General features: G+C 38.5%; 5 protein-coding genes and 1 pseudogene across 6 annotated transcripts in view; 4 read left to right on the top strand and 2 right to left on the bottom strand.

Moving 5' to 3' along the window:
• The first annotated feature begins 13,747 nt into the window (after positions 1-13,747).
• On the top strand, positions 13,748-17,649 carry LOC103331045 (putative pectinesterase/pectinesterase inhibitor 47). The gene is made up of 3 exons (XM_008233655.2): positions 13,748-14,475; positions 16,002-16,353; positions 16,769-17,649. Exons 1-3 carry the CDS (start codon positions 13,804-13,806, stop codon positions 17,461-17,463), a joined length of 1,719 nt encoding a protein of 572 aa, XP_008231877.2. The 5' UTR covers positions 13,748-13,803; the 3' UTR covers positions 17,464-17,649.
• A 22-nt stretch (positions 17,650-17,671) lies between these two features.
• LOC103331047 (putative pectinesterase/pectinesterase inhibitor 46) lies at positions 17,672-19,608 on the bottom strand. The gene is made up of 2 exons (XM_008233656.2): positions 18,530-19,608; positions 17,672-18,370 (listed from the first exon to the last, which is right to left on the bottom strand). Exons 1-2 carry the CDS (start codon positions 19,575-19,577, stop codon positions 17,694-17,696), a joined length of 1,725 nt encoding a protein of 574 aa, XP_008231878.2. The 5' UTR covers positions 19,578-19,608; the 3' UTR covers positions 17,672-17,693.
• A 10,308-nt stretch (positions 19,609-29,916) lies between these two features.
• LOC103331048 (ETHYLENE INSENSITIVE 3-like 1 protein) lies at positions 29,917-33,618 on the top strand. Its single transcript, XM_008233657.3, has 2 exons — positions 29,917-30,100; positions 31,208-33,618. Exon 2 carries the CDS (start codon positions 31,388-31,390, stop codon positions 33,191-33,193), a length of 1,806 nt encoding a protein of 601 aa, XP_008231879.2. The 5' UTR covers positions 29,917-30,100; positions 31,208-31,387; the 3' UTR covers positions 33,194-33,618.
• A 23,274-nt stretch (positions 33,619-56,892) lies between these two features.
• Positions 56,893-60,794, top strand: LOC103331049 (ETHYLENE INSENSITIVE 3-like 1 protein pseudogene; annotated as a pseudogene). Its single transcript, XR_016127327.1, has 2 exons — positions 56,893-57,079; positions 58,197-60,794. The product of XR_016127327.1 is annotated as an ETHYLENE INSENSITIVE 3-like 1 protein pseudogene (transcript).
• Positions 60,795-66,448: 5,654 nt separating this feature from the next.
• On the top strand, positions 66,449-69,830 carry LOC103331050 (calcium/calmodulin-dependent serine/threonine-protein kinase-like). Its single transcript, XM_008233660.3, has 7 exons — positions 66,449-67,462; positions 67,873-67,927; positions 68,034-68,144; positions 68,339-68,571; positions 68,818-69,025; positions 69,290-69,349; positions 69,441-69,830. The coding sequence occupies exons 1-7, from the start codon at positions 66,543-66,545 to the stop codon at positions 69,615-69,617; spliced, it is 1,764 nt and encodes a 587-aa protein (XP_008231882.3). The 5' UTR covers positions 66,449-66,542; the 3' UTR covers positions 69,618-69,830.
• A 1,077-nt stretch (positions 69,831-70,907) lies between these two features.
• LOC103331051 (uncharacterized) overlaps positions 70,908-71,746 on the bottom strand; it is a 4,868-nt gene continuing 4,029 nt past the window's right edge. Inside the window, exon 4 of the mRNA XM_008233661.2 lies at positions 70,908-71,312. Coding sequence (XP_008231883.1) covers positions 71,051-71,312 — 262 coding nt within the window. The 3' untranslated portion in view covers positions 70,908-71,050. The remainder of the gene's footprint in view (positions 71,313-71,746) is intronic.

A 71,746-nucleotide genomic window follows, 5' to 3' on the forward strand; every position in this document is an offset into this window, starting at 1 on the left:
CGCTAGGCAAGCCGCCACGTGCTCGATTTGGAGCGGTTTGGCGCATCACAGGCCTCGTGCATGCGGAGCAGGCCTCATTGGCACTCGAGCTAGCGGGAGACTTGGGGAGACGCGAGTTGTCTTGTATTTAGGCGATTCATCTTTGGGATGCTTCCTTTTTCTTTTTCTTTTTCTTTTTTTTTTCTTGCTGTTTTTTCTTTTCTTCTTTTTTTTCCTGTTCACGAGCTAGGAATTTTAACCTGCAATTTCCTTTGTTATTCTTTGCAGCTACTCAACAACCATGTCTTCTGAAAGAAGGAGCCGATCACCAAGCTCGCAAGTACCCTTGTACCTATGGGGTGGCTCTCAAGTTCCCAAAGAGAAGTTTGTGGCCAATCTGCACCGTGTCACCACCGAGGCCCGAGTTCAAAGCATGGCGTGCCCTTTTCGATTCGCCATTCCCAGGGCGTACATGTCAAGTTAGCGAGCCCTCGTCCGACAACCACAGGTGGATTCGAACAATCCAGTGCCGGGATCATCACGTTCCGCCCTTTCTATTTCTCGCTAGGCTTCACGTTTCCGATGTCGAAATTTTTCAGGGATGTGCTTTGCGCCATGGAGTGTGCCCCGAGCCAGTGTACTCCAAACGTTTATCGAGCGGTCATTTGCTTTGAAAATTTGAGTCACTTCTTCAAGCTAGATTTGACAGTGCAGGAATTCTTCTATTTCTTCGAGGTGAGACGCTTCAAGAAGTATGCCCAACTTCGTGCACGCAAACCCAAGTTGCTTGATAATTTAAGTCAAGGCGATCATGTGTGGAGCAAGGATGTGCTGGAGGTTAGTGGCGAATGGGAAGGGGAGGTTGGCGACGGTCCGCTCGTTCCTCTCACCTACTGTGACGGTAAGTTGCATCCCTTTGGTATGCTACGTTTGTTGAGGATTTTTCATGTCGTGTGTCGACTAATTTTTGTCTTACGCTTGCAGATAATGCCATCCGAAAGAAGCTCGTTCTCAATCCGGACATGGACGAAGATTCGCGGGCTTTGAGCATCCCTGCCAAGTTTCGTGAATGGCGTTGTTGAGCGAACATCGGAAGAAAGTCGGTGGCCCCCTGAAGATATTGAAAGATGGAAGTTGCGCTTGAAGCTAAGTGACTTGCCGTTGAGCGGGATGAGTCATCGATCGAGTCCCGAGGATAGGAAGGCATGCGATGGACCCGCCGCGATGGAGCTGCGCCACGATCAATGGATACGTCTCTGGGCAGCCGAGATCTTCTCTTGCCGCGAACAAGTCTTCCTCACGGGAGGCTTCGTCTGCGGGATCAAGCGCCTCGTCAGCAGGAAGGCCAATGGCATGCAGGAAGTTCGGGATATGCTGTTCAAGTCGCCAACCATATTGCCCAAAACTCGTGATACGCCTTGTAAGGAGGCTGTTGAGAAGCAAGGTTTGGGGCGTCTGCACCGTCTGGGACCAAAGCGAGAGGATTGTTCCTCTGCCCAGCCACCATGACTCGTCTGCGGGACCACGAACAATCAAGCGTGGAGCTGACTCGATGTTGCAAGCTGCAAGCAAGAGAGCTAAAGAGTCATCTGCTCGAGCAAAGAGTCCTCCATCGTGCGAACTGCTGGTTTGGGGATTGGCGATAGCTCTGTTGGGGTGAGCCTGTGTCCGATCTGCTGAAAATGGGCTTTCTATCAAGTCCATCTGCTTGTGCTAAGCTAGCTGACCATGTGTATCGAGCTGCTAATCTTTGTGCCTTCTCTAGCCTTCCCTTGGATAAGCAAGAAGAGGCTGCCATGTATCACCTTCAAAAGGGATGGTTTTTGCTGTTGGGGCTATGCAGAACTCGCATGATGTTGCCCTCTTCGCCTCGCTTGACGAGGTGGTGAAGAAGAACGCGACCTGACTGACAAGCTCTCGAACGAGCGGATTCGCCATGATGTGAGGATTTCGAGATGAAGGAGAGTATGTCCGCACTTAAGAGTTCTGTTGGCAAAAAGATGACGAACTCAAGTCTCTTGTGGCTACCCTGCTCGAACGCAAGGAAGCCTACTTTAGCCTCGAACACAAGCATGCCGCTATAGCCCAAGATCGTGATAGACTGCTGGTCAAGTTTGACAACCATGTGGAAGCCACGGAGGCGTCCAAACATGAGATTGCTACTAATGCGTACAAGGATACCTAGCTCGCGAACGGTGCTTCTCCTTGCGCCTCTCGAAGATGACGATGATGAGCAGTCCTGCCTTGATCGCCCCTGCTCATAGTAAGCAGATCAATGTTGTGGATGCAAGCTTGAAGAAGGTAGCAAATGAAGCCGCAACGGAGGAAGACAAGCCCAAGGCGGGCAGTTGAGGAGGGTAAGGAACAAGCGAGGCGGTTGAGTAGGTGGTGATGGTTAAGCAGTGAGGCTGTTGCCAGCAAATTGAGGATGTGATCGGCTAAGGTTCACCTGCTGAAGTCCCCTAGTAGATGTAGTTCATTTTTGCTATTTTTGAACTTTGTAATTTTCTTTCAATAAGTGGTCTTTGGTTGACCGCCCTATTGTTTGTTGAACTTGGCTGGTTGGCCGCTTTGCTATGGAATTTTCAGTTATTTTTCAAACTTCAATTCTCATTATATCTTGTAAGTGTACGTCCGGAGACATAGCACTTGAAAGAGATTCCATTGAATTTGTACTCGTGAAGTAGCTTGCCCACAATGGAGGTAAGGCTCGTCGCCTGTGTGCGTATGTCGGGGACATGACGCTTGAAAAGACTCCATGAAGTTTGTACTCGAAGAGTAGCTTGTCTTCAGTGGAGGTGAGACTTGTCGCCTACGAGCGTATGTCAGGGACACAATGCTCGAAATAAAAAGATTCCATTGAGTTTGTGCTTGGCGAAGCTTGTCTGCAATGGAGATGAGGCTTGTCGCTGCGGCGTATGTCGGACACAACGCTCGAAAAAGACTCCATTGAGTTTGTGCTTCATGGAGCGGCTTATGCAATGGAGATGAGGCTTGTCGCTGCGGCGTATGTCGTGACACAACACTTGAAAAGACTCCATTGAGTTTGTGCTTCATGAAGCGGCACTGTCGCAATGGAGATGAGGCTTGTCGCCTTACGAGCGTATGTCGGACACAACGCTCGAAAAAGACTCCATTGAGTTTGTGCTTCGTGAAGCGGTCTGCAATGGAGATGAGGCTTGTCGCCTGCGGCGTATGTCGGACACAACGCTCGAAAAAGACTCTATTGAGTTTGTGCTTCGTGAAGCAGCCTGTCTACAATGGAGATGAGGCTTGCTGCCGCCATGTGTATGTTCGTAAGACATAATGCTCAAAAAAGTACTTCATTGAAAAGCTTGCTCTTGTATTGATGTTGGTGTGAATACATCGCTTTATTGAATAAAGGAAATTGACAACAAAGGTAACATCAAAAGTAGTTCATCTTTAATGGAAGTACAGGAGGCTCGTCGCCTGCTAGCAGCCAAGTGGTAAGCGAAGAGTTTCATGGATAGTATCTTCGAAGGTGGTGGGCATTCCATTGTCTCGAATTTCTCTTCCTTCTAAAGTATCAAAGGTGTAACTTCGCCCCAGATCGGTGATCACGTAGGGGCCTTCCCAGTTTGGCTTCATCTTCTTTGACCCTTGCCTTGGTGCTATGATGAAAGTTTTTCTAAGCACAAGGTCTCAGTGGCCCATCGATCTTGGCCTTCTTATTGTAGTAGGACGTCAAGCTGCTGGTAGGAGGCAACTCGAACAATGGCATTTTCTCGTTCTTCTTGAGCAGATCAAGATTGACTTTCATCCGCTTGCGTTTTGGTCAAGACCCCATCTCAATGCTCATGGAAGGGATGATGTGTGGGGAATGATTGCTTCATCCCATAGGCCGGGAAAATGGTGTCTCTCCGGTCAATCTCCTTTTGGTCGTGCGATAAGCCCATAAGACTCCTGGCAGCTCGTCGACCCATTTTCCTTCTGCGCCTTCCAGTCTTTTCTTTAGGCATCTAGCACTATCTTGTTGGATGCCTCTGCTTGGCCATTGCCTTGCGGGTATCGGGGTGTTGAGATCTTTGTTTGATGCCATACTGCAAAGAATGCGGTGATCTGCCGCCACGAATGTACCATTGTCGGTGACTATCGATTGCGGGCAACCGAATCTGCAAATAATATTCTTCCAGATGAACCGTTCCACATCGGCCTCTTTGGTAGAAGATAAAGCCTCGGCCTCGATCCATTTGGTGAAGTAATCAGTGGCAACGATCATCATCTCTTTATTGGCAGGTGCCGTCGGCATAGGTCCCACCAAGTCAATGGCCCACTGCATGAATGGCCATGGACTATTCTGCGGATGGTATTCCTCAGCGGGCAGGCCAGGGACCGGCTTGTAGCGTTGGCATCGATCACATCTTCGAGCATACTCCGTGGAGTCTTGGCGCATGGTAGGCCGAAATAACCGATGCCTTGAGAGCCTTCGAGCAAGCGATCTGCCCCAGCGTGATTCCCACATTCGCCGTCGTGTATCTTGTAGAGAACCTCGATCGTTTGTGGGTACTTGATGCAAGTGAGATGAGGCCCGGAGTATGATCTGCGGATAAGCATGTCGCCTTTCATGTAGTATCTTGCAGCCTTCTGCTTGATTTTTCTGGCCTCGGACTTGTCCTCGGGCAGGTTTTCATTCACTAGATAGTCAATAATTGGGTCTTGCCAGCTAGGATCCTCATTGATCTGCATCAGTCCGCTGCTCGCTTTTCTATGCTAGGTGGTGAAGGTGCCCGACCGGATGGGCGTCTCGGGTATCCGGTGCGATCCTAAGCTTGCGGTGCATCTGCGTCGCGCGTTCTCGCTCTGGGAACTTGCTGGATGGTGAAGGTGGGAAACGCCTTCAACAACTCTTGGACTTTGTCAAGGTACAAGATCATCATTGGGTGCTTCGTCATGTATTCTCCTGAGGCTTGACTTGTGATTAGCGGGAATCTGAGTAGATGGCCAGCTTTTTGATTGATAGCTCCTTTGCCAAGCGCAAGCCAGCGAGCAATGCTTCGTACTCTGCCTCGTTGTTTGAAGCCGGGAAGCCAAGCGTGATAGCTTGCTCTAGCGAGGTTCCATCGGGTGATGATGACGACCCTGCTCCAGCTCCTTTCGTTCGACGCCCGTCTACGCGCAATCGCCACATGTCTGGGTTGGTCGAGGTTCAGAGAGGTCTTATCTGCTCTCGAACTTTCCTTCTTTTTTTGACCGACTTCTCTTCTTGGTGATGGTGTGAATTCTGCAACAAAGTCTGCTAAGGCTTGAGCTTTTATTGCAGTCTTCGACCGGTAGAGGAGGTCGTATTGGCTTAGCTCTATAGCCCACTTCATGAGTCGCTGAGAAGCATTAGGGCTGTGGAGGATTGATCTCAAAGGAAAGTCGGTCATGACGATGACTCGGTGAGCTTGGTAATAAGGTCGCAACTTTCTCGCAGAAACCATAAGGGCCAAAATGAGCTTCTCCAATTTTGGGTAGCGAGTCTCTGCATCAAGGAGAGCTTTTGACGTGTAGAATATCGGATGTTGGGCCCCAAGTTCTTCTCGGATGAGAGCTGAGTGACGGCCGAGTTGGACACTGCCAGGTACACGAACAAGTCTTCACCAGGCGGCTTTGAGAGCAGGGGAGGTGAAGTAAGGTAAGTCTTTAGATTCTGGAAAGCTACTTCGCACTCTTCGTCCCATTTGTCTTTTTGTCCTTTCTTCAAAGCTTTGAAGAATGGTCTGCACTTGTCGGTAGACTTTGAGAGGAATCTGTTAAGAGCCGCTGCTGTCAGGCTTTGTATTTCCTTCACTGTGGAAGGCGACTTCATCTCGAGAATGGCTTTGATTTGGCGCGGGTGTGCCTCGATACCTCGTTGCGTCACTAAGTACCCCAGGAACCGGCCAGACGATACACCGAACGTGCATTTACTTGGATTCACTTCATGCGATATTGGCGGAGTAAGTCAATGCCTCGGTGAGGTTTTTGAGGTGGTCTGCCCGCTGGGGGCTTTAACCAACATATCGTCCACGTACACCTCCATGGTTCTGCCGATCTGCTCCTTGAAAATTTTATTCACGAGCCTTTGGTAGGTTGCTCCGGCGTTCTTGACCCAAAAGGCATGACCTTGTAGCAGTAGGTCCCTCTTTCGATGATGAAAGAGGTCTTCACCTTGTCATCATCGTACATCATAATTTGATTATAGCCGGAGTAAGCATCCATGAAGCTGAGCAGCTGGTTGCCGGAAGTTGAATCCACGAGCTGGTCGATTCTCGGCAATGGGAAGTTGTCTTTAGGGCATGCTTTGTTGAGGTCGGTGTAATCAACGCATACTCTCCATTTTCCCTTTTCTTGTTTCGCCACCGTAACAACGTTGGCTACAGCCATTCCAAGTAGGAGACCTCTTCAATGAAACCGGCAGCTAGGAGCTTGTCGATCTCGGCTTCAATAATCGCGACCCGCTCGGGAGCAAAGTTGCGTCTCTTCTGCACCACGGGCTTGCTAGCAGTGGTTGACATGGATCCGGTGGCAAATGATGTTTGGGTCAATGCCGACATGTCGATGGTGACCACGCGAACATGTCTTTGTTGTTCGAGGAAGATGGTCGCTCCATCTTCTCGCGTCAGGCTTAGGCGTGAGCCGATCCGCGCCTTCTTGTCCGGCTGGTGAGGATCGAGGGTACTAACTCAACGTCTTCCTCGGGCTTCCAACCTTCTTCAAGGGAGCCTTCCGGGTGGATTCCCTCATCTCGATCCTTCTTGTTTGAACTCGGCGCGAGCCGTGCCTCCTTCTGCGGTGATCAGATCGGGGTACTAACTCAACGCGTCTTCCTCGGGCTTCCAACCTTCTTCAAGGGAGCCTTCCGGGCGGATTCCCTCGTCTCGATCTTTCTTGTTTGAATTTTGGCACGAGCCGATCTGCGCCTCTTTGTCCGGTTGGCGTGATCATGGGTACTAACTCAACGCGTCATCCTCGGGCTTCCAACCCTTTTCGGGAGTCTTCCGGGCGGATTTCCTCTCCTTGATCCTGGTTCCTTAATCTGCTATTGTGAGGCATCAACTTCCTTCCCTTTCGGGTTTGCTTGTCCGCTAGGAGCACTTCCTCGCCTCGTTGGCGCCTTGCATTCTTGGTGTGAAGCTGCGGTGCTTGCTCTTCTTGAGCCCTTGGGCTGTGCATCTCCTTGCCATGGCTTGGTCATGTTGATCTGCCCGATCCCGCCCCCAGGGATGGGATAGCGGATCTTGATGTAGAGCAGATGTGATGGCCTCGATCTTGCGATCCACGGTCGGCCCAAGATTCCGTTGTAGGGGGAAACCTCGTCGATGACCATGAAGGTTTGCGAGCGGACCATTGGGGTGAGTGGACATCCAGCCGATCGTTCCAACAGTGATTGATGTGGCCCCATTGAAGCCGATGAGCGATCTGGCAAGTTTGCTAATCTTGGGCTCGAACCCCATCTGTTGGATAACAGATAGTTGCAGGATGTTGGCTGCACCTGCCCTCATCTACATGAACTCGCTCGATCACAACTTGTTCAATTTGGATGCAGATGACTAGGGCGTCATTATGTAGCAGGTCAAGCCCGATCAAGTCATTTTTCTGGAAGCCGATGATAGGTGTGTCCACAATGGCTGGTACTCCCGTTGTGACTTGGGAGATATAAGTTGCCTGAGCGATTTTTCTCTTGCGCTCCTCGGTGGTCAGCCCGGACTCTTGGGAGTCGGCTAAAATGGTGTTGATTCGAATGACCTTTTGGGGAGGTTCCTTGACAGCTGCATCACGATCCTCGATCTGTTGGATTGCTTTCTTTGCAACGAACTCTGTGCAATGGCCTTCTCTGACCAGCTCCTCAAGGTGCCTTTTCCAAAGCGTTGCAGTTGTTGGTGTAATGACCGTGCTCCCCGTGGAATGCGCAGTATTTATTGGTGTCTCTTTTAGAGGGGTCTCCCTCCATGGATGGTGGTCTCCTTATCCACGGCTTGTCCTTCACCTGAGCTAGGATCTGGTGGATTGGGATAGCGAACTCAGTGAAGGTCCCTGTTTCGAGCTTCCCTCTTGGGGCCGCGATCTGCGCTTATCTCGGACTTTCTGCTCGAACTTGTTGCTCTTTTGGCTTGCCTCGCTTCATCGGGTGGTCAACTTGCTTGCTAGCTTTCTTTGCGGCGATACGATCATCGTCCCAAAGTGCGTAGCGCTCTGCCGTCGCGAACACTTCTACCAAGGTTTGACTTGGAGTTATGGCCAGCTCCCGGTATAGCTCGTGCTCGGTTGGCAAGCTCTTCTGAAAGCTGAGGATGCAACTTGGTCGTTGCATCCTATGATGTTAGCCTTCTCACCTTAAACCGTCTCGTAGTCTCGTAGAGACTCGTCGCTTCTTGCACAGTTGAACAGTGGTCCTGCATGCTTTCTGACCGCCTTGTAGGAGGTGTACTCCTTTGTGAAAATAATGGCGAACTCCTTGAAGTTGCCTATTGATGCGGATGGTAGGGTGTGGAACCAATCCTGAGCTGCTCCTCGCAGAGTCATCGCGAACACTTTGCACATCGGGCGTCGTCGCCTTTGTACAGGATCATGGCGCTCTTGAAGTGCCTCAAATGGCTCTCGGTCAAAGTCCCCTTGAATGGAGTGATGGATGGCGCGTAAACCGCCGGCGGCGGAGCTCGTTCCACCTCGTCGGTAAAGGGCGAGCATCAACTCGATCAATTTCCTTGACGGGGCCTCCTCCGTGCTTCCTTTGAGTCGGAGACCTCGGAGTTGGTCATTTACTAGCTTCGCGACATCCTCTCGCTCGCAGGTTGGAGTCTCGTGCCGACGCGTCTTGGTGCCTCGAGCGCGATCGCTAACTTCTTCTCCGGCCCCAAGGGTCGATCCCTTGGTTGCCGCCGGTGGGGCGGGAAAGAAGGTTGAGTTGTGAGGATCCCTCCACGCCTTGTCGTCGCATGTTGGACCTCGAGCGGTGGTGAGCGTTGATCGTCATCCTCCGCTTGCAAGGAAGGTCGTTCGAGTCGGACGTCTTGGTGCCTCGAGCGTAATTGGCTAACTTCCTCTCCAGCTCCCAAGGGTCGATCCCTTGGTTGCCTGCCGGTGGGGCGGGAGAGAAGGTTGAGTTTGGGAGGATCCTCAGCCTTGTCGCCGCATGTTGGACCTCGAGCGGGCTGGTGAGCGTTGATCGTCATCCTCCGCTTGCAAGAAAGGTCGTTCAGGTCGACGTCTTGGTGCCTCGAGCGTGATTGCCTAACTTCTTCTCCGGCTCCCAAGGGTCGATCCCTTGGTTGCCTGCCCGTGAGGCGGAGAGAAGGTTGAGTTTGGGAAGATCCTTTCACGCTTGTCGCGCGACCGCTCATGAACTCGAGCTCCTTGTGGACCTAAGCGACCACGAAGATTGGATTGTGGGCCTAGCCTCTCGAGCACATTGGTCCTGGGTCCTAACCTCGAACGGCTTAGAGTACGGCTCACACCGTGTCTCGTCTGCACGATCTCGCTCTCTCCCCTGCCGGTTTGCCCTTGTCTGACTAGCCTGGGACCTCTCGAACTGCTCGCTAGCATGCTCGTGTGCCCTCCTCTCCTCGTCACGGGGTCCAAGATTGGGGCCTTGATTCAAGTTGATCTGCCTGAGTAGCTGGCCAATTAGGTTGTTTTGATCATCGACCTTCTGTGTGAGTTGATCAACCCGCGAGTTAAGGTCCACCGACTGCCGGGTCAAGTAGAGTGGTGTGCATCGGGCCCAACGGCATGTGGGCTAGGGCTCCATTAGACGCGTACACAGGTGCATATGTCAAGTGTGATCGCATAGGAGGGAGAGAATGGATCTGCTCCAAGACCGGACGACGCGTCGAGTAGTCGTGGGGCCTGGTCCGTAGTTAAGTGGTGTGGCTCTTGTGCTCCAACGGGACAGCGAGGCGCAGTAACTCAGAATGGGCGCCGCGATCGCAAGGCCGTGGAGGTGCGAGGTCATGTGGCGGCTGTTCTGCAATTCCAGCAGTTGAAGGCGGCTGCAAAGCACTAGAAGACGGCTACAAGGCGTTGGCAGCCATGATTCCGTGCGGTTGCATTGAGGTTTCCACCACAAAACCATGAGATGGGCCCATCGTGGTGGCGTTACTCTTCGAACGTCTTGTATCAACCATGGTTGTTTGAAAAAATGTGTGAAAGATGGATTTGGAGCACGCTTTGAATATATCTCGTGCTCTCAATGAAAGCACCAATTTGTAGGAGCAAATTTCTTCCCACTAGAATATTCGTCTAAGATTCCTTCGTCTTCTCCACTTCTCTTTCTCCCTGCAAAACAGATCGGGGTAAAGGACCACACCCGGGGGGTGTTGGCCAAAGGCCCTCCGATGCCTAAGTTAGGTAGGGTATTTCAAAGAAAACCGGGTGGCCGGAGCCGTGTGTGGTGGCCGGAGCCTTGTGTCAGAGAGAGAAAGAAAGTGGTGGCTAGGGTTTGTGAGAAATAATTTCTGCAGAGTTTCAGTAGGAATTTAGACGTACCTTGACCTTTGTGCGTAGCCAAGTATTTATAATGGTCTCGGAGATTAGGGTTTCAGAGGAATAATTCCATAGATGGAAAGGAATTATTCCTCCCCTATTTGGAATTGATTTGATTAATTAGGGATTTGATTTATTAGGGTAAATCAAATCCCTAATCGTGGTAGGTATCAGATCAAATCCTAATTTAATTAGGTAACTCCTCATTTAATTGGGAATTGGGGTAGGAATCAAATCAATTCCCAACTTAATTAGGTAATTCTCAATTTAATTGGGTAACTCCCAATTAAATTGAGTAACTCCCAATTAGGTTAGTAATTCCCAATTAGGTCAAATAATCCCCAAATGGAAGGAATTATTTGACCTAGGGTATGATTTAATTCGGTTCCCACATTAGCCACTTAAAAATCTCTTGCATAATCGTGGGATCATGGGATGCTATGGAAACAAGGTATAGCTAAAACAATTTGAAGCATAGATTACATGTAAGTTGTTAATGATTCTCATATTACCTCCCAAGTCCAAGTGGTAAGCTTCGATTAAAGTCCTAAGCTCCCATTTAAACCAATGGTCGGCCCTCGTGCTGTATTGCAGGGCATCAAACACATTTGGGATAGAGTAAAAGCACCAACTGGTAGTATAATTACTGCAGCAGGGATTTGTGGGACGATTAAGTGTGACTTCTTCAGTAGGAAGAAAAGTATTGAGCAACAGAAGCTGATTGGTACGACTGTGGAGCACGTAACCAGCATTACAAAAAAACTACAAAGTGCCACTCTTGAGATTAAGGAATCGACTAAGGAGTTGCATTCATCTTTGTATGCTTTCATAAATGATTAATCATCTTTGAATGCTATTATTAAATAATTAAAAATGCTTTCATAAATCCTTTTTATAATCCATCACCATTTTCTCACATGTATGGAAAATGATTGTCTGACTAATTCCTTTGCAAATGGATGTAGTACGTTCATATAGTTAAAGGACTTGACTTGTCTCATCATTTTGAGCAACTTCGAAAACGAAAAGCTTTTGGAAAACAATGACTGGGATGCACCTCTGAAACCTTGTACATTGAATTTACCATGAAAAAGGACAAGAAAATCATGCTGGAGTAAGGCTACAAGTTTTGGGAATGTTTAGTCGTCTTAGAAGTTTCGTTGGTTTCGTATCGCTCTCTCGCTCGCCATCACAGAAGCTTCAAGCGTCCTCCATTCTTCGATGTAACCACCAAAAATATAAATGAACAAGACCTTTGTTCTGAGGCAGAAGAAGATGGATAAAATGATTTTAATATATCATTAATTTTCATGGCGTCTACTAGCTACCATTTGAAGTACATCCTTATAGGTAGTAATCAAATAGTGGTAATTTTTGTTACAATTTGGGCAAGGAAGGAGTATATACAAGATATTAACCACTTAAGAATCTCTTGCATAAGTCGTGGGATCATGGGATGCCTTGGAAACAAGGTATAGCTAAAACAATTTGAAGCATAGATCACATGTAAGTTGTCAATGATTAAACATATCATATTACCTCCCAATTCCAAGTGGTAAGCTCCGATTAAAGTCTTAAGCTCCCAGTCAAACTAATAGCCAACGCTCGTGCTGTATTGGAGGTATCAAACACATCTGGGGTAGAGTAAAAGCACCAACCGACATTATAATGACTGCAGCAGGCATTTGTGGGACGACTAATGTGACTTCTTCCGTAGGAAGAAAAGTATTAAGCAACAAAAGGTGATGGGTACGACTGTGGAGCACCTAACCAACATTACAAAAGAACTCCAAAGTGCCACTCTTGAGATTAAGGAATCAACTAAGGAGTTGCATTCATCTTTGAATGCTTTCATAAATGATTAATCATCTTTGAATGCCATTATTAAATAATTAAAAATGCTTTCACAAATGCTTTCATAATCCATCACCATTTTCTCACATGTATGGAAAATAATTGTCTATCAAATTCATTTGCAAATGAATGTAGCACATTCATATAGTTAGAGGACTTGACTTGCCTCATTGTTGTGAGCTACTCCGAAAATGAAAAGCAATTGGAAAACAATGATTGGGATGCACCTCTTAACAAAAACCCTGTACAAAGAACAGTGCTTGCATAAGAGGTCTTATTCGACAGTATTACGTTGTGGTGGGATGTTCTTTGCTGGGCTTGTAGATGTGCTTTATTTTGTCTGGTTTGGTGGAGTTGGTATTTGGTGCTTCTGCTTGTTCTGTTTATGATGCTCAAGACACATTTGTTCGACACTGTACAAAGAACTATGCGAGCATAGAAGGTCTTCTTTGATAGTACGTTGTGATGGGATATTATTTGTTGGGCATGTAGTTGTACTCTGTCGTATTTCTTTTGGTGTTTGTGTCGTTATGACTCTTTTGTAGTCCAATACATGTGTGGCACTCTTTTCCCTACTCCAGAATTTTGTCCAATATGATTTTCCCTAGAAAGATTTAAATGAGACTGCATTCCCACATGCAGCTTCCTTTATAATGATTTCTAATGATTCTAATGACATTCCCCTTTCCCTTAAAAAAAAGAAAAAAACGTTGGAAGGTGGCAATATCATGGTACTGAACGAAACGATGCCGTAGGAGTGTGCCTTTCCTTGCACCTTCCTACTTCCCTACCTCAACCACATTGCAATATCTACATTAAAATTAGAGATATTTAGTTATATACGCATTTTTAGCACTAAAACTATAAATAAACCATATACAATTTAATTTCTATAAACAAATAAAAAAAAACCCCAAAAAATAATAGCTGATCCTATTGAATTTAATTTTGATTATTAAATTACTTTGATGCCTTATTAAGTTTCTTCGGCTTTTTTATGAGGTTTTGGGGTTTGACTTATTTTAAGAAATCAATGATAGTTTTGTAATTTAAAAGAAGTTAAAAGTCTTTTTATTATGTTGTAAATGGGTTTTAGGTATGTTTCTAAAGTCCATTTCATATATGGTTTTATTTATTTATTTTATAATTTGGACTCTTATATCGGGTATAATAGTGAATCTCCCTTAAAATTATTCACCTATCTACATTTTCAAACCCTTTATTTGAGTCTTTGACCAAAACGAAACAAAACAAAAATAAAATAATATATATATATATATATATATATATATATATATCTCGAACCCGACGCACCACATAACCCCAATCCCATATTAATAATGTTCACGCCATCTGCACATGCATATCTCTATATCCCTTGGTATAATAATTCGTACTTCAATAATCTTATAAATAAACCCCCATACCCTCATTCATACACACACTTTCATACACCCACTCAACCCCACACACATAGAGCCCCCCAAAAACATCACAATCAAAATGCCAAAACTACCCTTCTATCTCTTCCTTCTCCTTTCTCTTCTCTACAACTTTTCACTGCTTTTGCCAACCTCTGCATCCTCCTCCTCCTCGGCCTCTTCCGCTTGCAAGTCCACCCTCTACCCGAAACTATGCCGTTCAATCCTATCCACCATCCGATCCTCCCCCTCCGATCCCTACAACTACGGCAAGTTCTCTATCAAACAATGCCTAAAGCAAGCACGCAAGACATCCAAAGCCATCGACCATTTCCTTCACAAGACCAAATACAAGTCGGTCCTCGTAAACCACAGTGAGGGGAACGCGCTGGAGGACTGCCTCGAGTTCTCGGAGCTCAACGTGGAGTTCTTGGAGGCGATCTCGACGGAGCTGAAGTCCGCCGAGTCGCTGAACGAGGCGCTGGTGGACAAAGTGCAGACGCTGCTGAGCGGCATTGTGACCAACCAGCAGACTTGCTACGACGGGCTCGTGGCGTCGAAGAGCACAATTTTGGGAAACGACACGTCGCTGGCTACGGCGTTTTCGAATGCTACGCAGTTGTATAGCGTGTCGCTTGGTTTGGTCACGCATGCATTGGCTCGTAATCTCAAGAAGCATAAGAAAGACAAGGGCTCTGATCACGGTGGAATCAAAGCACGCAAAATTCGGGAGCCACTTGAAACTTTCATTAAGGTACGTATGCTTTTTAAATTTTAGTTTACTAATAAATCTGACATTTAATTATCTAATTGTGGTTTTAGATTATTAAATAATTGGGCAAACTTTGTACCATATCTGATAGCAGAGGCTACTTGCCTAAATTTGTCTACATTGAATTTTAAAACAATGCATTGCCTATATCCATAAACAAGTAGAGTTATTTTAAGTTATGTATGAGACGAAAAAATAATTTACGTGAGTGCGTGCTTAAAAGCTAGTCAAGATAATACAAGTCCGGTAGTTAAGTAATTTAATATACTATCGCTCCTCTCAATAATAAAGGTCCTAAGAAAAACAAAAATAAAAATAAAAATAAAATGAAAAATCATCCCTCAATAGTTAACCCAATGCCTGAAGTTTCAACAGATTTTGTAGAAATATATTGGAGTTATATTTTGTATATTTATTTGGCATTCCCAGCTTTTCAATTTGTAATTTTTTATATAAAGAAAGACGATATATTGTATTCATAATTCAAGCCTAAATGTTGTTAATAACACATAAGATTAATAAAAATACGTATATAGTTAAGTTGAATTGTTTATTTAAGTCAAATGGGCTTTTCGTGTGATTGAAGCAGAGCTGGAGTAATGATAAATGAGTCAACGACTTAATATAAGAGGGCTTGGTCAATTATTATTATTGCGACTTCACATGATTTCTGCATATGGACCGCCGATGCCCTCCCTCACCAAATGCACCACGCCACCTCCTCATCTTGTTTTCTTGTCAACCCACCACGCATTTCATTCATTAAGGCTTTAATTATTCAATAATTATAGCCAATCTTAGACAAAAAGTATTCTTAACATGTTAATCAAACCAATAATTATCTTCTTCTTTTTTCACAATCGGTTCTAAATCCTAATTAGGTTTAAGTATTTTTTATTTTAATACAAACTCTACATTAGTTTAATTTACGCCGAGGCCAACTGATAAATAGTTCAAATCTTTCTTTTCGGGATATATATATATAATATATATTTTAGGCAGTCGTCTCCCATTGAAGGATTCTTCAAATAATTTTATTCGAGAGACACCCTTTAGGACCAACAATAAATTTGTTTTCAATTATTTGAACCATCTGTATTTTAAGTCTGCATTCATAGATCATCTTTGCAAAAAATTAAACAAATCGGAAATCGTTTTGATATCGAATTGTGTCGTACAAAATCAATAAACACAGTGCTTCAAGAAAGTACTCAAATTTCAATAATTTAATTGAGTGGTGAAATGATATCGAATTTAAGTGATTTGTTTGTAAATATGATCTTTGGTGTAATCTCATTTGATATTATTTTTACTTGTCCTGTAGTATTTTTAACTTATTAAATTTTCTTTATTTTTTTAATGGGTATGTGAGAGCACAATTGACATTTGGTTGGCAGTGAATAACTGGGGTTGTCCAGCACGTGAACACGTTTAATAAACCTAAATCTTCGTCAATACGTCAAACAATGGTTGAATTAATGCAACACTTTGAGATAAATACATTGCAGGCTCTACGGAAAATTCCTGCCAAAAAATCCACTGCTTCACAAAGAGGGGAACGAATTCTTGAGCAAATGGAGAGCAGTGGCATTCTAGTAAATGACACCGTGATTGTGGGCTCTTATGGTACGGACAACTTCACATCCATTGGAGAAGCCATTGCTTTTGCTCCCAATAATTCAAAGGCTGAAGATGGATATTTTGTGATTTATGTCAGAGAAGGATACTATGAGGAGTATCTTGTGGTCCCCAAACACAAGACCAACATAATGCTGCTTGGCGATGGCATTAACAAGACTGTCATTACTGGAAACCATAACTTTGTTGATGGCTGGACTACCTTCAATTCTTCCACCTTTGGTGAGTATATCACATTTCTTGTGCTAGTACTCTTCCCTTTCCAAAGTTAAGTTTAAAAACTTGTACCAGACTGTTGATGTTTCGTGGCAGTGTTGAGTGACTAAAAAGTTAGATACTGATTTTTATTTTTTAAGTTTTTAGATATATGTCATCTTTTAATTGGACTATTTTGCCACTTAACATTGCAACATACGCTTCACAATTTTTTCTCATTCGAGTGGTTTCCGCTTCTGTTTGAGATGTGAGTAGATTTATAGTCAAACTGCATATATATTAAGGAAAATGCTACAGGATCCATGTAGCATTGCTCCGAAGTAAACGTATAAAAAATTTGAAAATTCTGAACACCTTGAAATTGAAGTATATGTTTGACTTGATCATGCTTATTCTAAAACTCAATTCTGTCCTGTTACAGCTGTTTCTGCAGAACGATTTATAGCCATAGATATTACATTCAGGAACACAGCTGGTCCTCAGAAGCACCAAGCAGTAGCTGTGAGAAACAATGCTGACCTCTCCACATTTTACAGATGCAGTTTTGAAGGCTATCAGGACACACTATATGTACATTCCCTAAGGCAATTCTATAAAGAATGTGATATATATGGAACTGTGGATTTCATTTTTGGGGATGCTACTGCTGTCTTCCAGAGCTGCAACTTATACGCTCGAAAGCCGATGGCTAACCAGAAAAATGCCTTCACGGCGCAAGGACGATCTGATCCGAATCAGAACACCGGAATCTCCATCCACAACTGCACAATTGAAGCTGCACCAGAGTTGGCATTGGACCTCAACTCCACTTTAAATTATCTGGGAAGACCTTGGAAGTTGTATTCTAGGACTGTTATCATGCAGTCTTATATTGGCCCTCTCATCAGTTCAGTTGGATGGTTGGAATGGAATGGGACAGTTGGCTTGGACACCCTGTACTATGGTGAGTTTCAGAACCACGGGCCCGGCGCGAATACGAGCAAGAGAGTACAATGGCCTGGTTATAATCTGATGAATGCTTCACAAGCTGTGAATTTTACTGTCCTTAATTTCACTCTTGGTGATACTTGGTTGCCTGACACAGATATACCCTTTTATGGAGGGTTACTCAAATAGAGAACTGAAACTTCCAAGTGATATAAATCTTTGTATTGATTGTATTTATTGCTTGAACTTTAGTTTCCATCAAAGCCAAAAAGTTGTATTACAAATTTGCTGTGCAAGAACAATCGGAAAGTATAATAAGGGAGACAAAACAATCATGATCAAAAAAGAGAAGCAGAAAATAAATTGAAAAAAGAAAAACAGAGAAACAAGTTTTCCCATGAAACCATCAAATATATTGGTCAAAGGTTGGATTTATAGGTAACACCCGCATCAGAGATCCACTTGTTTCCTTGCAGAAGTGAGTGCACTGTAAATATTCCGGCCGCTTTACTGTTGATGGTTCTCAATCCCTTCCATTTAACTCTATTCCTTGTGGAAGAACCGGGCCCGAAATTTTGAAACTCGGAGTAAAATATGGTGTCGGGTGCTGTATTGCCTACCCATGGCAGCCATCCACTTGGGTTAATCAAGCTTCCCATGAATGTCTGCATGTACACAGTTGTTGAGTAATTCTTCCAAGGCCTACCGAGATAAGTTTGGACAGACGACAAGTCGCCGTAAGGCGAAATGGAGCAATTCTGAATTGAAATTCCTGTGTTCTGATTGGGATCAATCTTCCCTTGAGCAGTGATGGTGTTCTGTTGGCCAGCCATGGGTCTCTTAGGCATTATGTTACAGTTTTGGAGCACCACTGCTGAATTCCCAAATATGAAATCAACTGTTCCATAAATGTTGCATTCCCGGTAGAACTGGCGATTGGAATGAGCGTAGAGAGTGTCCTGGAATGCATCAATGTGACACCGGTAGAAGACGGATTGGTCAGCAGTCGACATCAAGGCCACTGCCTGGTGCTTGGCTGCTCCGGCAGTGTTGCGAAATCCGATGTCCCGAGCAATGAAGCCCTTCCCAAAAACGGCTGCACGAAAACAAAACAAAAAAATTTCATGTAAGAATTTATTGGTAACATTGCTTAGCACATCGCTCACATGAGTTAAAAAATTAAAGCGAGGTCATCAGTAAATATAGTACAAACAGTTTATGTTAACGTAGAAATTGTTAGCACATAAAAATTTACCAAATGTGGCGCTCGAAAATGTAGGAGTTCCATCGATAACGTTGCGGCCGGCAGATACGATGGTTGCGGTGGATCCATCGCCGACTACCAAGACATTCCACTTGGTTTTCTCAACTCTCGCATTCTCAAAATAAACCCCCTTCTTGACGTAGATGACTGTTCTCTTCTTGCTTTTATCAGGGACATCCTTGAGTGCAGCATGAATGGTTTTGTATTTTCCACTGCCGTCGCTCGCCACCACAATGTCTGCCTTCTTCCTCAAATCCGAACTCTCAAGTAGCTTCCGGTCCCTCGGGTGCAGCCACTCTGGCACACCCTCGCTATAGCTGGCTGTAGCTGTAGTTGCAGGGTGTGTCAATAATCGCCTTAGCTTCACAGAGCTAACAACTTTCGAAATCCAAGAGACTATAGCAAGGCTATTGCTAGTTAACTCAGTAGAATTCTTCAAGTAACTGACAATTTTATCCTTGAGTTCTGCTTTTGCATCATCAAAACCATCGATGCAAGTTTGCTGATAAGTGCCTGAAGAACTCAGCCAAGTTTTAAGATCATCAAACACATCAAACAAAGACTTGTCATCCGATAACGAGTCGTTGAGATGATCCAAAGCCAGGCTCAAAAGTTCTTGACAATTTTCCAAAGCTGCCTTAGACAATGTGTCGTTGGAAGTCCCATTCAAAATCCCATCACCCGAAAAACGACTTGCGGCTTTCGACAACTCGTTGATCGCCACTCGAATCGCCAACTTGAACAGATCCTCAGGCTTCGCATTGGTGGAGTTAACCAGAGCGCCAAGACTGCTATAACATGAGTCTTGGTACAAGGTCACATCACAAACAGCCTTCACAGAAGTAGAGAGGCTTGAGCCTTGTTTGCCACCAGAGTTATTCTTATGAATGGTGGTTCCAACCACAGCAGCAACCACCACACACACAAGAACTATGGAGGACAGGCTTATGATGACGACTCTCCTCCGCGTCTTCCGACGAGCGTCGAGCCGGGATTGCTCCAACTCATTGACTTTGCCATAGGCTTTGAAGGAAGACATGATGCCAAATTTTTCTTTCGTTTTGTTTTTCTATGTGTGTGTGGATTGCATGAGGGATGGTGGGTTGGGCGTGCTTATATATATACTGAGGGTTTGAATAACATAACGCGGCACTACGTGCTTTGCACTACACTATTTTTGTTAACATTTTCAACTGATGTGAGTGCTTCACATGTTATTGGAGGCTTTAAATCGTGGGGTTCATATATATGGCTGGTAAAGTGTGTTCGGTGCGGTCATTTTCTCTCCCTACAGCACCAAACCATTATTATATAAACAAATAGAATAAATTTAAAATAAAATAAATAGAATAAATTTAAAATAAAACAAAATAAAATAAAAATTAGGGACATTTTGGAAAAAGCAAAAGGAGAGAGAAAAATTTTAAAAGAAGCAAAAATGGACAAAAATACCCTTATTTATTTTTAGATTTCCTAAGGAATCCAATACATTTGCATGTCTTTGATTTGAAAGTTGAGTGGTTTTTTTGTCTTTTTTGAAAAAGTTTTGGCTTTTTCCAAAAGTGAAAATTTTTTTATGTCTAAAATCTAAAAAACCTTAAAAAGTAATCGGCTAGCTGGTCATGAATTTCGGCATTTAAGTACTTGTGCCCATTCCAACACATATTAGATGGGTTCAGAAAAAAACTATTTACAATTTTCTTGCAAAACTCTGGAAACTTTAAATAGGTTTTTAGCAATAAGTTCATTTTAATTAGCATGATATATTATATAATTACTCATATATAGCTTATTTGGAGGTAAAAATTTAAAATTAGCCACTTGTTATTTTCTAATTAGTTTTAATTTCTAAAATAAATTAGAAAATGACAAGTGGCTAGTTTTGGGTTTTTCCCTCCAAATAAGGTATATATGGATAATTATATAATATGTCATGCTAAAATGAGCCTATTAATGAAATGACCGAACTTAAACTACCACCTAAAATAAAAAAAATTCTTGGTTATTTCTTCAACGGAGATTAAATAAAGACTAGCCACCATATTGCTCAATATTCCAATGTTTCTAATGTTTATCCTTTTTGTATTTTATATCCTGAAATTATATATCATCTTTTTACTCCTTGTACTTACAGTAACACTATTTAGACACACAAGATTGACTACATTACCTGACCACCTTATGTGGTCGTTGATGTGGTCATGTCATGTCAATTAATGAATATTGACATGTGAATTCTATTTTTATTTATTTTACTTTTTAATAATCATTAAAAAAAACAAAAATAAAATGGAAAAGAAAAAACAAAACCCTAGAATCCTCGTCTGTAGTCTCACGCTTTATCTACTCTTCGTCTCCAGCACTCCCTTCCTCCCTCAAATCCACCCATCCCCATCCTCCATTATTGTTGCTGAGATTTGGAGTTTTCTCAATAAAACTCTTCTACCACTTTTTATTATTATTTAAACCTAGAAGCACATACTGCTAAAATATGAATATGGTTTGAATGTATTAGGTTGTACTTTATTCTTCTCCATAAGGAGGTATATATAGGAGTTTACATATGAGGGTTTTACAAGGAATTAGATATAGTAAAGAATTAGGAAAGTATCTCCTAATTGTACAATGATTTATCACTTATATAAAAAAAATAGGAAAGTAAATCCCTTAATTAATCAAGGAAGTAAATCTCCTTGATTAATTAGGAGACTTACGTCAACACATACGCGAAAAACATTTGTAAAAAGAAAAATGAAAATCAACAAATTGATTATCGAAGTTGTTGTTTTGATTGCTCCATCAGTCTATCCAAACACTCTTTCCAATCCGAAACCTTCTCGTCTTCATTGACTACTTAGTCACACACAATTTCTTGAAGATTCGTCACTTTTATCAAGAAGGGAAAAAAGACATATAAAAACAAATTAATAACAAGGGATTACAAATTTACAATATTACATCTTCTCCACTGCAATGTCTCCATTTTTGTTGTGTTCTTGCCAATAAATATGAACTAGTTGTATATTGTGGAAAACAAATTGGTGTTGCATATGTGGAATTTTAATCAAGTTTTATTCCTTTTTTTTTATTTTTAGTTTTTTATATTTTTTATATTTTTGTGTTTTGGAATTTTTAGTGTATAGTTTATTCTTTTCATAGTGCAATAACAATGGAGGATGCAGATGGGTTGATGGAGGAAGGTAGTGCTAGAGATGAAGAGCAGAGAAAGCGTGAGATTACAAGACGCTAGGGTTTTATTTATTTATTATCTATTTCACTTTTAGTTTTTGTTTTTAATGATAATTAAAAAGAGAAATTAATAAATAAAAATAGAATCCACATGGAAAAAGTCATTAATTGATATGGCATTGTTTGGGCCAAAAATTGACACACCCAGCCCAGCGAAAATTAGGCAGAATAAAGTGCAAAAAATCAAAGAAAGATGGAAGCCCAAAAACTGAAGAGTCCAAGGCTCATCGAGCAAACAAAGTGATTTGGGCCTCATAGGCCCAATCTAATAGGAAGAGGGAGCCAGAAGAAGGAACAATCCCACGTGACATCTCGGGATAAAGAAAGTCAGCAATGGCGCATGTCATAGAAGAAGTGATTGAAGGGTTCATGACATCAAGTTGATTCGAAGAATGAAGATCAAATCCCTCTTATATATGTATATTCAGAGATTTTTTCTTCTGTCCTTTCAGAGAAGGTAATTCTCCCAAGAAGATAAGCAAGTTACAATCTCAGAGAGGGATAAGCAGGAAAGCAAGGAGCTGTCCAGAAAAGGAATCAAACTAACCATCACGGGTAAAATATCACAAGGGGCAGCTGAAATTGAGAAAGAGATTAGGTTCCTTTTCAAGAAAATCAGGGAAGTGATTGCCTATCTGAGAGCCTATCTGCCAAAACTGAAGAAGAAGAGGAAAATAGGGGAAATATCTTTGCCGCCCAATAAATAAACACAATCACCCTACTCCAGAGAAGAAACAGTTTACTATAAATACAAGAAGGAGTGAACAGGGTAAGGAACAACCAAAAAATCAATCAAAAACAAAAACTCAAAATGATCACTTGATCTCAAAAAACCTTCAAAACACTGAAGCAACCAAAGCTCATTGAGCCAAAACACAAACACAACAACTCAAAATCAACCAGAAGCTCACTTGAATTCCAAGTGAAAACCAGCTTTAGATTAGAATTCCCAAGGTTCAGACTTAGAAAATAAGTCATTCAAAACAAGATTTCTCTCGTTACAAATTTGGTTTAGCAAAAAACCAAGACAGGTAGAGCTTGAGCTTTTCCCAAACATGAAAACCTCAACAAATTTTACAGTGCAGTCTCTAGCCCACTGAAGTCCTCGAGAACGACCATACGCCCTTACAGATGAAGAAGCGCAGATTCGCCCACTCGAAGCTTCACAAAAGCTTAAGGTACATTGAAGCTCTGCCAGAATCAACCTTTGGTATCGATTTATAGTTGAAGCTTAGCAATCAAGGTTGTCAACGGTCCATCCAAGCGTCTCGATCCGGCCGGACATTTCGATTCAGCCCAGCAGAACCTTCCATCTCGACAGAAATGGAGTTCCAACTGTATCTTCATCTCTCTAGCATGAGTATTTATTGTTATAGTTTTGTAAAAGGCAGTTCTGCCTAAAAACAGTTTAAATTCCCATCAACCATTCTGGCCAGAACAACCTCTTTATACTGAGATAAATTGTTAAAGTCCTCACCAGTCTGAGGCAAGAAAAGAACTTACTTGGGAGATATTCCTCACCCAAATTCACAATCGTTTGTTTGCAGAAATCAGTAACTTGGGGCGCAAGTTATCCATTCCAAACTAAGTCTGCTAGAATTTTTATTACTAGCAGTGGCATGCTCGCACACCAAAGAAAGCTGACTTGTTGACCAGTCCATGGTTCTCAAGGCAGTGGGGAACTTTGCCTTTCCATCACAGGAGTAAACGCAAAACGGGCAAACAGGCATGACCACATCAACTGCCACATAAAGTGGTTAGCTAATGTGGTCAATACTTTCATACTTATTCTAAGCGGGGGTCGCTCTCATTCAAGCGAGGAGAGCCAAAACTATTGACGGTTAAGGTTAGGGTTTTCTCTAGTTTTCTTGATCCATTTTATGCTCTGTCTCTCTTAGTCCTCTATGATTGTCCCTCTAGGTTCTTCTTGGTGTATTGGGTCTCATGGGTTTCACTCGTTTGTTCTTTGTGGGGAGGGCTACGTCGGCTCTTCGTGTTCCTCGTCTAGTTTACTCACTCATGGGCTCTTGGTTTGGTTTCTCTCAATCCCAGGGTTTATGATTTGGATTCGAGACCCTCCTTCCCCAAGTCTTCCTCCGATGTGGCTTGTGTGCTTTTGTTCTCAACATACAAAGTTGGGCTTCGGTTTTTGTGTTTTTTTTTTTCTATGGGGATGTCTAATCTAGATGAGGAAGTGGCACTTGATGATATTGACCGCTCGTTTGGGAGTGTCTGGTGCTTACAAATCAAGACGAAGCTAGAGTGGTGACTGCTAGTTCAGTGGCCTCAATTTAGATCTTGATTTGTGGTGGGAAACAGAAGTGTGTAGAAATTGACGATGGAGGCGAGCATATGATCGATAGTGGCATCGATTTTAATGGTCAGCGATGATTGGGTACAGCTTTCCAAGTCCATCCTTATTGCCCTCACATTGAGTCATAAGCCCATGTTACTTGGCTCGGCGATTTAACTTCTAGCATTCGTGTATATAAAGTGTGTGACAAAAGCATCTCTCGCCGATGTGGGACTGATACAATTAGTTGTCAAGAGAAACCATATTTCTTTTCTGATAAAGATTAATGGGAAGAAATCAAATTGTTTCAACCATGGTGATTTCAGATTGTCAAAACTAAACCTCAAAACCGACATGATTCTGTTCTCTCCTTCTAGTAATTTCAATATTGTACTGTCTTTAATTGACAATCATTCATCTTTACTATTTGGAGAATAACTTGCTTCTCAAAACCTGTTACTATTAGAGTATGGATTGTGTATTAAATAATTTCTAGTACAATAACAATAAACTTTAAATAGTTCAATCTAAGTTGACCATATTTCAAGTTTTTTACTTTCGTGACTCAATCCAAAATGTAAAATAGTGAATTTTCTAGACATACATCTCGATTCTTATATGATTATAGTTTCTTTGTTTTTTTTTTATCATTGGGTGGGGGGGGCTTTGAACGTGAGACATCATCCAACATTTGGAAGAGAAGTATAACTTGTCCATTTCAAAACTCAAACAAACTTGATAAATGATGAACTTGTACTGATGATCGTGTTTATTCAAGCACTTTGTATTCATTAACCATTGTAAAAATGTAAATGAAGCACTTTGGGTTTTTTGTTTTTTGTTTTTTTTTGGGGTAAATATAGGTTAAACTACACAACATTTTCAAGTCCATTCCATGCTACCCCAATTGAGTTTTGCAACCCATCATTTGAATGTGCCTTCTAACTTCACCACACCGAGATGGATAATGGATGAAATGATGGCATCATGGAGAGAAACATATGCTAGTAATTTCTTCCTCTCAAAGTATAAAAACCCTAATGTGCTTGGAGGCTACGTGATGTTTATATAGCACATAAGAAAACCCTTGGTTCCCTCTTCCTCTTTGTGTGGTCGGCCTTGTAGTTTCATTGGAACCTTAGGCCTCGTGGTCAAGTTGTCATGTATAACTTGTGTTACAAGCCCAATATGTCTAAGCCCAATAGACCAGGAACCTCAAATAAAATTTTAAGTCCAATACAATTCCCCCATCCAATTATTTAATTAATCTCCATTAACTTAATTAATTTATGCTCATCATCTTTAACCTCCACATTATGTATGTAATCCATTAGGTTCTAACTGGCGAAGCGATGGGTGATTTGAATTCTTTCTTTATCGATTGTAAATTAAAACTCCCTTCTACCTTTTGTGATAACAGTGTTGTGGTTAATCCTTAAGGCTTCCACATGGCTGAGTGATGTGTAGCAAAATATCATGACTACCCAAGCCAATATAGAAAATGTGGAGAACCTTTTCAGTTGGAAGACATGTCAAGCCCCTGATATGAATCCCAAGCTTATATAATTCATACAAGTATGATTAGAATCAACATTCTTATTCATACCCATTGCTTTGGCCAAAGACTTCTAAATCATATCTTTAGTGCATTATGCCTCTATATTGAAGGTAGAGATCCCTTGTCGTATACTCACATGCCTTCATGGATTAATCGATGATCACAACCATGCCTTAAGCCATGTCCATAAGAACACAACTATATTGCATGATTTGAGATCAACACTTTCATAATGTTAGGACCAATTTTTGGTATATTGGCAATTTTCTGTTACAACCTACATGTATCCACCGACCAACTTCATCTTCATCTTCATCGTAGACAAAGAGGAGTGCCAAAACCCAAATATGATAGGTGTGCGGACTCGTACTCACTAATGAAGGCATGCTCCAACTTTTCTTCTCCTAATCTTGGCTTAGCATTTTAAACCTAACGGGCTTAACGGTAAAGGGCAAAGTGAGACACAAAACATCGGTCAAGGATCAAGGTGAGTCACTTTGAGTTTCAGGGGCAATGTGAGATTTGACCATACTTTCAAAGTGCATTAGAGAAATTAAACCTTTTTTTTTTATTATTAAGAAAAATTAGGGGAAATAACATAGGAAAGATGGGTGGAATTTGAAGAAATTCTATCAAACGAGCACAAGAATAGAAATCTCTCTTGCAAATTTGGGTTAGGCTAGTTGGGCAATGTAATGTGCCAACCAGGGACGGACCTAGAAAGGTACTAACCTGGGCTATAGCCCAGGTGACTTTTCTTGTCTTTCAACTCAAAATTACATGTAGCCCACCTCTACTAGCTAGAAGTTTGACTTGTAAATCTTTGCAAAGGATAACACAGTGTGAACATAGTGTGAAATTAATGTTAGCTGATATTGGAAACTATTTTTTTCCTTTTTGAAAACATTGGAAACTTTATCTTGGACTAATTATGTTCTACATCAATTCTGAGTTGATGAACACGTGCTATTTTTAGATTTTTTTGGAAAACCATTCATATCACTAGCTTTCCTTTTCTTCATACTATAGCTAAAAGAATTACTTCCATTTCATTTTGTCATAGAGTTCATGTGAGAAAACCAGTCAAAGGCTTTTATTATCATGAAATAGAGAAAACTATGATAACAATTCTGATGTTCTTGCTTGTATGAATAATGAATTATTGATAAGTGAGATTTAATGAATTAATTAGTTGCTGATATGTTGTCTTGTATATATTATTCAATAGGTTATACTTTTATAATATCGGATCAACATAAAAAACCTAAGAGATCAAAGATTCTTTGGAATTCTTTTGTTATCAATGAAATTCATTCGTATCATCGAGTTTTCTATCTTCTTAGTATGTTTGTATGTCATGTAAATTTATTTCATCCTATTTTGAAATCATGGGTCCCTCTCCCTGGTGCCGATACCATTGCACCAAAGTTTGAGTCCTCCTCCTCTTAAATTATAGTAGTTTATAATGTCACATTGTCAAAACAAAAACAAAATAAAAAAGCCTTTTTTTGGTAGAATGATGCCAAATCAAATTGTAAAATAGATAGATTTCTTTAAATAATAAAACTTAATCATAATAAAGCAACTTTACCATATAGTCTTGTTGGTTAGTCATTTTCTAATTTTGGTTAATTCCACACATGAGAAAACTAAATTCGTTATTTATGTACACAATGCATTAAATATTTCAGTGTTACCGAACACAATAACTTGGTTGATTGCAAAGCTTAGTCTTCAAGGTAGGAGCACCAGAGGTCAAGAGGTGTTCATTCCTTGGCCGTGATCGTTTGAAGAAGTCCAAATCCAATGCATTCATTGAATATCAATTACACATCGTGGCTTTCTTTTATTATTAATTGAAATACGAAAAATGTTGTTTTGAATAATGGTCTCATTAAATGTAGTTTACTTAACTCATTTGTGAGATGAGATAAGTGATCTAAAGAAGTTAGATCCATGAAACCTTTTCATATAACTCACACCCTAAAGAGTTTATGGTCATAAGATTGTAAATTGGGCATTAACATATCCATAAAGACTAGTATACATTGTATATGTTCAATTCGGAGGATGACTGGTCTCAAGTCATCTGTGTGGGTGACATTAAGATAAATGCATGGGTATTCACTAAAGAGTGAATTTATTGAACGTGATAATCAAAAAAGGATTGTATGGAAAGTTTTAGTTATATGTCAAACAAGATCTCTAAGTTGCTATAATATAAATTAGTCCTTAGACTTAAGGCTCCACTGTTATCTTATGTGAAATTTCCTAGAATGGCCAACTGATCTGTTTCTTAAGACTCAAACACCACAGCAGGATTGAAATACTGTAACAATCCTATAAGCAAAAATTCAGAAAACATAGCAGAATAAATTCAAATAAAAACGCAAACAATTGCATAAGGGACACACGATATGTTGACGCAGTAAAAAACCTCAAGATGAGAAAAACAACTGCGGGCACTATACTAGAGAACAAATCACTATGAGAAAGAATACAAAAAGGTCTTACAAGTCTCAACTCACAATACTAACGCTCACAAGGCAGACTTGCCTACCCGCCTTTGCTACTCAACCTAACCAGCAATCTTTTCTTCCTTCGTCAACAAGAGATGGCACAACTCTGGTCTCGGCTGCTCACACCTCAAGGCACTATTGCTGATCACCAACATGCATAATGCTCGTGAACTCACACATATATGAAAAGATGATGATTTAATCACTCATAGAGGCTCACAAGGAACAGCCACATGAGTTTTCAATATAAACTCTCAAAAAACCTCTCTACAAATATTTTTTTTGTTCTTTTTCTATTCAACGTTGCAGAGAGAAACAAAACGGTTAAGTTCATTTCTTGTATTACACGCTTAAAACTAGGTCAGAGACCAAAAAAGGCTTTTAGCAAAAATGGGCTTTTTAACAAATAAATTATTTCTTTAAAACAAATAAAGCCACTTAATTAAAAACTCAGCTGTAAAGACAAAAGAACCCTTTTTGCTTAAATTGGTCGGTGGATACATGTAGGTGGTTGTTGGAGGTGGGGGTGGCTGTGAGTGGAAGAAGTTCAGGAGAGGTGGCTGTGTCTTGCTTGGGAGTGATGGTGGTGACTATTGGGTTTTTGACGTAGAAGGAAGGGCGGTCTTTGGGTGGGAATTGGATGATTGATATATATTTTTTTTCGTTAAACAATAAAACATTTAAAAACTTATTTTTATTATTTATTATTTATCTTAAATCATTATTATTTTACATAAAATATTTTATTATGTTTTTGCACACATAGCACTTATGTGGTACATATTTTAGTAAAATAGTGGGTCTCGCTCGTTCCATGTTAGCCTTTTTAACGGAGTTATTAAAGGATTTAACAGTAAGGGGCAAAGTGAGACACAAAACATCGGATAAGGGATCAAAGTGGGTCAACTTGAGATTCACATGGCAATGTAAGATTTGACCATACTTTAAAATGGAACTAGAGCAATTAAACCTTAAAAAAAATGAACACAAAAACAAATATCATACGTTGACAACTTTGATGAAATAATGGTTTTATAAAAATAAAAAAAATCAATAATAGCTAACATAAATAATAGAATCTCAGTTGTTAATCATATATAGACCATTGGATGTAATTTTGTTTACAAAATAAAAGCAAATAAGTGTGCATACCAATTATATTAGAATGCATATTAGATTGAAATATACCGTTGCGCATATGTGATTATATTTTTCTCTTTTATAGGCAACAAACAAATTTCATATCAAAATTAACTATTACGAAACAATTTCCGAAATGCGCAAATGTACATAAAAGAAAATTTTAATATACATAGTTAATTTCTTTCCTTTTTACAAAAAATATATATATATATATGTGTGTGTGTATGGTGCGAGTTTTAGATTCATAAATATTAAAAATAAGTAAATAAAAAGAAGACTACTAAAAACGTTTATGCGCTGTGTTCTTCAATATCGCTTGTATAAGAAAAATGTATTGAAAACACCGATAAAATAAGTAAAACTTAAATTTTATTCAATTCAATGAGATGAATTGACCATGGAATAATCTTGTGACCACACATGATGGGATGTAACGTGGTTGTTTGGTGAAGCACCAATGACTTCAGTGTGAGGAAGTGCACAGAAGAGAATCCCGACCACAATTAAAAGGCTTTTCATATGCGAAGGGAAAACCAAAAGGTTGCCTCCCACGTCTTAACCGCGGTTAAAACGTAACCTGACTCTAGTTAAATAAAAAGTCACCTTTGCTTCTTCCTATCTTCTGTCCCTTCCCTGCAGTCGCCACTCTTATCTTTTTCTCTCATTTTCTCATTTTCTTCCTCCATTAAGAAAGGGAAAGAAAATCCACTAAATTCTCTCTCTTCTGACTCTCTGAGCAATCAGAGGGTGCTTGAGGAGCTTCAATGCTCTCCTATTAACACATGATATCCATGAATCAGGTACCTCTCATCTTTCTGCTTTTTTATTTGAAGTACTTGTTTCATTTCTCTGTCTTCTGGTCTACAGAATTGATTATAAATATATATTTTTGTTCTCAATCTTGTGATTTTTCATGGGTTTTGATGGTTGATCTTTCTGCTGATGCTATATCTGATATGCTCCACTATCTGGTTCTTTTCTTAGTAATAGTTTTTCTCTGGGTTTTGTTTGGTGTGTCTTGTTGTTTTGTAGTTCGTTTAGGTTCAGGTCCTGGTTTGCGTTTTTACCATTTTTTTTCTTTCTATCTGATCGTTTTAATTTTCGTGTTATTTCTTTTAATTTTTTGTTTGTGAATTTTGGATTGGATATGTGTGGATCTGGATGGGATTGACAGCTTTGAACAACCTTCTGATCCAAAAGAGGGCTACCCTGAATTTCTGAATTTATATTAAATAATGGAAGAAAATAATAATTGAATTATGTTGCTTAGATGGGTGAAATATATGCTGTAAACCTGCGTTTTAAGCTATAACAGTTTGTGTAAACCAAAAGAAAAAAAAAATCAATAATATGGTTTTTTTGAAGAAAATGAATCCGGTGATGGTGGATCTGGGGGAAGTTTTCTATGTTCTTTCTGCTTTAGTGGTTGTTTGCAGTTGCAGGGTACGTACATGTAACTTAAATTTAGTTTTTATTGTAATGATCTCATGTTTTTCGCATCACTGATGAATATTTTTTCGTTTTTGTTTTCTGTTCTTTTTTCTCGGTTATTCGAGAACCTTATCTTTTGTTTTGGTTCGTAACTTATTTTGTTGCTTTTAGTGATGAGGCCCATGTTCTAGGGTTTTCTTTGGGTTCTTTTAGTGTAAGAACACGAAGATCTGTTGCGTCACTTCGTTTGTCTGCATTAGTTGTTGGTTTCATGCTAATTTAATGTATGGTGTGTCTAGGTGCTTCTGTCCAAGTACTTGTTCTCTTTGTAATTACTCCTTATTTATGAAATATCTAGTTTCCCTTGTTTTTCCTTTCATTCAATTAGAGTTAATATTGCGAGTTCAATTTACCTGATCTATGATACGCGACACTTTGGGATTGAACTGACTTATTTGTAATTTATTCATTTGCAGAAGTTTGGGTTTAGTATCCTTTATTGAGAAACCTTGGCTCATAAGAAGTTTAAAGCTAATATCTGTGCGCAAGATCGGAAATCTTTTCCAGAACGGTGGTGAAGTTGACTTGGACTGCATTTAATTGCTCAATTTTATATTAGTATATATAATCAGGGCTGTTCTCTTTGTCGGTGCTAAATGGGGATCTTTGAAGAAATGGGTTTCTGTGGTAATCTTGATTTCCTTTCGGCGGCTCCTGGGGAAGGGGAGGCAGCTCCAGAGCATGACCCAGAGGCAACAGTAGAGGAGGATAATAGTGATGAAGAAATGGATGTTGATGAGCTTGAGAGGAGGATGTGGAGAGATCGGATGCTATTAAAGCGACTTAAAGAACAAAGTAAGGGAAAGGAAGGAGTTGACAATGCAAGGCAGCGTCAATCACAGGAACAAGCTCGGAGGAAGAAGATGTCGCGGGCACAAGATGGAATCCTGAAATATATGCTGAAAATGATGGAAGTTTGCAAAGCTCAGGGTTTTGTTTATGGGATTATCCCTGAAAAAGGAAAACCAGTGAGTGGTGCATCTGACAATCTTCGAGAGTGGTGGAAGGAAAAAGTAAGGTTTGATCGTAATGGCCCGGCTGCAATTTCCAAGTATCAGGCAGATCATTCAATTCCTGGGAAAAATGAAGACTGCAGTGCTGTGGCATCCACTCCTCACACCTTGCAGGAGCTCCAAGACACAACTCTTGGTTCCCTTTTATCGGCTTTGATGCAGCACTGTGATCCACCCCAAAGACGTTTTCCATTGGAGAAGGGTGTTGCCCCACCTTGGTGGCCTACTGGTAATGAGGAATGGTGGCCTCAATTAAATTTACCAAAGGATCAGGGTCCTCCCCCATACAAGAAGCCTCATGATTTGAAGAAGGCTTGGAAGGTGAGTGTTCTCACGGCTGTGATAAAGCACATGTCACCTGATATTTCCAAGATCCGCAAGCTTGTTCGTCAGTCTAAATGTTTGCAGGACAAAATGACTGCTAAGGAGAGTGCTACTTGGCTAGCCATTATAAACCAGGAGGAAGCTTTGGCCCGGAGGTTGTATCCTGATAGATGCCCCCCTCCATCAGCTGTTGGGAGTGGGTCTTTTACAATCAGCGGTACCAGTGATTATGATGTTGAAGGGGTGGATGATGAACAAAATGTTGAAGTAGAGGATTGCAAGCCTCTTGTTAATCACTTCAATATTGGAACAGCTGGGCAAAGAGATAGGATGGTACCTCAGATTAAGGGAGAGCTGATTGAGACCAACTCAGACTTTGGTCAGAAGAGGAAGCAGCTGGCCGAAGAGCCACAGATGATGCTAAATCAGAAGATTTACACCTGTGAATACCCCCAATGCCCATATCATGATTGCCGCCTAGGCTTTCTCGACATAACTGCAAGAAACAATCACCAGTTGAATTGTGCATGCCGGGGTAATTCTTCACAAGTGTTTGGAATGTCAGGATTTCATCTTAACAACGACAAACCTGTGGGCTTCTCTCTACCCATTACTCAACCTAAGCCAGCTATTCAACAACCAGTGAACCAGACAAGTAGTTTTAATGCTTCGGGACTTGGACTAGCTGAGGATGGGCAGAAAATGATATCTCAACTGATGTCATTCTATGATACTAATGTTCAGCAGAACAAGAACTCAAATCCTGGAAACCTCAATGTTGTCGAAGACCACAACCAGCAGCAGGTGAAATTTCAATTTCCAATGGAGGATAACTTCTATGGTCAAGGGCTGGTTATAGGACGCAACATGTCTGAACCGACCTCCTTGCCTATGCTTCATCCAGTTTTCCCACCCACAGAAATTCAGTTTGATCCGTGCAAGTTATTTGATTCTCCATATGGTAACCATCCCAATGATCCTGTCAACTTAGGTTTTGGCACTCACCTTAACTCAGTCGACTATAATGATGACTCAATGTTGAAGCAAGATGCATTTTGGATCTGATGAATTTGGGTTTTCATATATTGACTGCTCCAATATCTGAATAAGGCTGTATATTATGTTGTTTGGCGGGGGGTTGGGGGTGAATGAGGATATCCCCATACAGTTCTGGACCGAACAGGTGAAGCTTCTTTTTTTAAGTTTAGCTGCTTATTGCATCTGTCGGACCTTTTAGAAGAAGTTGGGGGTTCTCTTGCTGCAACTTCATCATCCAAGTATAGGTTGTCTAGTTGTTCTCAGTGCAGTATTTAGTAGGGCCAATAAAGGACTGGAAAGAAGCCAATCTAATACAAGTACTTTTGTTGAAATGTTAGAAACATTTTCTGGTTGCTAGAGTCATTGTTGGCATGTAGTTATGTAATGTATACAGAGACATCTATATATGTGGTGGTTTCATGTATCTTAGAAACATTTTGCTTGTTTCTCAACTGGTTTTCAGTTTGTGCTATCAACAATTCATTCTTGCTTTCGCAGTTTATCGGGGGAAAGCTCGAATAGAAATATCAGCACTCGTCTACTTACATAAGCAATGCCCTGTTAGGTCTGATAAAACTTCCAACTACTGATTTTTTGCCAATTATGTGATATAAATTAGATAGGAACTCCCTCCCGTCCGGATGCGCAGCTGAGCTGAAACTGAACCTTGATCTTTCAAATTAACTTTGCCCCTCAATGTCAAGTGTGCTTTTTTGTTTGGTGAATAAATGCCACGTATTTTTAGTTTTCTGTGGAGGTTTGTTTATTTTGTCACATCAATCAGAATGGTCTTACATGTGAGGAATGGGAAGAAAGTCAGAGACAGAAAACGGGTCAAAGTTGGGCAATTATTTTTGTTTTGGTCGATGTTAGGCAAGTTCATTGAAAGTAGTCATTCTTCACCTAGTAATGGCAATAGAGATAATTGGAGAGCAGTTGCCATTGTTGACTCTAGTCTTCCTACTTTCGATTCTTTTTGAAAGTCTATGTCAAGTCGTGTAAGCCAAGGAGAAATGTTCGTACCTTTAATCGATTGAAAGGATTGGATTTATAATGAGGAAAACTAATGAGTCCAGAGCTTGTGCACGCATAAGTGATTGTCAAGCAGTTATTGGACGTGAATCCTTTAGTGATGTAAACTATTCTATCCCGGCATCACTACCTTTCTTCTTATTTCTCTCCTTATGTTACTAATTCATGGAAAAAGAGATACAGAAATCATAATTCATGGAAAAAGAGAGATACAGAAATCATAATTCATGGAAAAAGCGAGATACAGAAAGGGCACATGACACCGAAATAAGATAGTGTGTTTCCACAATGAGACCCACATCCATCTACCCTACCAAAACTCTAACAATGAAAATCAACATCAGCCTGGATAAGATAGGTTTTGATGGGAGGGCCCAACACCCTTGTGAGATAGGTTTTGGTCTCATAAAACTTCTCTAAAAATATTTTTAGAACTTTCAACCGTATCAAGCTTTCCAATTTGATATAGATTTTGTGTATGCTTTTACATTCTTAAATCTTTGGGTTTTAAATTATCTTTTTTAAAAACGTTTTATACACGTAAAATCATTTGAATTTTAATTTTCAAATACATATTTTAGAAAAGTCCTATGTACCAAATTGTATTTTGAAAAATACATCGGCAAATAGGGTCTAGTCCGTGGAAAATGATATTGACTTGCAGACCAGTGATCTTACATTCGAACTCCCATAGCACCTCAGTAGTGTATATGAGAAAGAAAAAAATCGAGGTCCCCTTGTAAATTGTGGTCTTGCTTGCATTTCATTTAAAAAAAAAACAAAACAAAAATTGTAAACTTATTAATAGCGTATTTGAAACTCTCTCTCCTCTTGTTTGGATTATCGTTTGTACTATTAGAACATTAAACCACATCTAGTTATCAAGTTTTCAAACTTTAATGGCTATCCACTATATACTCAATGCGGGGCCACCGTGGTCAGTGCAATGATGAAGGACGACGGACGATGTCGTGCAAAGGTTTATTTGGTTGTGAGATACGGTAATGGTGTTGATCAATCTAGGGATTTTGGTTAATCAGATAATTAAAAAAAAAATAGTCACTCTTTAATTCATGCGGGAGATATAATGGATTTAAAGTTGATGATGTGGCGTATGCCACTTCATCCGAGATTCAAATTTGGTAACTTTAGCATTATTGATTGCAAAAGGTCTGTTTTAGTTAGACTTCTTGCAAACAACTTAGATCATTGCGGAATTGTTAGAAGTCATGATTGAACACGCTTACAATTGTATGAGTTTTATGGACTTTATAAAAGTTCATTGAAGTCTAGATTGAATGCACCTAAACTTTTATATTTTTCTTTAAAATTAATTTTAATTAAATATCTCCACTAAAAGGAAGTGACTCCTTATGATTGCAAGAGATGAGAAATTATACAACAGCACTAGCTGGCATTGATGATTGGTACCGTCCAACAAAATTCAGTCATGTCCACAATTTATACACATCAAGATAACTTCAAAGTTGTGTCGTTAGCACCACCAGCGTTGCATATCGAACAGAACCCACAAAAAAAGGTCACAGGTATCCAATCTATGACGAGGATACCTGACCAAAAGCCGAAAGGCCTCACGGCGGTGGCTTTACACCATGATCGCTTCAACACTTCACGCATAGATTGACAAATTTGTGTGCAGGGGCAGAGCCACCTGCAGGTCAACAGTGGCCATCGTCCCCAATATTTTATAAGTTAATGGGCACCCAATAAATTAATTTTGGATAATAATGTGAAGTCATTGGCCTCTCTTTATTTGTCTTTTGTTTTGGGCTTTAATAGATATTTTGGTTTCTTTAAGATAAAAATAAGAAAAGATGGCTATAGTTGGATAGATTTAGTTGAAAATAGGTTGAAAATATTTGATAAAAAAATAATTGAAATGACTATGAGTTTAATATATTTCTAAATAAGTATTACAAATTAATTTTTAAATTGTTTAATAATATACGTTTTTTTTTCTTCTTCTAAACGCAATCAATATAATTTTGTTTTTCTTCAATATTTTTGGTATATGTTAGGGGTGTGCATCAATTCGAAACCAATGTAATTTAGTTAATCCGCATTCGATCCAATATAAATTGGACAGTGATTTTTCTAATCCAATTCGATTGGATCAAAAGTAAATTCAATCGAATTGATATTGAATAGGATTGGATGTGGGGTTTTGATAATGAAAAAAGACAATGATGAAATATGAAACATTTATCATTAGGTTTAATCTAATCAAGCCAACGGGATCTAGCCCAGTGAAAAATGCCTTGATTTACAGACCAGAGGTCTCAGGTTCAAACCCCCATGGTCCTTTAGTTGTGTGTGTGAGAAATCTCCCTCTTCTTTAGTTTAAACTAGCAGTTGTACTCAAAATATATATTAAAAAAAAGGTTTAATCTAACCAAACACATTAATATAATTAAATTTAAAATATAAATGAAATGCTAGAGAAAATTGTTTTCATTATCTATATATTACAAGGGGCCTGTTATATATTAAGCATGGCTCCATCAAATAACTTAAAATGTTCATAACCTTTTCAATTACACATACCACAAGCAAAATAAGCATGAAACAATCTATATTGGATTGGATTCTCACAAAAGAAACTCCGTCATCCGATTCAATCATATTGATTTTTGAAATTAGGGATACAATCCAATCAATCAAATCATTGAAACTAATAAAAATTGAATTGAATTGGACTGGATCAATTGATTTTCCGAATTGAATTAGATCTTGCACACCCCTAATATATGTTAATTTTTTGGCCCCCTAAAATTTGAATTCTAGCTCCTCTTCTCGTTGTTTGCATAATATTGTTTGATCATTACCCAAAATACATAGGCTTAAGGCCATGATGGGCTATTGGGAGGCATAAGGGGTTGGCTGAGTACCTCACCATCAATAAGCCATCAACTTTATGGGGAAAGATGAAATCCCAATATTTTTAGGGAGCTAATTTTTCCACTCCTCGTTTGTGTACTTACACTTCATTTGTGAGGAATTGTATGTTATAGTAAAAAGTATTAAAAACCAAAAGAGGCTTATAGTTAATTGTAGTGATGTGAGCTAGTAGTTTTAGTGTCCGCTTTAATTTTGCAGGTCAACAGTGGCCATCGTCCCCAATATTTTATAAGTTAATGGGTACCCAATAAATTAATTTTGGATAATAATGTGAAGTCATTGGCCTCTCTTTATTTGTCTTTTGTTTTGGGCTTTAATAGATATTTTGGTTTCTTTAAGATAAAAATAAGAAAAGATGGCTATAGTTGGATAGATTTAGTTGAAAATAGGTTGAAAATATTTGATAAAAAAATAATTGAAATGACTATGAGTTTAATATATTTCTAAATAAGTATTACAAATTAATTTTTAAATTGTTTAATAATATACGTTTTTTTTTCTTCTTCTAAACGCAATCAATATAATTTTGTTTTTCTTCAATATTTTTGGTATATGTTAGGGGTGTGCATCAATTCGAAACCAATGTAATTTAGTCAATCCGCATTCGATCCAATATAGATTGGACAGTGATTTTTCTAATCCAATTCGATTGGATCAAAAGTAAATTCAATCGAATTGATATTGAATAGGATTGGATGTGGGGTTTTGATAATGAAAAAAGACAACGATGAAATATGAAACATTTATCATTAGGTTCAATCTAATCAAGCCAACGAGATTTAGCCCAATGGAAAAGGCCTTGACTTACAGACCAGAGGTCTCAGGTTCAAACCCCTATGGTCTCTTAGTTGTGTGTGTGAGAAATCCTCCTCTTCTTTAGTTTAAACTATCACTTGTACTCAAAATATATATATATATATATAAAGGTTTAATCTGGTTTAATCTAACCAAACACATTAATATAATTAAATTTAAAATATAAATGAAATGCTAGAGAAAATTGTTTTCATTATCTATATATTACAAGGGGCTAGTTATATATTAAGCATGGCTCCATCAAATAACTTAAAATGTTCATAACCTTTTCAATTACACATACCCACACAAGCAAAATAAGCATGAAACAAACTATATTGGATTGGATTCTCACAAAAGAAACTCCATCATCCGATTCAATCATATTGATTTTTGAAATTAGGGATACAATCCAATCAGTCAAATCATTGAAACCAATAAAAATTGAATTGAATTGGACTGGATCAATTGATTTTCCGAATTGAATTAGATCTTGCACACCCCTAATATATGTTAATTTTTCGGCCCCCTAAAATTTGAATTCTAGCTCCTCTCCTCGTTGTGTGCATAATATTGTTTGATCATTACCCAAAATACATAGGCTTAAGGCCATGATGGGCTATTGGGAGGCATAAGTGGTTGGCTGAGTACCTCACCACCAATAAGCCATCAACTTTATGGGGAAAGATGAAATCCCAATATTTTAGGGAGCTAATTTTTCCACTCCTCGTTTGTGGACTTACACTCCCTTTGTGGGAAATTGTATGTTATAGTAAAAAGTATTAAAAACCAAAAGAGGCTTATGGTTAATTGTAGTGATGTGAGCTAGTAGTTTTAGTGTCCGCTTTAATTTTGCTTTTTGCTTTTAGCATGTTAATTTGTTGCCCTCTTGGGATTGGTACTTTAGATGTCTTGTTGATGTCTTTGATTATTGTACCGTTGAAATTCATCTAATGAAATTTGTCTTCAATAAAAAATAAAAATAAAAAAAAACAAAAACAAAAACAAAAGAGAGTGGAAAAATCAGCTCCCTATTTTTAACATTATAATTACAACCATTGTTGTTTTTTTAATTTGTCAGCAATCGCTTTGACAAAATATTGCGGAAAAAAAACTATTTGGGCTATTTGCGAAGAATGTAGGAAGCGAAAAACCTTAATTGGTCTTAAGCACCACTCTATAATTAGTCTTGTCCACCCAAGTAGACTAACAAATTTATATTTCCACAAAACAGGTGGATAATTAATAGAAAATTTACCCTCTCTCAATTTGTTCATTAGTTGTTTATTGTTGTTGATCCCAGAAAATTAAAAAAAAGTTTCTTGTTAATTATAATTAGATCGTTTTGCGCATGGCTGTACAAGAGGAGCTAACTAAATATATATACATATGTATTCTATATATGAAATTTCAGGATTAAACTTTAGTATCCAATAATACTGATTAAAGAATTCGATTAGAGGTTCGGTTTGGTGGCCATGGAGTTCTCACAACCATGATCAAGGATTTCACAAGGGATGTGCGCCATTGCTTTGTTTGCATGTTTGTCACAAGGTTTTAATTAATTATTCTCAACTTCTTTACAAGGTTTTAATTTTTCTCTAATTCACCACAAGATTATGATGTTCAATCCATGATGGTTACAAATTACTAGGTAAATTTTGCGTTTCTGTTTACCAATTTTGTTTTCCAGTTAATTACCCTAAGCATTTGAGTCTAGAGAAAAAAAAAAATTTAAATTTAAGTGGATTTTTTTTTTTTTTTTTAAACTGAAGTGCTGCATTCAATAGAGAATAGACGGCAAAGAAACCACTACAAGGCTACAAATCAAGAGGGCCCAGCCACAAAAGGAAACAACATGGTGCTCGGTTAAAAACCAACCAAATTTAACATGTGCCAAAAGCAAAACACTGCTAGTGCCAAAGATAAACTAGCTAAAGGAGTTACATGAGTAGGGACATAGGCAGAGCCTAACATGTGTCCATTCCTTCTAGTAGGAAATATGGAGCCAAATACTTGGAGGGCAGAGAAGACCATCTTTGTTCAGAACATGGGTCCGAAAAGATGGGGTCTAATGACCCACACTTCCATGTGCATCATTTCCTTTGTTTTCGTTGCCAAAAGATTGGCTGCTTCATTCGCTGAACTAGGAATCCAAGAGCAATGACAATTAAAATACTTGGAAAGTTGCTGCTTGAACTTGTTCAAGATGGAATACATCGTCCAAGGCCCTCTCGCAATATTACCATTTAAGCATTGAGTCACAGAGCTTGAATCCGATTTTAGAATTACCCGCAACCGATTACTTCTCTAAATGGGTTAAAAAAATTCCTTTAAAGGAGGCACGAGTGGACGATGTTACAAACTTCATAAGGAACTACATCATCGACCGTTTTGGGGTTCCATCGAAGATAATATCCGATAATGCATTGTATTTCAAGTGCAAGTCCATGACCAAGTTATGCGAGAAGTATAGGTTTCAACACTCGGTTTCTGCGAGTTACAATTCGTATTCACACGGTCAAGCTGAAGCTTTCAATAAGATATTGTGCAATATCCTAAACAAGATGGTCTCAAGGAATAAAAGAGACTGGCATGAACGCCTCCCTGAAGCATTATGGGCTTATATGACGACCATACTCAACTCAACAGGATGTACACCGTACAATTTGGTGTTTGGCTCCAAGGCTGTTCTGCTGTTAGAAGTCCAATTGACATCGTTAAGGGTAGCCTTACAGCTGACCAGACACGCAAATGTGAGACTGGCAGAACTGAAGCTCTTGATGAGAAAAGACTTAAGGCTCGAAATATATCAAGCTCAGGTTAGGGGCATTCAACAGAAAAGTTAAGTTCAGATATCTCTCAACTGGAGATTTGGTTTTAACTATCCGAAGACCCTTTGTCATTACCAAGAAAATGCATGGTAAGTTTGAACCCAAATGGGAAGGGCCCTACGTCATTACTAAGGTTTTCTCCAAGGGTGCATACGAGTTGTCACACTTCGAAGGCAAGTGCATTTATCCTTGTGTGAATGGAAAATTCGTCAAGAAGTTTTATGCTTGATGATTAAAAAAAAATGCTCGTTGGGCTGAAAACCCGAAAGGGCAATCCAAGCAAAGAACTACGGTTGACTTGATCCCTCAAAAGGGGCACGTAGGTAGTCTAGTTCCTAAAAAACTAGATTCAGTCACAAGTCCCAAAATCTCCTTTCATCACCTCAATTCAAAGAGGGTGAACTACGTTCTGCTTGATCCCTTCACAAGGTACGTAGGCAAGCTAGCCCAAAAGCTAGGTGCAACCAAAAATTATCACAAATTCATTCTTGTCCACCGATGGTGTTAGCACGTGGTTAAACTGTTGTATACTATGCAAGAACTCCAACTTCACATGAGTATAAACTAGGGCTAGGCTCGGTCCGAGTTGGTTCGGTTTTGGGCTCAACCCGAAGCCGAACTGAAGGCTTCAGCTCAGCTATTTTTGAAACCGTACACCGAACCATAACCAGTGAAACCGACCATTCCGGTTAACCAGAGTTTGTGGTTTGGTTTGGTTCAGTTTCAAGTTTAGGCCGAAGAGAGAGAGCAAGAAGAAAGCTGGGGAAAAAATCGATAGAGGGAGAGATTGAGATAGGGGAGAAAGGAAGAAGAAAAAGGAAAAAAAAAATAGGAAAAGAAGAAGACAGATAGCATAAGGAAGAAGGAGAAGAAGGAAGAGGAGAGAGAGCGATGGAAAACAATAGAAAGAAGAGAGAGCATGGAAAAAAAAATAGAAAAAAGAGAGAGATATGGGAGAAGAGGAAAAAATTGCAGAGACTGAGGAAGAAGGAGGAAGAAAAGAAAGAGAGATGGAGAGAAGAAGGAAAAAGAAATAAAAAAGAGAGAGGGAGAGATAAAGAGATGGACAGTGACGGAAAGAGTAAGAAGAAGATGGGAAAACAAAAAAAAATGAAGAGGTTGGGAAATGCGAGATATTGGGAGAAGAAAAAGAATAAAAATAATACAATAGAAAGAAAAACAACATTGGTTTCGGCGTAGATGCAGCAGTGCATGCATCAAGTCATGTCCACTTGCATGCTCTCACATTTTTTTATAATATTTATTATTCTAAGTAACTAATTAGATATCATATTTATGGAAAGATTACACATGAAGGTTGTTTGCTCCAGTGGAAAGCAAGAACAATTCTTACATGGAGGTGTGGGGTTCGAACCCTTTTGTTGCAAAATATTTTTGTAATATTTGGCTTGTCAACAGTAACGGTCCGGTTTGGGTAAACCAGTTCATTTAAAATCTCAAACCATAAACCGGACTGGACTGACCGGTTTGGTGTAGTTTGAACCCGATATTAAATAATTAATAAATAAATAACCGGACCAAACCAACCCGATCGGTTTGGTTCGGCTAGTTTTTTGGGTTGGCGGTTTAATTTCCTAGCCCTAGTATAAACTAGGAAATAGGAAAGCAAAATCCTACCAAAATCTTTATTTTGAAAATTGTTCTTGGTGGAAAAAACACATTACAAGAGCAAACAATACTGAAACAAAGTCCTATCTACAAATTCTTGGTGGATGAACCATACTACAAGAACGCTTATTGAAGGGAAAAAGCATGCTAAACAAAATAATAATAATAATAATAATAGGCTCATCTCATAGAGCTCGCTACAAGAAGAAAATAGGGCATTGATCAAATAGTGGATCTCTTGCTCTTAAAGCATTCATTGACCGTTGAGCGCTCCCAATTTGGGAAAGTAGATCTTCTTTAGCATCAATTCTTGATTGTGGAAGTTGTGTTGCTGGTTCATTATGATGCTCTAAAGAAATCTCCAAGTTTATCTTTTGACTATTAAGGGAAGTTTTCTTAGCTTCATGCTCTTCCCGCACCGAGCGAACTCTCTCATCTGCTTCCCTGATGGTAGCTTCATTGACATCCAAGTCTTCAATCTCTTTAGCAACCTTTGTAAGTTGTGTCTCAAGAGCCAGCGTGGTGTTTAAACATTCCTCGTGTTGATGGATCAAATCCTGAATCACATCAACATTCACATCTCCTAAGGCTTCAATATAGGCACACGAATGTAAACTGTGGACCCCAAAAGTCGAAGGGCCTTGATGATCTAAGAATGGTACATATGAAGTTGAGCAAGCGTTTCTGAGGAGGAAAGTCGGCTGAATATACCTTCAATTTCTCTGCCGATAATCTCCCGCCTACTCTGGTTCACTCCATTCCCAAGAATCTGACAAACAAAATTCTCGACTGATACCAAATTCTGAAGAGGTCGCACAACTGGTATGGGCCCTACACCTTCAAGAAATTGATCATCGGCTAGGCTATTCTGAACTTGTTGAAATTCAGATTATTTAGCCAAGGGGACTGACCCACTGTCACCCATCAAATCTTATTTCCCCTTGCGCCAGATTGGAACTCTCTTCATCAGGTACATGGCTAGAGCTTCCAACCTCAACCCTATTGTGATTTTCATGATGTGCCCGTTTGAGGTGTGAGTCTCGATTAACCCTTTGGGAGTGGTGCATTATGTGATTAACCCCTAAGAAATGTTGATATCTAGCATTGCAAATCCTCTTCTTGTGTCCTCTGCTCGAAGAAGCACCATGAGGAGGTAAAGATGAATTGAAGCCTCTTTTGCCCATGCTTGTCGAGATATGTTTCAAATTATGAGTCACAAAGACATGGTCCCTCCTTTGGAAGTGCCTGTCTACAACTGAGAAATTTTTTGACATAAAAATCCTTTGTAAGGTGCACAAGCAATCATTTACCATCTACAATTCCACCGAGAGCACTCCCCTATGCGGGTAGAGCGCGGAATATAGAAACATGTTATTGGATCCTTGCGAAAGAGGACGGTTTGTGCTCTCGCTAATTTTTCAATCCCACACCGCTATCTCTCACAGACGCTAAATAGAAGTTTGTTCACTGGAACTCCTTGGTCAAAACCAAACTGGCGAGCAAATCTGTTTGGATAATAAGGTTCCAACCAAAGGTGGCCACCCACCCTTGAAAGAAGTAATGCCGAGCGCATGCAAATCAAGTACTCAAAGGTATCATCTGGTAGTGTCTCTGTGTCTAAACGGATACAATCTTCATGTGTGAGGAAGGCACTAGGGCGATAAACCACAGAATAACTCCTGAAGATTATCCTAGCTCGAGTGGGGTCAACATATTTGGCCTCAATTTGGCTATACCTTGCAAGAAGAGGGTAATATTCTAGAAAGTCGTTATCACATCAACGTGTAGTCAGGTCAAGATAATGCTTGCCTAATCGTCCAAGCACATAGTGAATGGGAAGACATGTGTTTGCTAGACCAGGGCCTCTAGGGTGAGTAGCAACTATACCAAAAGCATGGGAAATAACACCTAATACTGCTGGAGCAAGTGAAACTTTGAGCCCACGAGCCATCAAACTTTCCATATATAAGCACTCGGGCCTTATGGCCTTGCTAGTAGGCATGAAAAAATGGCTGAGCCAAAAAGCAAAGAAAACAGCCAGTTGATCTTCGTGAGAAATGTTCAAAGGACGTTTCCTAGCCTCAGCTACTTGTTTAGCAATTACGTTCTTGCTATTTCCAGTAGCACCATATACAGCTTCTCCTCGAAAAAAATGCTTAACCCAATGATTGCAAAAGACTTGACCTTTATGATGGAAAATGTATAACTGTGCATGGATTCACAAAAGTTCAACACTCAAAGGATACAAATCTTCACGGCATAATTCTTCGTTTAGAAGGATGAACTCATCATACTGGAGACCCAAAATTGGTAAGCCACCAATTACTTTCAAGTTGTACAAAGAAATGCCCATTTCTCCATTTCCGTGATGGAAAGTGTTGGATAGAGGCCCCCATAACTCGTAAAATGCTCTCCATACATTAGAGCAACAATCATAAGAGTAACGGGAAACGCCCACTGCACCAAAAATACTAGTTTGGTGGAAAATATCTCCAAAATTGTGCAAGATAGTTCTTGTCCATTCCATTACAAACTGTTGGAAGGTAGCTGATCATGAAACCTGAAATTGCTCTACCATGCAATTTTCTCACGAAGCATCTTGTGTAAAGCCAGATAAAATTCATCTATGGGTAAAAACTCTTTGTCTTCATTTAACGAGTTGTTTACTTTCGCCAAACAGTGAGCTTGAAAGTAAGCACCTCTTGCTTGGGAAACCTAAATGACTCTGTCCATGAGGATTAAACTTGAAATGTCCACTACTCATGTGATCAATACTGAACCAAGTCACGTGTCTCTCAGGGGATAAGGAGAGGTTGATCGAGTTCATATGAAAGGATCTCATATATTCTGAACCAGCTGTGATTGCTTCTCCACGCACATCGAGGGCATGTTCTTGGAGAAGGTTCTTGGGTGCATTCATCACCTAAAATTGAGAATGCAAAAGGGAATTAGTTCACAGTTTAAGACATTACACACATGAAGCTTGAGGGGGCAATTGTTGAGATAAAAAAATCGGCAAAATAAATTGCATTATTGTTCAAATAAAAATTAAATGATAAGCCATCATGGGTTCCCAAAAATTTTGGGATATCTGTTATGTTTCAAATTGATGGATATAAAAGATAATAGGCCTAAAAGGGTGGCTGAATCTGATTAGCACTTATTTGAAATTCAAAAGTGTTGTTTGTTCAAAGGAGTCTTATCCAATTGGCCTATAAAAAGGCTACAACAGAAAAAAGAAAGAAAAAGAAAAAGAAAGTGGGACATGACTAAAAAGGCTGTTGGAGAAATTAGAGCAGTGCAAAGAAGAGAAAAAAAAAATTGTTACAGGTATATTGTCATCCCTATTTTCTTTTCTATGTTAGGCATAGCATGCCACAAATGCATGGGTGAAAAACTCCGAAATTACTTGGATGCAAATCCATGGATGAGAAACCCCGAAATTATTTGGATGCAAATCTATGGGTGAGTGACCCCAAAATTATTTGGAAGCAAATCCATGGGTGAGTAACCCCGAAATTAATTGGATGTATATGGATGAGAAACCTAGAACCTCTGCAGATGAAAGAAATCTGGAAAAATGGGTTCAAAGATCTATGACAATTAGCAAACGAAATGGGTCTTTACTTTCATCCTGTTGTTTCTCCTTCTCTCTGCCTGAACAAGCTGTAAATGAAAAATGAGAAGTTAATTCTCTACCACCAACTGCAGCAAGGGAAAAAAAGAGTTGAAGTAAAGTTACTGGGGGTTTATTCCCATAGCAGATGCAAATAAAAAAGGGTTATGCCTCTGCCTTTGGAAAATCTAATCAACTCTCTCCCTCTTTGTTGAAAAAAACTAATTTCCTCTATGTTTATGCTGCTCTGAAACAAAAAAGAAAAAAAAAGAAAAAAAAAAGAAATCAGCAGTTTGCGTATAGACAGAACCAAAAAAGAAGAAAGGTTTGAAGGAGCAGGTCCCATTGCACAGCCAACTCTTGTATCAATTCCTAGTTTGGTGTTTGTGTACAGACTGTCAAAACAAAAGAAGGACATGCATGGAGTCATTAGTTACAGACCCATTTGAAATTGGGGAAGTGCATGATAGGAGCATATTTATGCGACTTTGCTATCATATTTCTTTGCATTTACTTAGTTAATTCCCATTTATTAGAGTGATTTAGCTTATTTTCGTACTATTGTAGGCCCAGATCGCAAGATTGGCAAGAAAGGGCATTTTGGAGCATTTTAGAGCTGTTTTGGACTTGGAATGGATAGCATATGCATGGGCTAAGATGGATGGACGTTTTTGAAGTTCAAAGAGGCTAGGAATGTGCTAAAAAGATGGGGAAATTAATTCAAGAAACAGCTTCTGGGAAGAAACAACCCTAACTGATTTTATTTTATTTTACCTTATCATAATCCTATTCTACCTAAATTCCAGTAAGGGGGGGATTATTTTCACATTAGGAAATCTAAAAACCTGGTTCTAGAAGAAACCATTGGGCCGCATCTCTTTCTTAAAAAGGTGGCGCCTGGGCCCTATCCTTATTCCAAAAGAAATCTGCCAAACAAATTTTGTGGGTTTTTGCTGGGCCCTTTTACCCTAGATCTACCACATATATAAAGGAGGAGTTGTCACAGGAGAAGGGAGTTCTTTTGATGCCATAGCAAGAAAGGAGAAAGGGAGAAGAAGAACTTGGAGCCGGAACCTGCTGCATCCATTGGGTTTTTCAGAGTTCTTCCCTTGATTAGTTTAAATGTTTATTCTAGATTGTTTTTCAATTAGTATGAACATGTGTGACTGAATTTCTTCTTAGTTAGAGGTGAATTCGAAGCCATGGACATATGTTTTATATGAATTGATTACTCCCAGTTATGGTTTCGTAAAGTATGAATGTGATTTACTTTTCTGTTTTATTGAGGACTTATTCTTGTATGTTTATTAAGGATGCATACTTAGTTTGCATGCAGGGATTTGATGCTAGAATATAGGGAATTTCACCTAATCGTTATGAACTTATATTCACAAGTAGTAAAAGTCACTAGTCATGATTGCGTTAAGTAAATTCCTGGCAGGAGTATCATGTTTTTCATAGTTATAAATACCTTGTCAAGGCTTATGATTTTCATAGAACTTAATGATCTTTGATATGTATCTCTATCATGCTGTTCATATAGGGAACTTGATAAGGATAATTTGGTTGCGTCACTGAGTCCAATTCAATGAACTTAGGAAAATCTGAGAGTTAATTAGTACATTCACAATTAATTTGGGGCTTTGTCATTCATACTTTATAGACAGAGTAACTGAAGATTGATTTGTGTGCATATGTTCCATGTGTGAAGAAGAATCTTCTAGCAATCCCTTAATCCATATTTCATTCACAACTTAGTTGTTTGCTGCTGTCAGTCTTACTTTAGTCTAAATCGTCAGAATTTCCCCCAATCATTGTTCCCTTAACAACTTAGTTTCCAGTTTAATAAGTTTAATTTGTGTTGATTAGCATCCCTCCTAATCCCCAAAATAGAACAATCCCTACTTACTCGTACTACGATTGCATGATTTATAAGGTTTAATTTGTGCGTTAGTTATTTCTCACACCAGTGCAGCAAACAATATTAAAAAAAATGGAGAAATTGATGACTGAAGCATAAGCGTAGGAGTTCAGTCTCGCAGCAGGTGCAAAGTAAAAATTGCAACTTTGCTCAACTCTCTCTTCTTCTCTACCTAGCAAATCTTACAAACATTTGGAATTTGTTCTAAATTTGTTTTAGTTCACATACAAACAGAACAAAGAAAAGCAAAGAAAAAAAGGGGTTCCATAGAAAGAAAGAAAGAAGGCTTGAAGGGGGGAGGCCACATTGCATAGACTTTGGAATTTGCTTTGGAATTGTGTTTGCAAACAAGCAAAACTAAAGAATGGTTGTTGGTGTGTGAACAGGCAAGGAAAAAAATATATGAAAAAAAAAATAGTTGGAGAAGGAAGAAAAGTCAACAAACAAAACAAAAGAGGAACAAGAAAGTGGTTATATGCTAGTTTGCTTGAATGTGCATATAGACAAAATAAGGGGTGTTCGCCAACATGGAGGAAAGTAAAGATGCTAGCTAAAGGGGAAAACGAGTAAAAAGACAAAACAAAACAAAAAAGAAACAAGACTCATTGTGGGTTTTCTCTCCCAGCTTGCTTCGCACCAGCAAACCTGTTTCGAAATTTTGGTTTGATCGGTCGAAGGGCTATTATGAGATATTTGAGTTAATCTCAAGTACTCCAGATAAATATGGGAGTTGCAAAGTCTGGTTATATTTGGAAACAAACTCTACAAGAGTTTCATAGTTATCGGGTTGGCTTCAATTGGCTGCTAGGTACCAAAGCTTTTCTGATATGGACTCCTTGCTCGTGGGCTAATTGATAACAAATATCAAAGGCTCGAGACAAATTAATGGGTTGTCAAAAATCTTGGCTCATTTGTTCTCAAAAGCCCAAAATATTTTATGGGTGATCCAAATAATTACCCATTAAATTTACAAATACCGAAATTGCCTATTATATGGTTAATGGATCAATTTTTAAATCCTCATAGCCATATCTGGGTCCAAATGCAAATGTCAATTGTGGAAAATTAATAGGTTCATCAAAATTGCTCATTATTTTTCTTGGATATTGACAATAAGAAAAATGGTACAAAACCATCCAATTTTTTCCCATGGACCCATGCAAATTTCAATGAGATTAAATTCAAATCTCTCAAACACAAATTCTCAATTAGTGGGCCACACTTACCTATTAATTTCCAATTTTTCTCATAGGTCATCTACCTATGAAAATCTCCAAATTGTCTCAAAGACACAAATTCTAAATTATTGGGCAACACTTATCCATTAATTTTCAAATTTTGGAACGCCAGTTTGATCTCATCAAGGATACGTAGGCAGTCTATCATCTTAATAGACACAACTGCAACCAAATTTGAATCATTTGTTACATCAACCAAATTCCCACAAATCAAATATCTATCTTCATATAAATCAATTTGGAATTACGCTGGTTTGATCCAACCAAATTTGAATCCCTAGTTTATTTCTTTAACCAAATTCGCCCCAAACACAATTCCATGTTGAATCCCTGGTTTCAGCTAAATTCACTCAAACACTTCTCAATACAATTCAAAATGAATTTTTCTAGCAATGAGTCATTTATTCATTGCGATTCTCTGAACTACAAGTGGCTTGATTTCTGCAAGGGATGCATAGGCACCTTGAGGTTGGACTTGGGAGCAGCCGCAAAACCAAAGACACACATTTTGTTTCTTTATGATGGAATCAAATGGTGTTCCCTTGAAGCAAGGAATTGTAATTAAGAGACACTGTGTCTCGAATGGGTTGAACCTAAAATAATAAAATCCCATTATTTAATTAGTGGTGGTGAAATTATGTTTGGAGGTTCACATTTTTGCTTCAATGGTAGGCTCTGTGCCGATCGTGTAAGGAGAGCCTCTCCTGTGACACCCACATCCCCTACTGATCGATAGGCTTCGTGCCAAACTTGTAAGGGAGAATCTCGCTCGACTAGAGCATTCTCCCTACCAATTCTTCAAGATATCACCATCTAGGAAATCATTAGTTGTGGTCATGGTACTAGGAGGGAAGGCTTATATTATGTGGATGATGTTAGCACATGAAGGAGTTTATTAGTAAAGGGATTTGCTCAAGATAAAGAAAATCATATTTGGTTATGGTATCATCATTTAGGTCATTCATCTTTTGGTTATCTGAAACATTTATTTCCATATTTATTTTCGGATAAGTGTAACACTTGCATTTTGGCTAAGAGTCACCTTTGTTACTTATCCGTTAAGTTCTAATAAAACTTATGTCCAATTTGCTTTGGTTCATACTAATGTTTGGGGTCCTGCCCCTGCTTCTACTGCTTCTGGATATTGGTGGTTTGTGATCTTTATGGATGATTTCACTCGTATGACGTGGTTATATTTCATGAAAAATTAGAGTGATGTCTATTATTGATTTCATGTTTTTCATAAAATGGCACAAACTTAGTTTTCTGCTACTTTGAAGGTTATTTTTTCTGAAAATGGAGGTGAATATGGCAATCAGATGTTACAAGCTTATTTTTAGGATCATGGTATTATTCATGAGACAACTTGTCCTTAAACACCACAAATGAATAAAGTTACGAAAAGGATAAATAGCAGCTTTTGGAGATAACTCGAGCCAGTCTCATTAGTGCCCACATGCACCTTACTTTCTAGGAGGATGTTATCACCTCTGTAGTGTATCTCCTCAATCGTGTCCCAATCAGCGTTTTGCAGTTTCAGACACCTTTGGAGAAATTGTCTGCCTATGTTACACTCTCTTCCCATTTGACCCTCGCTCCATAAGATTTTGGGTGTATTGTATTTGTCCACCTTTATAAAAATTTGTGTACTAAACTTGACCCTTTTGCTTTGAATTGTGTGTTTTTTTTTTTGCTACTTTCCACACCAAAAGGGTTACAGGTGTTATCATCCACCTTCCCAGCATTCTTTTGTCACCATGGATGTTACTTTTTCATAAAATAGAGATGTATTTTGCTCTATAGTGTCCAATTATTCTCTTGAGGAGGATATTGTAAGTGTGGAAGAGCTGAATTGGATGACTATGCTACCATATTTAGTTGGTGTACCATCATCAGATGTGACACAATCCGAGTTGACAGAACCATTGATAGCGGATAGAATACTAGACTTATCAACTATACCGACGGTAATGCCATCATTGTCTTATGCAAACCTTTTGGCTTATGATGCTTACTTTCCGCTCCTCTACTCCTATAGTACCAAATCATGACATTCCTCCTGCTAGTATTCCTAAGGTAAGTCAAGAAAATCAGATTAATACTAATAATTCTGCCATTGAACATATACCTGCTATACAAAATTGCAGTGACATGTATCAATTACTACTAAGGGATACCCATGGGAAACCTCTAGATAGGTACTCACCTGATAATTCTAAGCAGGAAAAATATCCAATTGCAAACTAAGTTTCTACTCATCGACTATTACCATCCCATGAGGCCTTTGTGAATCAAATGTTTGCAATAACTATCCCTACTAAAGTACATGATGCATTGTGAGGTTCTAAATGGGATGATGCAATGACTGAAGATATGCGAGCTCTTGAGAAGAATTAGATATTGGAATTAATACCGTTGCCAAAGAGGAAGAAGCCAGTGGGATACATATGGGTATTCACTATTGAACATAAACCGGATGGTACTGTGGACAACTACAAGACCAGATTAGTTGCAAGAGGATTTACTCAAACCTATGGTATTGACTATCAAGAAACATTTGCACATGTGGCAAAGATAAATAATATACGAGTTTTATTATTACTAGTTGCAAATCTTGACTAGCCCTTGCAGCAGTATGATGTGAAGAATGCTTTCTTGTATGGTGATTTGTGTGAGGAAGTTTATATGAGTATGCTACGTGGGTACAATATTTTTGATAAGATAGATTTGGTGTGCAAGTTGAAGAAGGCCTTGTATGGCTTGAAGTATTCTCTGAGAGCGTGGCTTGGGAGATTTAGCTTGGCCAGAAGAAGCACGCGTATAAGTAGAGAATGGTAAAATAATTGCATTCATTATTGATAAGTCCATAAATATACTCATTTATTTACTCTTTTTACTTAGGTTTTGTAGGAGAATTAGATTTAAGAAGGGCTTATTACTTTACTTTTCTAATTTTCAGCTCTTCTGCGCTCTTAGAAGGTTTTTAAGGAAAAATTAACTTTTCGGATGAATTTTAGTGCAAGGCCAATTGGAGATGAAAGCTAATATCTTGAAGTTCAATCTCTGATTTTTATAAAATTTTCTACTGAGCCAATTGGTATAGTATTACAAGTAAAGTTAGCCCACGTGCAGACAGGACAGTTTCGTACATGTTACGTGAATGTGAAGAAACGGAAGTCTTCCCGAATTTTCCAAGTTACATGCTATATATGGTTGGAAAGATAAGACATTTATCTTTCTAAAATATATTTTTAATGATTTTTCTAAAAGACCGAAGATCCCCAAATAATGTGACAATTAGGCTGAGCTGTATTTCCCTATGGAGTTAGGAATTGTGATTTTTACTTTCCAATTTGGATTCCTTGTTTACCAAGGCTTCTTAGACGACTTTTTAGTCAATCTTAGGGTTTAGAACTCTGATATAAGTGATATAAAAGGCCAGCCAAGGCCCCCATACAATGGATTCACGTCCAAAAGAGATCAACCGCTCAAGAGGAGAAAGCTGCCAACGAGTTCTTTCTTTTCCTTCCTTCTTTTACGTTTCAGTTCTTATGTATTTATTTTTGAGTTCATCCGAGAACTTGAGTAACTAATTTGTTGTTAGTTAGGGCTTAATCTTGAAGCCCTAAACATGATTTCAATTCTATAAACAAGTTTGAATGGATTTTCAGTTTCTACAGGCATGATGATTTCGGTTTCTCTATGTTATGTGAATTCTAATATTTTGTTTCTTTGAGTAGCTAACCTTGAAGCATGTATTGGAATTAAATTGTTGTAGAACATAGGTCAATTGCCATATTGAATGTGTTCTTGTTTGCAACGAATAATTGGGTTAAGAACTAGTTATGAGAAATCGATTCTTGAATTCCTAATAAAAAATGCCATGTTTTAGGGTTTTTGTGACACTCATATTCTCTTTGATCTTAATGGATTCTTGATTGTTAATTTGAGTAAATGTCATACTAGATTTCAATTAAGAATACATGTGTTGATGTAAATGTCATATACTTTACATACGCTTAAGAGAGAATTATACAACTCGAGTCAAATACCATGATCTTGTTGTGAGTCTCGTCATCATATGCTTGCTAGAAATTGATTATCTATTATTGTTTATGGATTGATTGATTGTTTGGAGGTGGATAGTGAGTCCTAGCTATTGTTCTTGACTGATTTTAAACCAATTTCTCTTATACTCTAATTTAAATTATGTTTTCTTTTCTTTTCCTTGTTTTTTTTTATTCACAAAATCAAATCAAAACCCCCCTTGGTGTTGGCGTGTGTGTGGAAGTCCTTGTGTTTTAATTTTCGTTGTGTGACATTGATAAACATCTCTTTAGATTACAATCTCTGTGGGAATGACCCTTGCTTGCTTACTATACTATCATTTGATTTGTGCACTTGCAAGGTTTTAATATTGTTGTTAAAAATTACCAACAATTATATATGTAGATGATATGATTGTGACAAGTGATGACACTGAAGAAACTGGAAAGCTGAAAACTTATTTGGCTTTTGAATTTGATACAAAAAACCTGGGAAGTTTAAAATATATTTTGGGTATTGAGGTTACTTGTTCCAAGCAGGTTATATTTCTATCTCAAAAGAAATATGTTATGGATTTATTGACGGAAACTGGCATGCTGGATTGTAAGCCAGTGAATACACATATTGAATAGAATCACGGCTTGGAAGAATCTCCTATCATACACCAACAAACAAGGAGAGATATCATACATAGGTTTGTAGATTTATTTATCTGTCACGTACAAGACCTGACATTGCTTATGTAGTCAGTGTTGTGAGTCAATTTATGCATAATTCAAGTGACAATCATGTGGATGCAATTATGAGGATTCTACAATATTTAAAGTCTGCGGGAAAGGTCTTATGTTCTCTCGGCATGGACATGTGGATATTGCAGGATATACAAACTCTGATTGAGGTGGGAAAGGAGTTAAATGAAGGTCTATTTCTAGCTACTTCACATTTGTGGGAGGTCATATATTTACTTGGCAAAGCAAGAAATAGAAAGCTGTAAACTTATCTAGTGCAGAGGCCGAATACATGGCCATGACTAAAAACATTTGTGAACTCTTATGGTTGCGAATACTCATGGGGAGTTGGGATTTGAACCTAAAACTACCTTGAAGTTATATTGTGATAATTAGTGAGCAATTAAGATGGCAGAGAATCTGGTACAACATGATCGTACTAAACACGTGAAGATTGATTGTAATTTCACATATGAGATGCTGGAGGAAGATATTATACAGATTCTGCATGTCAAGACTATTAAATAGCTGGCAGATATTCTGAGAAAGGTGGTATCAAGTCAAGCGCTTCATGACTCACTTGTCAAGTTTGGCATTGGAGATATCTATGCGCCACTTTGAGGGGGAGTGCTGGTGCGAGTCCCTCCTAAAATTAGGAGATAATTTTGTAATTAATTATAATTCCTTATTAGATGGATTGTTTTTATTTTCCTAGTTGACTATAAATACCCCTAAAGAGAAGAATAATAAAATATACAAATTATTCTTAACCTATTTTGCGTTAATTGACCATGATACAATTTATAATGTAACTGTTCCTCCTCCCCTCTCCTCTCTTGTTCCCCTTTTCTTTTAGGTTAGTGAATAAGTACCTGGGGGATTTTTGACTAAGAAGTTCCTTGTGGTGGTTTCTTCTAAGCTATGCTCAAATCGAACTTCACCACTACCTCTTTTCGGCTAATTCCTCAATCAAATTCTTCTTCCAAAACCCTCCCTCTAAAACTTTGCATATTCTCTAAATTTAATTATACATTGCATTTGAAGGAGTTTGCTAGAGTTTACCGAAATTTTTTCACCATGATTTCGATTGGCATATTTGTGCATTGTTTTCTTGTAGGCTAGATGCAGTGGGTTTGACGGTGGCACAGCTTCAGGTGGTGACAGTAATGTTCATTTAGGCTCATAAGTTGTTTAAGAGGAGTGGTTTGTGCGATTTCTATCTACTTTAGTTTTTTTATTTTATTAGTGTGTTAATTTTATTGTTCTTTTGGGTTTGGTACTTTGAATATCATAGTGATGTCTTACTTGCATTTTTTTAAGGGTGTAATGAAGTTGCTCTCTGATTTATTTTATTTTTTAATTATCAAAATCTCGCAATGGGCTTAGAGTTTTGTGTTACGAACTCTCTCTTGCAAAGTATATTTCGTTTTCTCATCAAAACTGTTCCAAACCTTTTTGCAATGAAGTTTATCATGGGAAAATTTACCCCTTTTTTCTGGATATTTACTCGAATATTCGTTTTGTGTTTTTCTTTTTCTGTGTGAGAACGCAATCTTTAGTAAACGCCCAAAGACTGATAGAGAAACAGCAAGCGGACCACAAGACAAGATTGACCACAGACCAAGAAGGTCAAGCCCCAATAGACTACAGAATTCTTGTATGCGAAGGAGGAAAGAGGAAGAAAAAAAAAACAAAAAAAAGGAGAACAGTCAAGCACGTGATTTTTGTTTTTACTTTACAGGTTTTTAATGGTTGTTGACGGCCGTTAAGTAAATAATTAGAGGTAAATAAATAAGGGTAAATTAGTAAGTAGACGAGGTGGGGACACAAAGGATGCGAACAGCAAATATGACCTCCCAAATTAGTTGTCTCATTCGTACGTGGCATTGATCCCAAATTAGGAATTTAAAGGTCAGCAAGGCTATTATAGTAAAATCCCGCTCCATTATGACTAAATATTATTATTTAAAGTAACATATCTAATTGGTCATTTGAACCTTCCAGGAAAGAGAGTTTTCCTTTCAGGTGCATTTTTTCTATTCTCGGGTGCTTGTTTTCCATTTAAACGCTTTTTTTCCATTTAAGCAATTGTTTTCCATTTCAGTGTTTGCTTTCCATTTAGGGCGCAGATATTTATAACTCAAGTGGTTAAAAAGATTCAATTTAATGTCGGAAATCTTGTGTTAAAGTCTCTACTTAATATCGCTCGTATGAAAAGAAAAAAAAAAAAGCAGCCAATAAAGCCACTTTGAATTTATAAAGTCCGAGTATCATACCTAAAAAGCTTCAATCTTACATAGACGGGGCTAGATGGCGAATATCTAATTCAACTTCGTACGTAGTAGATACGATCATGCTGCCATGAACGTGTGATTATTATTATTTTTCTTACTTTTATTTTGAATTAATAGAGAGAGAGATGATTCAACGTTGAGATACCTTTCAACATTTGGAAGATAAATACTATTAAACAAATAGTTATGTGGTCTTTTTTTTTTTTCTTTTTTTTTTTTAAACTTAGACAACATAGATCGTACGTAATTATTGGCGTAATAATCGATTACGCAGAATAAAATCTCATACTCAAATTGCACGTATGTTACAACAAATGAATACTAAAATCATTAAAAACGTCTGATACGCTGTGTTAAACTCCATCACCCTGTGATTGTGATGAGTTTCGCATAATAATTTGCGGAATCCATAAATAATAGCTAAAAACTGCTTGACAGAACATAAAAATATCTACGAATTGACCAAAATGGTGGGATGTAACGCACGTTTGGTGAAAGCAGCAGTGACTTCAGGTTGAGAAAAAGTGTGGAAGAAAATCTCACTACAATAAAAGAGTCTTCCGTATCTAAACGCCAAAAAGGTTACCCACGTCTTAACCACGGTTAAAACGTCACCTAACCCTAGTTACATAGGCCACCTTCCAAAATGAAAAAGTTACTGTTGTTGCTTCATATCCTCCTCGTCCCTGCACCACCACCGTTCTTATCTTTTCTCTTCCATTTATAAAGGCTCGGAAAACCCACTAATAAACACACTCTCTCTCTGTCTATCTGTCTCTCTCTCTCTCTCTTCTGACCAGAAAAAGAAAAAAAAACCTCTCTCTCTCCGAGCAATCAGAGAGTGCTGGAGGAGCTTGATGGTACCTTCATTTTCTGCTTCTTTTATTTAAAAAAGTACTTGTTTCATTTCTTATTGTTCATGGCTGCTGAATTTTGTAAAAAAAAAATTTTTGCTCAATCTTTTGATGTTTCATGGTTTTTGATGGTTGATCTGCTTGCTGTTTTGTATCTGATATGCATCACTGTCTGGAGTTGTTTCTCTTATTCATTTGTAAAAATATGTAATAGTTTGTGCCTGCGTTTTGTTTGATATGCCTGTTGTTTCATGGTAAATATATATATATATATATGTTTTTTTATTTTTGCGTTTTGTTCTTTTTATTTCTTGTATAAGAATTTAGGTTTTATATGTTTGGATCTGGATGGACAGATAGGTTTAGCCTTTTGATCCCAAAGATGGCTACCCTGAATTTCCGGATTTATATTGAATTATGAAAAAGAATTAATAAGTGAATTATGTTGCTTACATAGGTGGAAAATTTGCTGTAAACCTGCGTTATAAGCTATATAGCCGTTTGTGTAAACCGAAATCAATAAATTAAATAAAACCTGAAACGTGGTCCTGTCAATACTTAATGATAACGTAATTGTGAAGAAAATGAATCTGGGTAACATGTAATTGTGAAGAAAATGAATCTGAGTGTTCGTAGATCTGGGGGTGCTTGGCTCTGTTCTTTCTGCTTTAGTGGTTCGCATTTGCAGGGTATTTACGTGTCACTTGAATTTGGTTTTTATAGCGATTATCTCATGTTTTTTGTATCACTCATGGACACTTTTCCCTTTTTGTTTTTCTCTTTTTTCTCGGTTTTTCGAGAACCTCATCTTTTTTTGCTTTTAGTGACTCAGAGCCATGTGTTAGGATTTTGTTTTGTTTCGTCTTGAATGTGAAAATAAGGAAACCCATTGTGATCTTTTGTTGATTTCATGCATTTAATTATGGTGCTTTTGTAAGTGGTTCTGCTTTGTTTAGCGTATTACCTTTTATGTTTCTAATTACTTGTTAGTTATGAAATTATGTACCTTACCTTGTATTTTCTTTCATTAGATGAAAGTTATTAATGCTAGTTCAATGTACCTGATCTATGATATACTAATTGTGGGTTTAACTAACTTATTTGTTATTTATTTCATTGGCAGAATATTGAATTTCATTTACTCTTCGCGGTCGAGTATCCTTTATTGGGAAACCTTTGCTTCTAAAGTTTTGAAGCTAATATCTGTGCGCAAGATTGTAAATCTTTTAAAGAGTGAGCGAAGTGTGGAGAATCCGTCGTAGACTGTGTTGATTACCCCTTCTTTTATATATATTTATATACCATAAATATATAATCAGGGTTGTTCTTCGTGCCGGTGCTAAATGGGGATCTTTGAGGAAATGGGTTTCTGTGGTGAGCTTGACTTTCTTTCGACCACCTCTGGGGAAGGCGACGGCGTCGACGCAGCTCCAGAGCATGAACCAGAGACAACAGTAGAGGAGGATTATAGTGATGAAGAAATGGATGTTGACGAGCTTGAGAAGAGGATGTGGAGAGATCGAATGCTATTGAAGAAGCTGAAAGAACAAAATAAGGGAAAGGAAAGAGTTGACAACGCAAGGCAGCGTCAATCACAGGAACAAGCTCGGAGGAAGAAGATGTCACGGGCACAAGACGGAATCCTGAAATATATGCTGAAAATGATGGAAGTTTGCAAAGCTCAGGGTTTCGTTTATGGGATTATCCCTGAAAAAGGAAAACCAGTGAGTGGTGCTTCTGACAATCTCCGAGCATGGTGGAAAGAAAAAGTAAGATTCGATCGTAATGGCCCAGCTGCAATTTCCAAGTATCAGGCAGATCATTCAATCCCTGGTAAGGATGAAGACTGGAGTGGAGTGGCATCAACTCCTCACACCTTGCAGGAGCTCCAAGACACCACTCTTGGTTCACTTTTGTCTGCTCTTATGCAGCACTGTGATCCACCCCAAAGACGTTTCCCATTGGAGAAGGGTGTTGCCCCACCTTGGTGGCCTACTGGTAATGAGGTATGGTGGCCTCAATTGAGTCTGCCCAAGGATCAGGGTCCTCCTCCATACAAGAAGCCTCATGATCTGAAGAAGGCGTGGAAGGTTGGCGTTCTCACGGCTGTGATAAAGCACATGTCACCAGATATTGCCAAGATCCGCAAGCTTGTTCGTCAGTCTAAATGTCTGCAGGACAAAATGACTGCTAAGGAGAGCGCCACTTGGCTAGCCATTATAAACCAGGAGGAAGCTTTGGCCCGGAGTTTGTATCCTGATAGATGTCCTCCTCTATTGACTGGTGGTAGTGGCTCTTTTGCAATCAGTGGAACCAGTGATTATGATGTTGAAGGGATTGATGATGAACAAAATGTTGAAATAGAGGATTGCAAACCTCATGTTAATCACTTCAACATTGGTACTGCTGGACAAAGAGATAGGCCGGTACCGCAGATTAAGGGAGAGCTCATTGAGATCAACTCGGATTTTGGTCAAAAGAGGAAGCAGCTGGCTGAAGAGCCACCAATTATGCTAAATCCGAACATTTACACCTGCGAATACCCCCAATGCCCGTATCATGATTATCGTCGGGCTTTTCTCGACATAACTGCAAGAAACAATCACCAGTTGAATTGTGCGTACCGGAGTAATTCTTTACAAGTGTTTGGAATGTCCAGCTTTCAACTTAACAATGAAAAACCTGCGGTCTTCTCTCTACCCCTTGGTCAACCAACACAAGCTGTTCAACAACCAGTGAGCCAGGCAGGTAGTTTTAATGCTTCAGGATTTGGACTGGCTGATGATGGACAAAAAATGATATCTGAGCTTATGTCATTTTATGATAGTAATATTCACCCGAACAAGAACTCCAATCCTGGAAACCTCAATGTTGTAGAAGGCCACAACCAGCAGCAGGCAGGATTTCGTTTTGCAATGAATGATAATTTCTTTGGTCAAGGGGTGGATATGGGACGAAACATGTCTGAACCGAACTCCATGCCCGTGGATATGGGATGCAACATGTCTGAAACAACCCCCATGCCTATGCATCGTCAAGCTTTCCCATCCGCAGAAGTTCAGTTTGATCAGTGCACAATATTTGATTCTCCATTTGGTGACAATCCCAATGATACTGTTGACCTAAGATTTGACTCCCCGCTTCACTTGGCACCAGCTGACTATAATGTTCTGGACCCACCAAAGCAAGATGCATCCTTTTGGTTCCCATAAAGTTGTGTTTTTCTTGTACTGACTGCTCCAATACATGTGTTGGAGGGAGGACGGTGAAAGCTATCTTCAAACAGTTGTGGACCGAGTAGGTGAAGCTTCCTTTTAAGTTTAGTTGCTCATTTTGTCTTTCAGACTTGTTTAGATGTTTATATTGACTGCTCCAATCTATGTTTGGGCAGTTTACACAGTTCTGGAAGCATTAGGTGAAGCTTCTTTTTATGTTTAGTTCATTTTATCTGTTGGACTTGTTAGATGTTTATAACCCTTAACAACTTGGGGGTTCTCTTGCTGCAACCTTCTCATCTGAGTGTAAGGTTATCTAGTTGCAGTATTGAGTAGGGCCAATAAAGGACCGGAAAACCCCAAATGTGAGTTTCAGTACTTTTGTTGAAATGTTAGAAACATTTTCCGGTTTCCGGTTTAAATGTTGGCATATAGGTTATGCAATGTATACAGAGACATCTATATATGTGGTGGTTTGATATATTTAGCTGCCCATTGCTTGTTTCTTTGGCTATGTTGCAGAGATTGGTTTCAACTGTTCTTGCTATCAACAATACTCATTCTGATTTATTCTATGAATCTTATGCCGTTGCTTTTGCACTTCCTTGCGATAAAGCTGAAATAGGAAAATTAGTATTAATCTTCTTGCTTAAGAGCGCTCAGGTTGCAACAAGGGGCTTGTAGCTCAAGTAGTTAAAGAGCATTTACTCTTGAACCCGAGTTCCTGCATTAAAAATAAATAAATAAAGTGCCCAAGGTACATAATGTGCTAGTTGAAGTGATATGCATGGTTTCTAATTTTTTTGCACTGAAATTGTTTGTCAAATCAGCCACAATGGTCTTCTATGTTAGGCAAGGGAATAAAAAGAAGACCTGGAAGAGACACAATGGTTGGAAGAATGGAGATTCCAAGACCAAATTGAAATTCTAAGAGCAGTTAGGCTTGGGTCAAAGTTAGGCAAGTTTTTCTCAAGTAATTTGTTATTCTTCAACATATAATAACAGGGAGATGGTAATAATAATTGGAAAAGTTTTTGACTCAGTCTCAAGAATTTCAACAATTCTTTTTAAGGTATGTTCAAGTCCTATACGCATAGAAAAGTGTTCGTACTCTAACTGTAGAAGAAAAACGTGCTTTAGCAATCAAATTCACCCTTCGTATCCCAAAACCAAAAACAAAACAAAAAACAAAGAGAAGAAAATTTATGTAGAATGATAAGGGCTTATTCTGAATGAATGCTTGAAATTTATCTTCTTCTTAAAAGGTACCACATATCTTCTTCTTATTGGGCCACTTCATGCGTAAGGAAATTGGACTCTGGATTGTCCTTTAGGTAAAACAATTGACAAGTTATAAAAAATAAAAAATAAAAAATAAAAAAGCTAAATACAATTGTCTCAAACGAGTAATTATAGTGTGGTACTGAAGTATGGTATTGATGGTATTACGATATCGTATAATAATTTTTTTTTAACGCAAATAAAGTTTTGTTAAATATGTAATTACTTCTATTTTTTGAGTCGTTTGGTTGAGGATTTTAGAGAATTTTGAAGACATTTAAGTAGTGATATTCGTTGTTTTCTTTTTATAGAAGCCAATATCATAACGCATAGATTAGCTTGTTGTACATTATTTGTGAATGATGTATCATCTTGGTACCAAGACCCACCTGCTATCATTTATGATGCTTTAGTGGGGGATATTTTATAAATTTTTATATCAATATATTGATTTTTTTTTCTAAAAGAAAAGTAATTATTTCTTAATATCCACTTAAAGTTGCAAAAAATTGTTATGTGAATTAAAATTAATGAAAGGGAATATTTTCTAAAAACATAAGTACAAATAAGATCCTCAAGCGATCTTACAACCATACAAGTTAAATTCAAATTTAAGTAACATTTTAGGAAGGAAGTTAAAAAACCAAATATGTTATAAAGATAGAGGGAAAATGTAGAGAGAAATAAGGGGAATGGAAAAACAAGAAGTTGTTCTCTATACTCGTTATCTTCATCTTTGATAATTACCTATTTATAATCTTACTAGAAAATTAACCCGCTAAATATAGGTTAAAAGCTACTAATTACTATACTAATAACATATGTTACAAAATAATAAAAGGTGGAGATAATGGATATAATGGTGGTTATCCACATTCCATGGATTTATAACACTCTCACTTGGATGTCCACCATACAATGACAATGTTGTCTCATTAAAAACATTGCTTGGAAAACCCTAACAAAGCCGAAAAGAAGGGAAAAAGAGTGCAAATTTTTTTGGATGATTGATATGGTGTTCGACAAGCTTATGTTGCCTCGTTAAAAGCTTGTTAGGAAAAACCTAGTGGGACAAAAACCTAGTCGAAGGGAAAAGGAGCACAATGCGCATATGTCATATATGTAGTAGAATTAGGATGCTCCCCCTGATTGATATCTCCTCCTGATTTTCATTAACTTTGGGAATATAAGCTTCGGAAAAGCTTTGGTAAAAATGGTTCGCCAGATTATCTTGTGAACGAATTTGTTTGACTCCAATCTCTAGGCTCTTTCTGAAACTATGTCACCCTTCATGAACCCTTCTTTTATTTGAGCAATACAAGCAACATTGTCTTCATACATGATTGTTTATCACACTATTCGACCTGATTTTCACTTTTTAAACGATTGAATTCTTTAGGAGCATCAACAACTAATCTAATAGTCAGAATATGTTACAGCAATATCACATTTGAATTCAAAATACTCATACTCTTAGTGTAAACGTTTAATTAAGAATATCCTGGTACTTAATATCCTTCAAGGGGTCGCTTCATGCATATATCTTAAATATTTCATGAGCCTTGAGGATTTCCATATACCATACAGTCTTAATAAATACGCATTTAACACATGCTATAAATTTCGCGTTAAAATAACAATTATACTTACAGAAAGGTGGATGCATCTACGATGGGGTGAGAGACTAAAACTATGTATACACTAGGAAACCTTATATCATATTAGTGATCTTATTTCACTTCATAGACATCAATACGTAAACTTCATACTTAACATTTGTAATTCAGTGTTTGAGCCATAGGTTTAATATTCAACACATCATATTTAGTAATAAATGAAATTGCCTATTTCCATTTTGGCCAATCACTTAACTTGTCAACATTCATGAAACGAGATTTAATATAATCATAGCCCTTGATGATTGTAGAAGCTACTAATAAACCAAATGTATCATCAATTTGTGATCCCACAATTCTCTTGGATATGCATAATTTATAAATATATCATTGCTTTGGGGTACCAATGCCTCTTAAGGGCCTTCTGTTGTCATTAATGGAACAAACATCGCTTTTAAGATGAATTATTTAGAATATGTGGATCATAACCTCCTATAGAGTGTTATTTTCGATAAGGCTTGAATTTTTCAAATAATCTCCACTTCATGTGAGTTAAATCTTTAGAACCTATAGATCTGTCATGCTTCAGGCATGCAACAGATTAGTTACTGATAGTCACTTATTGTAATTTTAATGGATTGTGATACGAGAATATCAATCCATGTTAGCATATATATAACTTATATATGCATTATCTTGATGAGACAAAAGTGGATTGATTTAGCATTATTCACGATATTCTTTAGGAATTGTCATATCTCCCCCCTAACAACGGGAAAGTTGTCTCATCAAAGGGACAATCCTTAAAACATATGGTAAAGTGCAGACATAACCAAAACCAACTTAGAGTTTTAATTTGCATTGATAATTCAGTGCATTCATTATGTTTGTGCAATCATAAACAACCAAAAACACATAACCGAGATGTACGGAGGGATTTTTGTTGGTTGGAAACATGCCTTAACTGAACTAATACTGTAATTATATAAAATGGCATGGGCTTCAACTACTTTAATGGTTGTGTAATATAACTCACAAAAGAAAGTAGGCAGTTTCTCCAATGGACGCCTCTGGCTGTCAATATTGGGAGTAATGAAAAAATATTACCATTAACTAACAATCCAACACAAAGATAAAGAAATACTATCTTGATTTAAAAGAACTCAAAACGAGAAATAAATTAAAATATATAATTGAAAACAAAAACAGCAAATGAGATCTACATAAAACATCCAAATTAAGTTAAAAATATGAAAAGAAAATAAGACATCAAATTAATTGGGGAGGACTCCACCACTAATTATGGAATCGTGTGATTTGCCATTAGTATCAACGAAGAAGGCTGAAACATCAAGGTGGGTTATATCCACTAGGTGTCAGCCCATAAGATCAGGTTCAAATCAATGTGTCTCAACAATTTTTTTTTTTCTTCTTTCTTTGCCCATTATCGAGGCTTGGTAAAGATCTACCAAATGTTTTGACGCGCGATAAACGTGTGCCCAATGCCCGTATGCAGCACACCTATGACAAGCTTCCCCAATTACCTTATCAGTTGTATTTTTGGGGCCCTTTGCCTTGTCTTGTTTGTTCCACTTCTAGTGATTATTGTTTATGAAGTAAACATTAATACATCTACCAAAACTTCTGGTTTTGGGATGTTTACAATTGGAATTGAGGAACTTCATGTCCTCAATTATTTAGAATCAAAGAACTTTAGATTCTAATTCTATCAAGGAACTTCAAGTCTTGATCTAGTTATATGATGAAGATTGATGAACTTCAGGCCCTGATCTCTTGTATAATACAAACTCATTATAAGAAATAATAATTAATTAAAATCATGCTTAAAGAAAGAAAGAAAGAAAGAAATAAAACCATGATAAGGTTAGAATTGTATGAAATTATGAAATAACGACAGTCACGTAACCTAAAAAATGCCATAAATATTAACGAAGAAAAAAGAAACATATCATCGTAGAATGATTAAGCACTAGAGCTGAATAAGATGAGAGATGAAAAATAAAGCAAACATGCAACCAAAACAAAAATTTCAAACATGGCATTCATGCCCAAGATTAAGAAACTTCTTATTTATTTATTTATTTTTAAAAAGAGCATGGTGAAGTTTGACGGTGAGTACAAAGAGAACTCTATACCATATAATGATTCTAACTCAGACAGAAAATAAAATTAAGATAAATAAATAATATCAAGAACAACAGCATGTTGATAACGTATTATAAAACTAGAGGGAAAATGTAGAGAAATAAGGGGAAAGGAAAAACGAGAATTTATTCTCTGAACTTGTTATCTTCATCTTTGATAAGTACATATTTATAGGCTTATAACCATAGAAAATTAACCCACTAAATAGAGGTTAAAGGCTACTAATTACTATATTAATAACATATGTTACAAAATAACAAAAGGTGGAGATAAGAGCATTTACAATGGGTTCACTACACCACCTTAGACAAATTTTAGGGAGGAATTGGAAAAATACAACTCTAACCATGCTCCATATCCACCTCATAAAATAGGGAGATCTCTATGATCTTCTAAGTCAAAGGAGAGAGAAATGACTCATAGTGGCTTCCTATAATTTAATGCTGCTTTGTTTTATGCATAGTTTAAACTTTTAATTAATGCTAACAATTTTTTTATTATATTTTTTATGGAGACGGACCAATCATATTAAATTAAAAAATAACTATAGTATTTATGACTCCCTAAACTATGGAGTATAATTGGAGTTCAAATTTTATAAAGAGTTCCTAAAATAACTTTTATGTGTTTTTAACTAAATTTTAATTAAAAAATAAAAGCATAATTATAGATGTGCTAATGGATATAATAGTGGTGAACCACATTCCATGTATTTGTAGAAACATGTCCCGTCATGGCGTTGGCGGCCATATGCTTCATGGAAGACATGTTTGACAGGTACCCGGTAAAAAGATCCCAATATCTTTACAATTACAATGCATATTTGACATCATTACAATCCAAACAAATTAAGCTCCCGGTTGTATTACTTGAGTTTCAAGGACCTTCCACAGGTTGAGAGAGAGAGAGAGAGAGAGAGACAGAGACAGACAGAGTACAGCACTATTTCCTTGCACACGCAAGAGAGATTAATCAAAACAAACAGTAGAAACCCTATTTCTGTGCACATGCGTGACAGTTGACTCTGTCTTTGTCTCTTCTTCCTCATCACCTACCCCTACAATATATTCCCTCACGTCCCTTTGATATCTTTTTCTCATATTTTATGCATTAAACAAGTTAAACAACTGTTCACAAGCTGATGTCAATCCATGTAATTCCAATGCCCGTTTCAACTTCTCCCCCTTTTCAATGAAACCACCTTGCCCTTTCACCAATATTATACACATTATTTTCTCTGCGACTGCTTCTCATCATCAGATTCAAAGATTCGATTTCTTTCTATTCTATCCCTCTTGGGTCTCTCTCCCTCTCTCTCTCGCTCTCTCTCTCTCTCTCCCCCCTTCTGCCAGTTCGATCTCTTCAGGGTTTTTTGTCATCGTCATGGGACAAGAAACAAGAAGACTGGCAGATGAGTATGAGATATCAGAGATTTTAGGCAGAGGAGGATTCTCTGTAGTGAGAAAAGGCATCAGCAGAAAATCAGGCAGCAGTGACAAAAACAATGTTGCAATCAAGACCCTCAAAAGGCCATTTGGACCATCAAACCCTCCGCCCGGCAGATCGGGTGCCGGTGATCATCAGAAAAGCTTTGCTGCTGCTTTCCAAGCCCGGAAGCAGGTGTCCATATCAAACGTCTTGCTCACAAATGAAATCTTGGTCATGAGGAGAATAGTTGAAAATGTCTCACCACACCCAAATGTCATTGACCTCTATGATGTGTATGAGGATGAAAATGGGGTCCACCTTGTGTTGGAGCTTTGCTCTGGGGGTGAACTGTTTGATAGGATTGTGAAGCAAGAAAGGTATTCTGAGGCTGGAGCTGCAGCTGTTGTAAGGCAGATTGCTCAAGGCTTAGCAGCTCTTCACAAGTCCAATATTGTTCACAGGGACTTGAAGCCAGAGAACTGCCTGTTCTTGAATAATACTGATGATTCTTCTTTGAAGATTATGGATTTTGGGCTCAGTTCTGTGGAGGAGTTTACTGATCCTGTTGTTGGGTTGTTTGGTTCCATAGATTATGTCTCACCTGAGGCTCTTTCTCAGGGACAAGTCACTTCTAAGAGTGATATGTGGGCTCTGGGTGTAATCTTGTATATCCTTCTCTCTGGGTATGTTCTGTTCCATATGTTGTCCTCTTTATTTTCTTGGGAACCAAACAGATGACTGTAACATTAGTAGTGGTTTTTTTTTTTTTTTTTGTTTGCCAAAGTCAGGAAGCGGGAAGGGGGGTTTTTTCACACACTCCGAGATATAATTGGGGTTTGATTATGAGATCACTAATCTGCAAATCAAGGCTTTTTTCACTGTGCTGAACTCTCGTTCGCTAATATTAGTAGTGTTTAAGGCATAGTTTAACTTTAATTGGATCCTACAGTTACTTTACTCTGCTCAACGTTTTTTAAGCAATCCCATTTAAGAACAGAGAAATTTCAAGTCAATCTCTAAATGTCATGAAATATTCAATTTCTACAAATTTCTAGAGCACTCTTAATGTATATATTCTTGTACAATGCCTTAGGTACCCACCTTTTATTGCTCAGTCGAATCGGCAAAAGCAACAGATGATAATGGCTGTAAGTCATTTCTATTCACATTATACTAGAACATAGAAATTAACATGATATATATATTTTTAAACAATTCTGTTAAAGTTACAAGAGAAAATACTTTTTCCTGCAGGGAGAATTCAGTTTCTATGAGAAAACTTGGAAGGGCATTTCTTTGTCAGCAAAGCAATTAATTTCGGATCTCCTCAAAGTTGACCCTGACAAGAGACCTAGTGCTCAAGAGGTAGGGTAGCAATTAATTTCCCTGTTTTTTTTTCTTCTGGGTTAAGTCATAAGATATCTGATCTGAGTTAAATAGCAACTTGGCATGGGTTGTAAACATAAGCTAAATGCACTAGAGTATTACAGTTCTTGGTAGCTCAAAATGAACTCATCTAGGATTGTAACTTAAACTAATTTAGTTCTTGTGTTAAACAGCTTCTGGACCATCCATGGGTTGTAGGTCTTTCAGCCAGAGAAGATCAAATGGATGCTGAGATAGTGTCACGACTGCAGAGTTTTAATGCTCGACGAAAACTCCGTGCTGCAGCAATAGCTAGTGTGTGGACCAGCTCAATTTTCTTAAGGACGAAGAAGCTAAAATCACTACTAGGTTCCCACGACCTTAAACCGGATGAAATCCAGAAACTGAGTTTACATTTCAAGAAAATGTGAGTAGCCAAAACAAATTCTTGCACCTTACTAAGTCTCTGAATATGGTGATAAAATGCAGGCCAGGCATAGACAATTGTAGCACATCAGCTACATAACAAGTTCAGTTTAATGATTAACTAATCATGCTTATGAAGATAACAAATGGGCCTTCTCTTTAAGTGGATCACTTAACCAATCCTAAGTTCTCTGGTGAGCCAGTGCATATATATTCTGATAAAGAATACCAATTTGGCAAAGTGCAGATGTGTAAAAGGTGACAATGCTACTCTATCTGAATTTGAGGAGGTGCTGAAAGCAATGAACATGTCGTCATTAATCCCTCTGGCACCCCGGATCTTTGACCTATTCGACAACAACCGTGATGGAACAGTTGACATGCGAGAGATCCTCTGTGGGTTCTCTAGTCTCAAGAATTCACAAGGAGATGATGCACTCCGCCTGTGCTTCCAGGTGCGTTTTCATCTAGTACAAGTACATGAACAAAAACTCACTCTAACCGAACTAATTTTGACTCATAATGAAGCTTCCTGAGGAAATTAAACCTTCCTGGCCAAATTAAAGAACCTAGGGAGTGTTTCGGTAAAATCTTACTACTAGATTCATCGTTATAAAGTTTTTGTAATCCAAATTTCCTTCTCTCTTGCTCTGCCTTCTTCACTATTATTATTCATGAACCCTATGCTAATTGTCTCACTCTTTTGATTTTGCAAGCAGATGTACGATACGGATCGGTCTGGATGCATCAGTAAAGAAGAAGTGGCATCTATGCTCAGGGTAATGCCTCTCAATTCATCTCACTTGGTATAGCTTGCTTGCTTGATTAGTTTCAAATAAGATCATGACCAAATAAAATTACATTGAGCAGGCTTTACCAGATGACTGCCTTCCAGCTGATATCACTGAACCTGGGAAATTGGATGAAATATTTGATCGCATGGATGCAAACAGTGATGGACAAGTTACCTTTGATGAGTTCAAGGCTGCCATGCAGAGAGACAGCTCTCTCCAAGATGTAGTCCTCTCCTCTCTTCGACCATTATAGCTTCTCCCATCATCCACAACGGCGATCAACTTTTTCACTAAATTCTGGAAGTTAATTTCCTTCTTTCTTTGGACATATATGCTATAGGCAATAGAAGACCAATGACCAAAGTGCTGAAAATAAATGCTAACTTCTGCCATGGAAATTAGGAGCTTTGTCACTTTTACTTCCAGACTAAACAAAATCGAAATCCAAGGTAGTACTTTTCTTTCAGTAGCAGCAATGAGAAAACCAAATCCCCAGTACTTTTTTATTTATTTTTTTTTAATTTTAATGTCTGAGAAGTTTTTTATATTTACAAAAAAGGATGATTTTATTTAAAACAAAAAAGATAACCAATCCACCACATGCAGCCAAGGCACAAATTTTAAATCTTCTGTTAGCATTATTTGCCAGCCATTCAAGATATATGTCTTAATGTTACCACCAAAGAATATAGAGCTGTTATTGGCACTCTAAAATAGTCATCACTCGCTCCACCCTAATGAAAAAGTAAGGGAGAGAAGAGCGAAAGACGACTATTTTGGAGTGCCAATAACAATATCTATGATCCACGACTATTTTGGACCTTACACTATATCTGAACTATTTATGATTTACCTGTAAAAATCTAACCTGTGTTTTCCATACAAAGAAAGAACAAAAGTGGCATCTGCATACCAAGCAAAGATACCATTGAAGAGAACCTTGGCAAGACGCACAAAAGAAATTTTTTGAAATCAAGGTTTTGCTCTCTTCCTGCGGCCTGACCTTTATGACAGTAATAACTAAAAAGCTATCATTGATTCATCAAGTTCTTGTCCCAAGTTAATAAAAACAGATTTTGGAAATTCCCTTTTCCCTCTTTTCTTTTCCTGGAAACTTAAAAATTATGTTTCAGTCACCAAGATCGAGTTGCCGAGTACAGATTCGTAATCCGTACACTATAAGATTTATTAACGTATTAAGTATACATACTGTAAGTTATAGCACAAAATGAAGACAGAATGTCTTTAATTGTGATCCTAAATATTCAAAAAATTTGATTTGATACAAGATATACAGAAAAAGGATAATAATAGTTCCTGCTAAAGAGCAACTCCATTCATGCTCACGACCTAGTCACCTAGCTAAACCATATTCAAGACGTTGATATATGATCATTTTGGGGATGGTTCATCTCTAGACTATACTGATTGACACAACTCACTACCCACCCCTGTAAACATTTTTTACTTTATTTATTTTTATAATTTTATGTTCAAGGCAGGGTTCTCCGTTTCGTAGCACACTGCTGCATCAGTCAAATGATTCAATGAAACTCAACAGTTCTGTTAATTCATATTAACATCCGTTATATCCAGCAATTCATACTAGAATATAAGGAAAGAAACTAATGCCACCAACTAGCAGAGTAATCTGTACAGTCATTACAACCATTGTGATATTCTATACTACATGTCATCATTTGTGTCCACACCTCTCCCATCATCACTACCCCTATCATCTGTACTGTCATTACAGTCATCCATATTCTCTACTCTATGATTCAAAAATTTCCACTCACCAGGGACTGTCACGTCCATCCAGCTTAGGCCATCGCTGCCAATAGCTCCCAGATCTTCCACCCAATCTCCCATGTTGGCATCGATAGCTTCTAAGCATATAGGATCGAGTGTACCTCTTGTATAAATGGCTTTACTTGCTTCAGAACGCCTGCTTCCAATAAACAAAAAACGAGAAAGAACAAATAAATAAAAAGGAAAAGAGTTGAGGCCGATGAAGAATGGGAACAGTTAAAGGCTCACAAACGTTACCAATTAGCCAGTGGAATTTCAAAATTCCTCCTTATTATCCAAAGAAAAATAATAATTTATTTTGCTAACACATATAAATTTGTAAACGTGTAATACTAAGTTTAAGGAATATTTCACAAAATTGTTGAACTGGGTCAGCCAAATTGACTTAATCTGGGTTAATGGGAACTAGGGAAGAATTTGAATGCATTAATTAGTACATAATATGTATAAAATGCACTTGTTTTTTGTTCATTAAAAGAAAAAAGATGCTACTTAGCTACAGTCAAGACACTAAACAATTCCTCTGTAAAAGAAAAAAAAACACATGACTAGGGCGACTAGATTACACTA

The sequence above is a fragment of the Prunus mume genome, linkage group LG5 (assembly GCF_029339155.1).
Source record: "Prunus mume cultivar Tortuosa linkage group LG5, ASM2933915v1, whole genome shotgun sequence".
Lineage (NCBI taxonomy): Eukaryota > Viridiplantae > Streptophyta > Magnoliopsida > Rosales > Rosaceae > Prunus > Prunus mume.

Excerpts from the sequence above, each read along its gene's own strand:
- LOC103331045 (XM_008233655.2), top strand. The coding sequence starts at position 13,804 with ATGCCAAAACTACCCTTCTATCTCTTCCTTCTCCTTTCTCTTCTCTAC. Across the intron at positions 14,476-16,001 it reads CACTTGAAACTTTCATTAAG|GCTCTACGGAAAATTCCTGC; the intron begins GTACGTATGCTT and ends AATACATTGCAG. Across the intron at positions 16,354-16,768 it reads CTTCAATTCTTCCACCTTTG|CTGTTTCTGCAGAACGATTT; the intron begins GTGAGTATATCA and ends GTCCTGTTACAG.
- LOC103331047 (XM_008233656.2), bottom strand. The coding sequence starts at position 19,577 with ATGTCTTCCTTCAAAGCCTATGGCAAAGTCAATGAGTTGGAGCAATCC. Across the intron at positions 18,371-18,529 it reads ATTTTCGAGCGCCACATTTG|CCGTTTTTGGGAAGGGCTTC; the intron begins GTAAATTTTTAT and ends GTTTTCGTGCAG.
- LOC103331048 (XM_008233657.3), top strand. The coding sequence starts at position 31,388 with ATGGGGATCTTTGAAGAAATGGGTTTCTGTGGTAATCTTGATTTCCTT.
- LOC103331050 (XM_008233660.3), top strand. The coding sequence starts at position 66,543 with ATGAAACCACCTTGCCCTTTCACCAATATTATACACATTATTTTCTCT. Across the intron at positions 67,463-67,872 it reads TTGTATATCCTTCTCTCTGG|GTACCCACCTTTTATTGCTC; the intron begins GTATGTTCTGTT and ends ACAATGCCTTAG. Across the intron at positions 68,572-68,817 it reads AGTTTACATTTCAAGAAAAT|ATGTGTAAAAGGTGACAATG; the intron begins GTGAGTAGCCAA and ends GGCAAAGTGCAG.